This window comes from Acomys minous (assembly GCF_964271855.1).
Source record: "Acomys minous genome assembly, chromosome: 13".
Classification (NCBI taxonomy): Eukaryota; Metazoa; Chordata; class Mammalia; order Rodentia; family Muridae; genus Acomys; species Acomys minous.
This window is the reverse complement of record NC_140495.1, coordinates 20,299,855-20,356,839: the sequence shown is the minus strand read 5'-3', so window position 1 is coordinate 20,356,839 and position 56,985 is coordinate 20,299,855. Positions and strand designations below refer to the sequence as shown.

General features: G+C 50.1%; 1 protein-coding gene across 4 annotated transcripts; it reads left to right on the top strand.

The window, feature by feature from the left end:
- Nucleotides 1-4,437: 4,437 nt before the first annotated feature.
- On the top strand, nt 4,438-21,198 carry AMOTL2 (angiomotin like 2). 4 transcript variants are annotated; one of them, XM_084754940.1, is made up of 10 exons: nt 4,438-4,566; nt 7,400-8,198; nt 11,343-11,637; nt 12,638-12,782; nt 13,086-13,178; nt 16,227-16,522; nt 16,906-17,216; nt 17,654-17,868; nt 18,522-18,698; nt 19,397-21,198. In XM_084754940.1, the coding sequence occupies exons 1-10, from the start codon at nt 4,497-4,499 to the stop codon at nt 19,453-19,455; spliced, it is 2,460 nt and encodes an 819-aa protein (XP_084611066.1). In that variant the 5' UTR covers nt 4,438-4,496; the 3' UTR covers nt 19,456-21,198. The 4 variants fall into 4 exon arrangements, with proteins under 4 accessions (XP_084611066.1, XP_084611067.1, XP_084611068.1 ...); XM_084754941.1 differs by lacking the exon at nt 4,438-4,566 and adding an exon at nt 4,868-5,081; XM_084754942.1 differs by lacking the exon at nt 4,438-4,566 and adding an exon at nt 5,086-5,216.
- Nucleotides 21,199-56,985: the final 35,787 nt, after the last annotated feature.

Sequence of the window (56,985 nt, the reverse complement as noted above, 5' to 3'; positions counted from 1 at the left end):
TGCAGTGGCGCACACCTGTAATCCCAGCACTCGGGAGGCAGAGGCAGGCGGATCACTGTGAGTTCAAGGCCATCCTAGTCTACAAAGTGAGTCCAGGACAGCCAAGGCTACACAGAGAGTCCCTGTCTTGAAAAAAAGAAAGAAAGAAAGAAAGAAAGAAAGAAAGAAAGAAAGAAAGAAAGGCCTATGGTAGTTGTTTTGCCTGTGCGGCTAATGTGAGCCTGGTCCCTGAAGAGGGCACCGGGCCTCCTAGAATTGGTCACACGTGGTTATGAGTTGCCATGTGGGTGCTGGAAATAGAATCCTAGTCTTTAGGAATAGCAGCCAAGTGACTAAAAATGTGTGTGTGTACATGTGTGTACGTGTGTATGTGTGTGTGTGTGTGTGTGCATGTTAAAAGGTGCTCTGAGTTAAGAACAGTGTCTTTAAAATTTGACCTCTCCAGATCCACTCTTAAGGATCCCACAAGACAGCAAACCCAGAAAGAAGAACACAAAGAGTTTAAGAAACACGGGACCAAAGAAAAGTAAATTAAGAAAAACCTGAAATAAAGACGGAGGAGGGGGAAATCTCAACTGTTGGCTGGAACCACTGTCTATGGTCTCCAGGGAGTGCATTATGAAGATTGAGCAAGCCTGACTATACAGGAGCAAAAGCTTTGAAACCTCAAAGCCTGCCCAGAGTGACATACTTCCTCCTCTGAGGCCACGCCTCCCAAACCTACTCAAATGGGACTACCAACAGGGGACCAAATATTTAAACATATGAGCCTACGGGGCCCGTTCACATTCAAACCACCATAGATGGAGATTCCTTTAGCTCACACAGGGAACGCCCAACAAATATCTGAACGTATTTATGAAACGTGTGACAAGACACATACATGGAAAGGTGAGCAGGTGAGTGAGTGGCTGTGGTATTTTCTAACGTCAAAGCTCTTTGTGTTAAAGGCCGTGTTCCTTTGAAGACCATGAGAAAACCCAGGAGAGGTTGGGATGGGAGGAAAACTCAAAAAACACAAATGAAGCTATTAATTTGCTTTTTTTTTTTTTTAAGGTCTGGGTGCTGGGAATAGTGGCACAACACTGCTTCTCGTTATAAGGTGGCCTTTACCTTGGCACATTGGTCGTTTTTCTCATTTATTTCAGCACTTCTGGAGGCAGAAGTTGGGGGGATCTCTGTGGGTTCGAGGCCAGCTGGTCTGTTGCAGACCAGCTGGAGCTACACAGTGAGACTGTCGTCTATCCCTGAATGCAACCTTGTCCCAAGCGCTACCCTTTCAGCAATACCCGAGCCCGGACCCAAGACTCATCCTTGGAGCCCTTACTTCAACAGCTGAGATGCCTAACACTAGGGGGCACTCTTCCGTCACACTGGCCCAGCCTGCCTCCTTTGTCAATAAAGAGTCAAAACCCAGGGCCTCTCCAGGCCGGATGCAGCTTCTTGTCAAGACTAGAGGGCCATCGAGGGCTCACTATTCTTAGTTTCCCAGAGAAGTGAGGTGGTGTCAGCTGTGGGCTCCCTTCTCCTTCCTCCATATGGCAGTTATCTAGAGAAGAGTAAACTAAACCGCGCCCTTCGGCAATTTCTTCCTATTTGCCAACACCCATTAGATGTGTCTTCCATGCAGAACCAAGCTCATGGATGGTCTGGGCGCGGAGTGATGGGCAAAGCTCCCCTCTCCCTTACCATTTTCATGGACACACCCACCCTGCAGCATCACTAGAGCGAAGACCAACCAGGAATGGCCAGAGGCTCTGGAAAGTCTGGCTCCTGCAGACTTAGGAATGCCAGATCTTCACGGACACGGAGCCTTCATTGACAACTGCTCCATCTTTTTGAGGATTTAACCTGGAGGGCACAGCCCCTTCCAAAGCAACAGCCCGTGTGAGACTGCTGGTCTGAGGCCTGGGAACAAAAGGAGGAGGGGACAGCAGTGATGGCAGGCGGGGCTTGGGAAATAAAAATCCAGAATTAGTGGTAGCAGGAGAGGTGGGGGGGTCAGTGGGAAGCTATGAGGATGCATAGGAAAACACAACATTCTTGCTTGGCTCTTCTGCCATTGGAACAGAGAGAAGGGTTGGCGTTTCTATCTCCATGACACTTACATAGGCTTTTCTGCTGATGTGTTTCTGGCCTCAGATTCTAGTAGGGCTTCCTGTTCCCATAACCTGTCAAGTAGAGTGTGAAGGGAAGCTGGGAGAGGAGTTTCACAACTAGCCGTTTCCCTTTGATGTCGCAGAGTGAGCCCAGAGTCCCTCTTTCACCAATCAACCATTTGGGAAGTAAGGAAGCTTCTTAGTAGCTCAAGGCAGGGGGCTCCACTGAGGACCTGCCCTGATAGTGCAGCAGGGGCCTAGGGGGTTGCAGCTGCCTGATCAGGATAAGGAGAGAGGACGCTGTGGGTATCTGAACAATTTGCCAAGCCCAGATACACACCTCTCAGGGCAGCCACACCCCCAGTGAGCTAAGCTCTCCAAAGCAATGGCTTTCTCTGAGAATCCGGGTCAGCTTTGCAGCTTTCCTGGGCAAGATTCCAAAGCCGGCAAGTCACATAGTCCTGGGGAAGAATCATTACCTGGACAGTGACAAAGATGAGCCAGGAAGCCCCCCTGCCCCCCCCTTTCCCTGCTTAGAGCTTCACTTCCTCCCTATTCTCAGCAAAGACTGGTATGCAAGTAGGCTGGCTAGCCCAGTGGATGTGCTCCCCTGGCACGTCTGAGATGAGGCCACCTTCTCACTCCAGCACCCTGCAGAGCCAGGTGCTGCTGCCAGCTCAGACAAGTTCCACTGGGGCCCCAGGCCTGGCCCTGCCTGAGAGGCACCTCCTATCTTGCAAAGATGAGAAAAATGTGTATAAATTCCATGTGGGACTCCCTCTCCCCACTCCGTCCCTTTGGGCTACATGCATAAACTGACACGAGGCTTGTCTTGGTATGAAGCAGGCTTGCCCACCCCAAAATGTACCTCTGGACTCTAGCTGCCAAGGACCGGCCCCTTTCTCCAACTATCTCAGGAATGCCTGTTTGTCAAATATCTTGTTAGGTGCCCCTTGAAGCACCAGTGAGCCACGGGACTGCGCCACATGGCCTTTCCCCTGCTTTTGCAACTCAGTATATGTGTCTGTGCACCTACTCGCTCTCCTAAGTGTCTCCACCAAGGGTTTCCAAGAATGCTGTTCATGAAATGAGGACACCTAGGAACTTCTTCTGTCTCTCATCTTTGCCATAAGGCTCCCACCTACTACAGCTAGCGGGGACAATGGTGTGCAGGCCACAGCTTCTCTTTATGAGGTGGCCTTTAGCTTGGCACATTTGCCATTTTCTCCTTGGTCTCAGACACAATCAGTATCTGAAATGCAATGTTTGGCTTTCAAGTAAAACATTATGCTTTTTTGGGGGGGCGGGGGGGTTGGTTGGATTTTAGATTTTTATTTTATTTCATATGTGTGAATGTTTTGCTCACATGTATGTTCCAGCACCTCGTGGGTGCCTGACAGTTCAGAAGAAGAAGTTACAGATGGTTGTAGACCACCAGGTGGGTGCAGGAACCAAAGGCGAACCCTGGATCACAGATTGGTCTAAAAAGCGAGTCCAGGACAACCAAGGCTAACACAGAAAAACCCTGTCTCAAAAAACCAATAAATAAATAAATAAATAAATAAATAAATAATAAAGGAGGGGACCTTTATGAAAAATTAGCTGTGTCCCTGGCTATAGAGCTTGAAAGATGTCTTGTTCCTGGTCCCCTCCAGCAAACTTGGGGATTGAGAACTCTGCGCGCTGACGGAAGTAGAGGAGGACCTGGCCAGCCAATAGAGGAAACTAACCCTGATTCTAGGTGGATGGATCTGCGGAATGAATGCCACCCAGACCTCTTACCCGAGGAGGGAGGAGGAAGGGACTCAGAGGGGCCTTGCTTGAAGAGTCTCCTTGGGGAGGTAGAAGAAGGTCGGCTGCTGCGTGAGGGACAGAGAGGTGGGAGCAGAGACTATCTGGGCCTGCCTTGTCCCTGGTTAGGTAACCCCGGATTCTGGTGAGCAAGAAAAGAGACCGGGCTTCATCAACTGCTTTCTGTGTGACCCTAGGTAAGTAGCTTAAACTCTCCGAGCCTTGGATTCTTATTTGTTACAGAGATGTCGAAAGAGCATCCGAACACTGTCAGATGGTGACTGTAATCCGATGGCCGAGTAAAAAGCAAGTGGTGACCCGTCCCGTGCTTGGCTTAAAACTGAGCGGAGCTGAGGAAGGAGTTGAACCGAGTGCCCAAGTGGAGGGTGATTCAATTGAGTAGTGGGTCTAATCCACGAGATTTTCAACCAGATTCACACTTCCTGTAGAGGCAGGACCTGACAGAGCTGGCGAAGGTGTTTGTATACAATAAAACTGCAATTCAAAGTTTGCCGCTGGGGGGTGAAATAGCAGAAGTTAGGAAAGAGGCTGGGCAGCTGCGGGCCTAGGCAGCTGCTCGCCTGCTGCACGGTCAAAGCTGGGCGGATGTGTACTGCTTTGCAGTCCTCCCGCCATCTCCAAAGCGCCAGAGACCCCCTCCGCAGCCACCAGAAAGGTATGCGAGGCAAATCACTGGAAGTCTCCCTTGGTGTTTGTAGGGATGGCGGGTGAGAACCGGGAACGAACAGCAGTAGGGCGATCTTGGGCAGAGTTGGTTAAGATACCCCCAACAGCTAGGGCAGCTAGGCAGGAGGCAGGGAATGCAGCACGGTCGCCAGAGCCCAGGGTGGCAAGGGGACAAGGCTGAGGCCAGCCCAGCGGCCAGCCGCAGCGCCGCCTCCCGGGAGGAAGGCGGGGGCCGGGCCGGGGAGCGGGAGGAGGCGGAGGGCGGAGGGCGGAGGAGGGCGGCGCGCTGAGAGGTTATTTGTGGTTCGCTTTGATCCCGAGGGGGAACCTGAAACTCTCACATTCCTGGCATAGCAGCCGCCTCCAGCGCGGGCTGACCCAGGGGCTGCGCACTGGGGCGCGGGCAACCAGAGCTTCGGCGCCACCGGCGAGTACACACCTCTGTTGCTGACCGTACCTAAGTCGAACCGGGTCTGCGTGCGCAGGCAGCCGCGGGCCGCAGCGGTAAGAAGGGTGCCCGACGCTCTGGGTATCGCGCGAGGCCGGCGGGGGCGCTTCCCAGCGGCACCTCGGACATCGCGATCACCCCGGCCTTTGCTAGAAATCGGAGCTGGAGTGGACAAATCTCCCTGGGAGCGGGTAGGGGAGACATTGCACCCTTTCAAGGATTGATTGGGCGTCTATCTAGTGTCTAGCCCGTGCTGCTCGGGCTTCTGGGGGTGAGGGTTGAGGACACGATTCTCCGACCCACTGGGACCGAGGATCCGTGTTTCAGAGTGTGGGTCTCGCGTATGGGACAAGTGGAAAGCGGCTGTAGGCATATCTTGCCGTGGCTTGTCGTGCAGTCCCCATGGCTGCTTTGTCTAGATTGGGGATACAGGTGGCTTTTACTCTCAGCTAGCTCAAGAATTCCTCTTTGTCTTCCTTGGAAAATCCTCTCCGGAGCCACGAACTGGCTCTCACTTAGAAAGAATGCAGCTTGCTGTCCAGTCCGGTGACGTCAGCGCTGGAGTATTTGGAAAACAAAGAGGGCTGGGGAGAGAGGCGGACCCGCGATGCTTAAAGACCTCGCGGTTGCGGGTTACACTCGCCCGGGGCACTCGGGCAGCCACCGGTGCTAGTGGTCCTTCTCGGTGGAGGTGGGTGACGCGGAACCCTAGCCTGGCCGACTTAGATTAGCTTTGGTTCCTTTTGCTAGAGGGAGTCCAGGCCAAGGCCAAAGGCGCGTGTTTACTTAGAACCCCGGTTTTCAGAGTGCAGCGCGCCAGAGCAGCCCAGGTGCAACGCCGGGGTAAAGAGGCTAGTTTTGAGTAACAGCTCAACCATAGGTATTTGAAAGATTGTGCATCTAGGGGGGTTAGATTGGTCGTAGTGTGCGATTGAAAGACCTCGGAAATGTTCCGTGCTCCGGGAGCCTGGCTCATAGTTGGCGCGCCTGGAATCGTCGGGGAGGCTCTGCATTCCTTCTAGCCGCTCCCGGATCCTCCTTAGCGGGAGTCAGCCCAGACAGTGATTAATTTAGGAAATGCCGCGTTAAAAAGCTGCGTGTTGTGAACAGACTCCTGAAGTCTTAGACATTGTAGGCTGCGGAGGGGGGAGGAGGGGATTAGGTGCCGGGAAGCATGGTGCACGGGTGTCCTCAGCACTCATTTCCTTACCTCAGTCCTCCCAACATAGCACGTCCAAACTGAGGCAAGGCATTGGGGCTAGCATTGGGGCACAGAAAAGGGCCACATTTCCCCGCCCTGGTCTTCGTTCTCACTTCATTACCCCATCAGTTGGCTCAGGTGGTTCTTACTAATGTCAATAGAGATGCCGAGGGACCACCCCCTATAAGCCTAGGGGTACAAGAGCTTTTCTGAGTAGCAGGGGTGTGTGTGTGTGTGTGTGTGTGTGTGTGTGTGTGTGTGTGTGTAAAAGGGGGATGATCATAAAATGGAGGATGCTTCGATGGCTCCAGTTGCTGCAGGCACACCTCTGGCTCCTCAGGAAACCATTGTCCCATTGTTACCTTCCTTTCTTCAGCTGCACTTGCCAGTTCACACGCAGCTTGGCTTGCCTGCTCTCTCACCTTGCAGAATGACTTCCAAGGTCGTCTGCGACAAGGAGACTCGGATTTATTTTATTGGCAGCCCTTCAAGAAGCTGGGCACAGGGTCTGGTTCCAGGAAGAGAAGCGGGTGGAGGGTGGTGTACCACCTGCAGCGCCACCATCTTCATTCTGAAGAGTCAGTGGGGCTCGTTTGCTTAGGAGTTCTACTTTCTCTCTCTCTCTCTCTCTCTCTCTCTCTCTCTCTCTCTCTCTCTCTTTCTTTCTTTTTTAACCACCCGCCAATAAACTGGGGTCGAGGCTGCTAAGTGGTTGAATTTGATGGAAGCCTGTGCTCATGAGATCGTTAGGTGTGATGGCTAACTGCAGGAAACTGTGATCCCTATTAGATAGCCTTCTGGTTTTCTGTTGTATTTCTGTAGGATCAGTTAAGTCTCCATAAATGTCATTACAATGAAAAGCATGTGCCAAGGATTTATAGCATATCCAGGCCCTCAACCTCTTACGTTTCAACTGCAGGATGCTTTTTTTTTTTTTTTTAATGGACATACTGGGGGAATCAGAAGCTCAGTAACTAAGCTTAATCAATAGGTGGCCACATTGGCACTTGCGTCTGGGCCTGTGTAAAACCGCCTACCTAACCAGCACCCTTCTCTTTCAACCAGAATGTTACATGTGGCAAGTGCCCAACCCCCCCCCACACCCACCCCACCCCTGCGTGCGCGCCCCAGCCCCATAAGCTTCCATTGATTGCTATTCGCTCTGTTACTTAGGTGCTCTGAGACCAGGTGCCGGCTGGCCATTGCCTAGGCAGGTGTGTGCAAGCCAGAGAAGCATGAGGACACTGGAAGACTCCTCAGGGACGGTCCTGCACCGCCTCATCCAGGAGCAGCTGCGCTACGGAAACCTGACAGAGACTCGCACACTGCTGGCCATCCGGCAGCAGGCCCTGAGGGGCGGGGCTGGAGCTGGGGGCACTGGGAGCCCCCAGGCCTCCGTGGAGATCGGAGCACCTGAGGACAGTCAGGTGCAACAGCAGGCCACCAGGCAGGAGCCCCAGGGCCAGGAGCATCAGGGCGGAGAGACCCACCTGGCAGAGAACAGGCTGTACCGGCTGTGCCCACAGCCCAACAAAGGAGAAGAGCTGCCCACCTATGAGGAGGCCAAAGCCCATTCCCAATACTATGCCGCGCAGCAGCAGGCAGGGTCCAGGCCCCATGTTGGGGACCGGGATCCTAGAGGGCCATCAGGAGGCAGCAGACGACAGGATGAGGCTCTGCGGGAGCTGAGGCACGGCCACGTACGCTCCCTGAGCGAACGACTTCTGCAGCTGTCCCTGGAAAGAAACGGTGCTCGAGTCCCCAGCCACATGAGCTCTTCCCATAGCTTCCCTCAGCTGGCCCGCAGCCAGCAGGGTCCGCAACCCCGAGGACCCCCAGCTGAGGGCCCAGAGCCTCGGGGGCCCCCGCCTCAGTACCCACACGCCATGCTGGCTCATGAGACGACTGCAGCTGTGCCTGACCCGAGATGCCGTCCCCGAAGCAGTCCACACTTCCAGCATGCAGAAGTCAGGTAACTAACTACCCAACCCTGGGTGTCCGTTTCCCAGGAGGAGAGCCCCAAAGTTATATACCTTGGGTCCCAACTGGCACGGTCCCAGAACCACTCTACCTCTCCACCAATTCCTGGGGCTGTCTGATCACCAGATCTTCTCTCCACCTGTCTTGAAAAGGGAGAGCTAGGGGCTAGAGGACAGGGGGACTTAGCTGACCCAGTCCTAGGTAGCACATACCTGTAATCCTAACACTTAGGTGAGGCAGGAGGATCTCAAGAGGACCACCACCAGCCTGAGCTACATACATAACATACATACAAACATACATACACACATACATAACGAAAAGAAACTAACATCATTGCTTTAACACAAACTAGAGATAGCATTGTCCATAGCATTCAAGTAAGGAGGGCTCCCAGGGGATGTGAACGGGGTTTAAGGGTGAGAATTTTTAGAAAGAACCAAGACAATGGGAATCCTTACCAAACTGCTCCCAAGTTAAGTAGGCCAAAGGTAGGAAGGACTTCCTGGACATGGTTGTTGTCATGGGGAGGTGATGCTAATGAAGCTGAAAGAGCTAGGTGGTCACGTAAACCATTTACCTGTCACAGTTGCCTTGTCTACTCACTAATTACTTATTATGTTTCCCCTTGAGAAGATTCTGGGCCTAGATGAGCCTTCCGCCCCCCCACCCCCACCCTACCCCCCCCCATTGGACCAGGGTAGTGATCTGGCCTGACTGAGTGTGAAGTCGTGTGTGTGTGTGTGTGTGTGTGTGTGTGTGTGTGTGTGTGTGTGTGTGTTGGGGGAGGGGGTGATATGATGGCCTCTTAAGAAGTAGAGCATAATGCCAGCCTTAGAGAACGGGTCATAAGAGCTAGGGTGGAAGCTGCTGCGAGCTAGTGAGTGAAGCAGGAGGCCACATCACTGCACGGGTTCCTAGAAATGAGAGGCCCCTGCACCTTTTCCCAGAGAGACAGGCGCCATTGCTGTATCTCCCATGGGGTGGCATGAGGTGGGCCTCCAAGAAGCCCCCACCTGGAGACCCAAGACTTTGCAGACTCCCTGGGCTCAAGATCCAAGTCTGGCTCACCCCATGCTTGCTGAATCTTTATTATAGTCTTTATTTCCCACCAAGCTGGTTCTCTTTACTTTGAAAAAGAGTGGTTGGTGACCCTGGTCTGTGTGGGGGTGGGTGGGGGGTGGGGGGCAGGCCAGGACATGGAGCCTCATGGCTCTACTGCAGCCTCCACACCCTGGGACTCTCATCTTATCTCCCTTCTCAGGGATGCTCAGGAAGATTTTCTTCTGTTTGGACCAGCCCTATTGAACCCTGCCAGGAAAAGATAATATCCAGGCGAGGAAGTGGACTGTTTGCAGGAGATCACAAAGATGGGGAGGAGGGGAGTGAGGAATGGAAGAACCAGGAGCAGGGAGAGGAGTAGCTATTCTTTTATTTATTTATTTATTTTATTTATTTATTTTATTTTATTTATTTATTTATTTGAGACATGGCTTCTCTGTGTAATCCTTGGCTGTCCTGGACTTGCTTTGTAGACCAGGCTGGCCTCGAACTCACAGCGATCCCTCTGCCTCTGCCTCCCGAGTGCTGGGATTAAAGGCGTGTGCCACCACCGCCCGCCCTGGCCAGGAGTAGCCATTCTTACTTGGAGCTTAATCATTCAAAGAATGTCAGTTGTGTCTGACTGGTCTTGGGGGGTGGGGCGGGGCAGAGGAGATGAAAAATTTCTAAGGCCACCCTGAGAGTGGCTGATCCCTAAGGCCTTGACAGCAGTGGGGAAGCTGCAAACCCAACAAGTATGTGGGTGCAGGACCAGGGCACCCCAACACTCTCTTGCTCTTGGACTCAAGCAATTTAGTCAGTCTAGAGGCAACCCTCCCTCTACCCTGCCCTCCCTAGAGCTGATGGTAGGAAGGAGCACGTGGTGGCCTTTTTCTCAGCTGACCATATGAGGAGTATTTGTTGGGGATTGAGCCCTGTTCAAAGAACAGGGAAGCCACAGGCTGGAGGAGTGATCTTGAGCACTGTGGATCGGGGAGGGAGTGTAATATTCCTGGAAGTGAGGCTTCTAGGGTTTAGAAAATTCTAAATCCAGAGGGGAGGGCACTTGCAGTCACAAGGCCCTAGAAAGGCTCTTGACTCCCCATGCCTCCCTTTGTTCATATATATATAAACACACACATATATAATATATGTGTGTGTGTGTGTGTGTGTGTGTGTGTGTGTGTGTGTGTATAATTTATTCATCCCTCTGTTCTCTTGACGTAGAGCCTGAGGGTGTGTTATACCTATGCCAGGGCCCAGTAGAACACTGCCTTAAGCATCTCTGCTGAGCTAATCCAGAGGTGACCCCTTGTTTTTTATAAACTGAGGTGCCTACCAGCAGAGACAGAGGCTAGACACTCTGTCAGACCTCATTTTTGTCACCAGAGACCCCCGCAATTTAGTAAAGAGGACACCAGACAGGCCAAGGCATTGGTTGGCTGAAGGCCCAGCAGCTGGGACTGAAATCTGCACCCCTGTTTTTTTTTCAGACTGAGCTCACACTCTTCCCCGGGCACCTGCTTCCTTGCTCTAATCTTAGCTGGGGTCTTTGAAAAGCATTTCTGTAGGTAGGGGGACCTGAACCAAGGAGGAGGAAACTCAAGTGCACTGCTTTACCTGCCAGAATCCAGCCCCTAGTCAGTGGCCGCCCCCTGGGGCCTGGAAAGTTGTGTGGCTTCCGTCCCTAAAGAACCTTCTATCCATTCGAAAGGTCAAGGTTGCATTTTCTCAAGATATTTTATTTGAGCTGTGCTTGCTTAGGAGGCCCAGGCTTGCTTGGGCTGACCCCCTAAGGCCCTGACAACAGCGGGGGAAGCTGTGAAACCAACAAGTATCTGGGTGCAGGACCACAGCACCCCACAGTGGTCTTCCTCTCCTATGTGGCATAGGCCCTCCTCACTGGTGCCTCCTAACACTGGGGAGCCTGAGTCGTTGGCAATAATAGACAGTGTGTGTGTGTGTGTGTGTGTGTGTGTGTGAGAGAGAGAGAGACAGACAGACAGACAGACAGACAGACAGACAGACAGAGACAGAGACAGAGACAGAGAGGGAGAAGATGGATGATCCCTGAGCTTCGCCTCTTCTTTTCCAGGATCCTGCAGGCCCAGGTACCACCAGTATTCCTTCAGCAGCAGCAGTACCAGTACCTGCAGCAGCCCCAGGAGCACTCCCCACCCCTCCATCCACCCGCTCTAGGCCATGGTCCCCCAAGCTCCATCAGCCCACCTGCAGTGGAAGGACCACCAAGTGCCCAGGCCACCTCGGGCAGTGCCCACCTGGCCCAGATGGAGAGTGTCCTGAGGGAGAACGCCAGGCTGCAGAGGGACAGTGAGAGGTTACAGAGAGAGCTGGAGAGCACTGCTGAGAAGGCCAGCCGCATAGAAAAGGTAGGTGCTCCTTAGAGCACTCCTGGGGTCCGGCGGTGCAAAGGGAGGCCGAGGAGCGGGAGAGCCTATCGGGCTGCCTTTTGCACCACATTCTCTCTCTCTCTCTCTCTCTCTCTCTCTCTCTCTCTCTCTCTCTCTCTCTCTCTCTCACACACACACACACACACACACACACACACCAATTGGTCTGCCTTTTGCACCACATTCTGTCACACACACACACACACACACACACACCAAGCTGACTCCAGACAGCTGAGGAACAGCCGAGAGGCTTGCCCTGGTGTATGAGCAGTTGCTGGCCAGTGGTGATTAGAAAGGGCTCATTCACTAGCTTCCTGCACACTTGTACCCTTGCCCTGCACAGCCCCTCCTGTGAACACCTCCCACAGAGAACCCTTTGTGCACCTCACACAACAGCCAGTCTGTTCCAGGCCAGCCCTGGCCAAAGAGAAAGCCCCTCCTCTTAGGGAAAAGAAAAAGCAACGTGTTGGCATAGCAAGCCAGCTAGGAGCACGTGTAAGGCCTGTGGCTTCCAAGTGGGAGGGGCAGCCACATGCTCTGGGTAGCTGCAGCTCAGGCTGGGGTCTGGCTCCCCAACCCCCACCCCCACCCCCACCCCCCTTTCTTGGTGAAGCCTGACCAGCTGGGTACTTAAGGTTCAGCTGTAGCAATAGCTTCAGGCCTTCCAGTACAGTCTGTCTACAGTGTTCCAGGTAGGCCAAACTTCCTATGCTCAATCATCCCTGGTCTGTTGTGCTCAGATTCTCGGGCCATGCTAGACAGAACTGAAATGCTGCTTTTAGACACTGGAGGTAGCCTCTCTCGAAGAGCATCTAGCCCAGGGTCCAGGCAACATCCAGTCCTTTCTTAGCAAGCACTGTCCCAGCAGTCTGGCCTACCTAAGAGGCTGCAGCCCTCTCTCTCTCTCACTAGAGCCACTGGCCTCACTCCCTTGGGACCCTTCGTGTCACTCAGTTACCTGTCTGTCTTTCTACAGCTGGAAAATGAAATCCAGCGCCTTTCTGAGGCCCATGAGAGCCTGATGCGGACCTCTTCAAAGCGTGAGGCCCTGGAGAAGACGATGAGGAACAAGATGGACAGCGAGATGAGGCGGCTGCAGGACTTCAACCGAGATCTTAGAGGTGAGAAGGAGACCCATGGGTTGCGGGGTTGGGAGCACATCTGCTGGACTTTTGGGGGGCTCTGTTTTAGGGTGGAATTAAGAAACTCTGATCTGGGCTGTAGAGGCTCTCCTCTCGTTAGTCCCCATCATTGGGCCCTAGTCTGAGCTGGGACGTGTGTGTGTGTGTGTGTGTGTGTGTGTGTGTGTGTGTGTGTGTATTTTTGGCTGGGAGGGCAGGCTCACAGTTAGGACCCCAGGATAAACCCCAGGCCAGCAGCACCACTTGATATTATAAAACATCTTTTCTCCTTATTTGAAACAGAGAGATTGGAATCTGCAAACCGCCACCTGGCAAGCAAGACGCAGGAAGCCCAGGCGGGCAGTCAGGACATGGTGGCTAAGCTGCTTGCTCAGAGTGAGTAGGGGACCTGCTAAGAAACAAACCTGGCTGGGTGTATAGGCAATAAGACCACTGTGACACTACACACACACACACACACACACACACACACACACACACACACACACTCCATTCCCCTTGAAGTTTAACTTAATCTCTTTCAGAGTGGTGCCTCAGGAACAGATTTACCAAATGGCTGCTGGCTGCTGTGGGAAAGGATGGTTTCCAAAGATGAACAGGGACTCTTAAGGGGCAGTGATTGGCTAAGCCACACAGTATTAACCCTCAGTGCAGCATAGGTCCCTCCTTCAGGGAGACCATGACAGCCCTGGCAATAGTTAAATAGAGGACAGTGAGGGATCCTCAGAGTTTCCTAGGAATGCCAGGCAACAGAAGGGTTAGAGCTAGAAGAAATGGTAGAGCATGACCAAATTGGTGGAGGGAGGGTCTTGGGTTTAGTCAGCAGCTGCAGTTTAAAGGAGGCATTAGTTTCTCTTTAAAGGGGGAGGTCAGGCGTCCTGGAGGCTTTAGACTATTCCATTTGTTCCTTTTTTTTTTTTAAGATGTATTTCTTTATTATTATGTATACAGTGCTATGTCTGCATGTACATCTGCAGGCCGAAAGAGGGCATCAGATCACATAATAGATGGTTGTGAGCCACCATGTGGTTGCTGGGAATTGAACTCAGGACCTCTGGAAGAACAGCCGCTGCGGTTAACCTCTGACACATCTCTCCAGCCCCCATTTGTTCCTTCTTTAGTGGAACTGAGCTAAGCCCCTGGCCAGTGTCAGGCAGCGGGCGAGAATTCACACAGACTGTGGCAGGGAGGTGAGAGAAGCTTAAGGCAGGAGCAGGTTCCCACAGGTTCAAGGGAAGAAGTGTTCACGATGATCCAGGAGATTGGTGATTAGGAAGCCCTGGTGGCCCTGGGGAAATATGTGGGAACCGACCGCAGAAGCACAGCCGCAGCAGAGAAGGTGTCAGACGCGGGGGGGGGGGGGGGGGGGGGCGGGGGGGCGGGGGGGGTGTGAATGGCAGAGTTGTAGGTAGGAAGGCGGTCAGGAAGGAAATGTAATGAGAGTACTTTGTTAAACGGGTGCCTAGAGAGGGGAAGATGGCCTTCTGGCTGTCAGTGCACCTTTCTTCACCGCCTTAGAGAAAATTAATAAGCCTTTGGCAGGAAATTGGCTCAGATTGGGCAAGAGCTGGGCTATCCACTACTACCTTGCAAAATGAGGTGAAGGTGATTAAAGGTCTCGGGAACAGAGGGGAAGGGGGAAGGTGTGTCGCTTAGGGGTTACCCTTGGGAGTCTGCTAGGGAAAAGAGATTGGAGGTTCTCTGGTGGAAAGGGAGGCTTTTGGGTCCAGGTTCTGGCAAAGAAAGGAAGTCTTACGGAGGGTTTCTGGAAGCCTACGGAGGGGGAGGGGGGGCAGAAGCAGCCGGGAGGCGTTTCCGCTCCCCGGGGAGCGAGCTAGCGCCAGGCTGTTCTTGGCTTCTTGCTGGAGCCATTAATCTCGCAGCCGCGGGTGACCTGGATGCCTGGCATTCCAGAGCCGCTGGGCTGTTCCGCTCCCGGCCCGTCCCCCCTCCGTTCCCTCCCGTGTGCGCCTGACAGTGGCGCCCTTCGGCCCCCGGCAGCGCCCAGCCTGGCTTTGGGAGGAGAGAGGGTGAACACAAAGGGAGGCTGGGACCTGAATGTGGGGAGCCTGCTAATCAGGTTCAACACCCCTCTCCACACACACAAAAGGTATCTTAGAAGTTGTACAAGGCTTCTGGAGAGGTAGACGTGTGCGTGTGCGTGTGTGTGTGTGTGTGTGTGTGTGTGTAGAATACAGAATCCCCTCACACCCATCTGCCAAGCTGCTTCCTTTCCAAGTCATAGCCTCCCAGCTCTGCCTGTATTGTTCTGGGCTCCAGCAGCTGACTCTGAGGCCTGACTACTACCGGCCCTGCCCACTTTGGACAGGTGTCACCTTCTACTGACTGAATTAGGGAAGCAGTGCTAGGGCTGGAGTGAGGACTGGGTGTTCTTCAGACTGTGGGGCTGTGGGGCTCTGTAAACCCACATGAAAGAGGATGCTGTTTTCTGAATCCACCATTTCTACGGACTCTCCAGCCACATTTCAAGAGCTCAGTAGCAGAATAGGCCCTTGCTAGTTACTGTTTTGGATAATGGAGAACAACCCACTATAGTGGAAAACCCCACTGGTGAGGAGCTGTTCCACAGCCCTGCCCCCTACCCGCTCTCCAGAGAAGAGCCAAGGCAAGGCTTAAGACTCCCAAAGCGCAAGCGCTTCAAAGGTGAACTGTAGGCCTACAACTTCAGTTAGAGAAGTCCGCATTCTTCCCTTGGCCCGGCCGGACGGAGAGGTTCTCTGAGCCGAGCTCCTCCAGTCAGCTAGCAAAGTGGTCAGAGTCAGCTGGAATCCTGGACACAGGTCTTGGACTGGCATTGAAAATTTTTCCCCGTGTTGCATGGTTTGAGTTCTGATGAGCCTGCATGTGGGTCCCCATACCATGTAAGGAAAAGGGGTGCTGGACAGAGAGGCTCCAGTCTGCAGGCTGCTCACTTGGGCCAAGGGCTGTATGCCCAGCCAGGTAGCTGGAGCCTTTTCTCAATTAGCCATTGGTTCCTGTGTGTTGTTTCTCCCTCTGTAAATCTGGAGCCTCAAATCCTACCTGGGAGTGGAATGTGATATGATGTGAAAAGTCCCTGCCCACTTCCTGCTTGAACAAAGGCCTTCTTGCAGTACCCTAATCTATAAAAAGGTTGGCACAATCCCTGCCTGACCAGTTCCATCATCATGAAGCTTAAGGGAAACTTTGAATATGTTTGTTGTTGTTGTTGTTGTTGTTGTTGTTGTTGTTGTTGTTGTTGTTAGGGCCATGCCTGGCACAATTTGAGATAGTGTCCCGCTGAGAGGCCAATTTAGCTGGGTTGTTACAGTACTGGTCACAGGGTCAGGGGCTGTCACTAACTCTTCACCTGCATCTCACTGAAACGCAATACCTCACTGACCACTCCTCCTTTGTGTCTTTCCCCCCCCGCCCCCCCGACAGGCTATGAGCAGCAGCAAGAACAGGAGAGGCTGGAGCGGGAGACGGCACTGCTGCGTGGTGCCATCGAGGACCAGAGGAGACGTGCTGAACTGCTGGAGCAGGCTCTGGGCAACGCGCAAAGCCGCGCCGCCCGAGCTGAAGAGGAGCTACGCAAGAAGCAGGCCTACGTGGAGAAAGTGGAGCGGCTGCAGCAGGCACTGGGACAGTTGCAGGCTGCCTGTGAGAAGCGCGAGCAGCTGGAGCTGCGTCTGCGCACGCGCCTGGAGCAGGAACTCAAAGCCTTGCGTGCACAGCAGGTGAGCCAAAAGACTTGCGCAGCTGGCAGAGCTGGGCAGAACCCAAGGAATCCCTGGTCTCTAGGCTTTGTCCCCTTGGAAAGATAATTGCTCCCTGTGCCCATTGGCTGCTCGGCCCCTCTCAGTCACCTCGTAGAGGAAAGCATAAGTCTTAGCTTGACAGTAACAGCAATTCAATTCGCTACCTCGGCACCAGAGAGTAGTCGGTAATGATTACCTGTCTTCCCAAGATAGGATGGAACCCTGAGTCTGTGCTTGGACAGAAGCATCTCTTGTGTTTACAAACCATATAGAGTCTGTCTCCACACTCAACTTTACCCTGTCATAGAAGTCCCGCCACACCCCAGCCTTCACCCTTCACCATGATGTTCGTTGCTCTACAGAGACAGGCGGGCACCCTCACGGGTGGTGGCGGCAGCAACGGTGGGTCCACCGAGCTCAGTGCCCTGCGACTGTCGGAACAACTGAGAGAGAAGGAAGAGCAGATCCTGGCTCTGGAGGCAGACATGACCAAGTGGGAACAGAAATATCTGGAGGAACGGGCCATGAGGCAGTTTGCCATGGATGCGGCTGCCACCGCGGCTGCCCAGCGCGACACCACTCTCATCAGACACTCGCCCCAGTCCTCGCCCAGCACCAGTTTCAACGAGGGCCTGCTGGCGGGCACCCACAGGCACCAGGAGATGGAGAGCAGGTACCGTAGGGTCAGGCAGGGTCATCTGGGGTCGGGGATGGGATAGCAGTATCCAGACTGTCCTGTCCCCTTGTCCCTGGTAAACAGGCCCCACCCACGGCAGCTCAGTATGTTTGGCATTCCAGAAATTATAAACAATTTTTTTTCCTGAGTGAATCCCTAGTGTGCTCAGGCTAGAGATGGGTGGGTACCAGCCAAGCTCTGGCCACTCACTATTCCTTCTCTGTAAGCGGTCTTTGTGCCTGGTACTAGCAGGAGGACCTGCATCTTGGCAATAAAGTGGGCTCAGAGATCATCAGTTGTAGAGCATTAGTAGCATCTCTCGAAAGGGCAAGGGGCCCTGCCTGCCTTGGTTTCCTTTCAACTTCTGTGAGGTGGGTAAAATGAAGGAGCTGAGTCTGTGGGTCTGACTGTGCGGTCTCCCTCCTCCCTCACAGGTTGAAGGTGCTCCATGCGCAGATCCTGGAGAAGGACGCAGTGATCAAGGTCCTTCAGCAGCGCTCCAGGAAAGAACCTGGCAAGGCCACCCAGGGCACACTGCGGCCCGCCAAATCAGTGCCGTCCATCTTCGCGGCTGCAGTGGGGACTCAGGGCTGGCAAGGGCTCTCATCCAGCGAGCGACAAACTGATACACCTGCCCGGCTGACAGTAGGTATGAGGAGGCTTGCGGTGGGGTGGAGAGGTATAGGAACTTTTGAGTGCGCATTACCAGACTCTCAGGATACACACCCACTGAAACCAGGGCTTCCTGACTCTTCTGCTAGGGGACCTGGCTTAGCCTTTGGCTCCCATGAGCCTGAAACCTACAGGAGTTCTGCTAGTACAAAGTGGATTCTGGATGCCCACCTGCTTATGGATAGATCTGGACAAGGCTCTACTGTTTCTACTCAGTGAATCCTAAGAAATCCTAGATTCAGCAAAAAGAAGGGGTGCAAAGCACTGATGCCTACCTGTCCCCACTTGTCCCCATTTCAAAAGAGGATCACCTTTCCTTCCTTTTTAAAAAAATATTTTATTTAATTTTAATTTATGGCCATTGGTGTGAGAGTGTCAAATCTTGGAGTTCCAGACAGTTGTGAGCTGCCATGTGGTTGCTGGGAATTGAACCTGGATCCTTTGGAAGAGCAGGCAGTGCTTTTAACCACTGAGCCATCTTTCCAGCCCGAGGATCCCCTTTCACTCTAGTAGAAATCTTGCAAATTATGAGCAGCCCAGTACACCGAGTTTGCTCAGGGTGTCCTTCATCAGGACCTTGTGGCCTATATCAGGCTGTATTTATTCATCAGCGCCCTTTTGTTCCTACAGATCATGTACCAGCAGAGGAGCCCCCGGCCACAGCTCCTCTCCCTACCCACACCAAACATGGGAGCAGAGATGGGAGCACCCAAACTGATGGCCCTGCAGACACCACCTCTGCCTGCTTGGCCTCAGAACCTGACAGCCTCCTGGGGTGCAGCAGTAGCCAGCGGACAGCCTCTCTGGGTAAGCACCCCACTTCCCCCTGGCCTGTGTATGTTAGATGGGGGCTGAGGACACGGGATGTGTGAACTGAACTGGAACGTGTGGGTGCGTTTCCCCAAAACTCATCCATTGTGGGGGAACTCCCACAGTGTGAACTAAGGGTTGTCAGAGGCATGGGTCTGTCTCAGTGGAGGAGAGCCCCATAATTCAGAAAGAAAGCAACCCACCAGAAGACATAGTACCTCCTCTCAAGTTTTCCTTACATATCCTCCTGCTAGTCCAAATATCTAAGATATTTGGGACCTCGACAAATGACCCTGATGGCGATCTTGGGTTAGGAAACTTATTTGGAAGAGCCCAGAAAGGAGAAACTTTAGGGGAAGGATTTTTTTTTTCTTTGTACTCTGGCTCCACACTCACCCTTACATAGCTGCCTGTGTGTGCCCCATGATCTCAGAAAACCACAGGCATGCCAAGAATGCTGCAGCCTGCTTCTAACCCTTGGGGCACCCCTCCACTGATCACTCTAGCCAGTTTAGAATCTTAAACCCAGAGAGGGGAAGGAGCACACAGCGCGCTGTGCTCAGCTGAGGACTGGGGCAGCTTAGGGGAAGGGGGAAGCCAATGAAGAAAGGCCCTGTCTTTAAAATATGTTAGGAGCTGAGATGAACAAGTGGATGGTTCTCACAGCGTAGACGTGCCTTCTTGTCTTTCTCCAGACTCTGTAATTTCAGCCAGAGTCCAGGAACTGTCAGACATGGTGGAAATCCTGATCTGAAGGAAGGAGGCCTTGAAACCCGGCCTCCCCTCTGGCATTCCAGCCGCCATCTTCAAATGGCTGCACCTCGCTGCCTCCAACCATTGATGGTGTGTGTGGTGCACGAAACTCAAGATAGGAGTGCTCCAGCGGAGCTAGAAAAAAGTCTGCACCCCCAGAAGACTGCCTCCCATGTCCATGAGGAAGGCAGAGCCAGAATCCCCCCTGCTGTCCGAAGTCTGTTGCTGGAACAGAAGGGAGCTGAGCCCCCTCCATCCTGCCGGTTTGTATTCAGGTGTGAAGGGAAAGGAGAGCGGATTCTGATTTCCGAGGATGGCTGGCCACCAAACCGCTCGTCTGCTGGGGTAATCGGGGCCAGCCATGGGTGTTTCTGGCTAAGCATGGCCCCAGGCAACCCCGTCTGCTCTTCAGTCCCTCACTGCCTTCTTCAGATCACTGAGACTTGAATCTTCTGAGGGACTATTGGGAATGTGTGTCTTTCTCGGGAAGACACCAGCACATCCTTCGCTTGGAGTAGATTAGAGGCCATCTGAGGGGCCCTCAGAACAATGTGTTTTGTATATAATTCTCTTTCCTTGGGAACAGAAGACTGACTACGCATGCTGGCTCAGAGTCTCTTGCCAGGGCTGTGCTGCCTGCCGCTGCTGCCACAGTTCTTGAAACATCTGACAGGTCTACCAGATGTCCCTCTCTGCCTCCGGTTCTTGGCCTTGGACTTTGATACTGGTTGCCTTTCTTCCATTTTAAATCCCTGTGTTCCGTGCCCATGGGACTCTTGTCACCAGCCTCTTTGAATGGCTTCTACAGCTCTTGTCCCTGGGACATCCTGTCAGTTTGGTTATAAACTGAGCCAGATGCAATGAGCCACCACAAATGGACATCTGTCATGCCTAGTACCAGGTTCTCTTTGAAGAAACTGGAGACGGTGTTCTCAGAAATGTGTTAGTTTCCCACCCGCAGGGACTGGGAGAGGGAGCTATGCTGTTGAAAACTAATCCAGTGAGCTTAAAAGACTTGACTCAAAAGAATTTCCTCATTATGGTGCCCTCCCGCTCCCCCGCCCCCTTCACAAAATGGCACCCACGAGGCTGGCTCCTCAAGCTTCCACGCCCCAGCCCTGAAGCAGGGCCAGCTACTTGGAACTAGGTGAAGTGCCCTACGCTTGGCAGCCTACCAGCAGCAGTAACGTTGACTTCTGGTCTTAAAGCGACCCCCACTCAGCTCAAAAAGCGGACAGTGGATTTCAGATCTTTTTTTGTGTGTTTTCTCCTTCAGTTGTTTTATTTGTTTTTCTTTCACTGTTTTGAAGTTCTGTTTGTTGTCTCATTCCCATGATTCTCTGCGTTTCCCTTTTCAACATTTGCATTTGCTGGGCAATTGCATATTTTTTTTAGTTCCCCTTCCCCTGTGTAAAGCTGAAAAAAAAATGCATCTGGTTCATGTGCATTGTTTACAGAGATAAACGTTTAAAAAAAGAAAAAGGAGGGGGAAAAGGCAAAAAAATATTGTGAAAGGAAAAAAAAACAACTTAATATATTTTGGATTAATATTTGGTATTTCTTTTAAAGTATTTTTGTGCTGTGAACATTTTCTGCCAAAGACCATGACGTGTGTCTGTGTGTTTAAGTTATCATGAATATTTAAAGTGTAAACATGGCTGTTTTGTTACGCCACCCTGTACCAGGATTGCTGCTGCATTCCACCAGGTATGACAGTATTTTAATAAAAAAAAGCTTATAAGGAGATGTGTTTATCGGTTTATTCATTTGTTTGGTTGAGACGCTGTCTAGGTCTGAGTCTCAAGTTTACCCCAGGCTCCCTAACGGTAGATTTACAGAGGTATGACACCATCTCCAACTACATGACTTGGCCATCTGCTAGCATGAGAAAAGGAAAGAGAATGAAGGCTTTGAAGGGTCATCCATGTCCGCTCTCTTCAAGGACATGTGAAAAGTCCTACTAGACATTTTATAGAGTGGCGTTAAGGACAGAGTTTAAATAACATGGCTGTCCTTGCTTCCACACACGTGTGCACTTTCATACAGAACATCTCTAAGGGTAGAAAGGGTGCGGCAGACTGGGAAGGACAGTTTCCAGGTAACTCCTAACCAATTTCGATACTGGTGGCTGCATTGTGGTAGTGAGTTCAAAGATGCCGAAACATCACCCACTCTATCCTCTCGTTTAGTACACAATGTCCTCATTAAAGGATCCAGGTACCATGTGGGCCCTCTAACTGGACATGTGCAGGGTATATTCAAGAGTGTGTTAAGTCCTTTGTGATACCATAACCACCTTTTCCAATCTTCACAAAGCATATTTCTCCAAGTCAAAAGGAGGAAAGCTACCCCTTAATCTTGGCGTTGACACCCCCTTCAGAACGCAGGTGGGCAAAAAGCTGGCATGAGGCAACAGATCACCAGGTAGGTGGGCCATAGGGCACATGACAGCAAGTTAACCTGTGGCCATGGGTGAAGAGTCTTCAGGGCAGGTGTAGGGACACAGCCCTGACCAGGCTGGGGTTCTAAAGAGGATGTCTTGGCCAAACCTTGGCATAAGAATGGAGTTGAACAGGTGGGAGAATTCAGAACATGTAAAGACCTTCCAGCAGCAGGTCCTGCTGTCTGCCTTCTGCGTGATGTAGTCTATAGTCACCTTCATGTTTTCTTCCTGTAGACCAAAAGGAGGAAGAAATGAACCCCAATGTGCCCAGTAGATCCACACATATGCATGGATTTGTCTGACCATGTATCCCAGAGAAAGGTGTGCAGGCAGCAGTACTTGGTCTTGTGTCCCTTCGTGGCCACAGGTGCTCCCTTGGAAGTCAGCTCAGGGGAGAACTAAAACAGTTGTTGAGTACACTGCAATCTACCCTGACTGGGCCCTGGAAACAGAAGCTACAGGTGTGGGGAGCTGGAGAGTCTCTTGAGGAGAGAGGTATTTGCCCAGTGTCTGGACACCTGCAAAGGGGTGGGGCCTATGTTAGAACCTGGGTGGCTTTGCTAGGCCCTTTGGAAACCAAATTGCTCTGAGGGGACAACCTAATCTGAGCCCTAATTTTCTTGCTCCCATGTAGGATCACCACAAAAGGGCTAGGGGTGTGACTCAGGGTGTGTGGGTCATATATGAGCTACCTGCCTGGCTTCTCTCCTCTCTCACCTTCTGGTTAATTATTAACTCTCCCTTGGGATGAGCATATGCCAGGCTCAAAGAGCTTACTAACAGGGTGTTAAAGACAGGGACAGTAAACAGGTCCAAACTCACAGACAACCAAAGCCTCTCCATGGTCCCTTGGAACCCTAGCTGGACAGGAAACTTGTTTTCAGGGCTATCACCTTGCCTCTTAGGCCAAGTGAGGGTCTAGCAGACAGGTAATGACTCCTTCATAGACCTTGCTGGGTGACCAAGCCTGCTGGAGGCAGTCCAGAGACCTCATGACAGCAATGTCTTCCTGGACCAGCTATGTCTGGGTCTAACCCATGCAAAATGCCATAGCAACTGAGTGTTCAGCATCCTTTGGAAAGAGGTAGACTTCATACACCATGACATCTCCCCCTTTAAAGTGCACAGTTCAGTCGTATCCTGTGTCACAGAACTTACTTTAAGCCACCGGTCAAGCATGGGTCAACACTCAATGCCCCCGTTGGCAGAACATATGAACACCATTAAATGTGTCATTTGATTCACTTTCCACTTTCCTGTTAGTTCCCAGAATTCCTCCCTGCATCCTGGATCCAGCAGCTCTGGTACACTGCAAAGAACACTGTCTGCTCTAAATAGGAGCCCTCTACCACTGGAGCCTTCCAGCGTGGATTCCAAGCCTTCTGAAGCATAAGCTCTTCCTGAGGGTTGGCCAAAGGGCCAATGAGTCTTGACTCTACAGAAAGTTGCCTTATTGTTTGTTTAGGTTTTTTGTTTGTTTTGTTTTGTTTTGTCTGTTTGTTTGTCTGAATCTTTTTTTTTTTTTGAGACAGGGTTTCTCTGTGTAGCCTTGGCTGTCCTGGACTCACTTTGTAGACCAGGCTGACCTCGAACTCACAGCAATCCGCCTGCCTCTGCCTCCCAAGTGCTGGGATTAAAGGCGTGCACCACCACGCCAGGCATCTGAATCTTATTTAATTGGGAAGATTGTTTTTAAGAAAAATGGTGCAAATGTTCAAATCTACCTGGGGCTTTGTAAGGGACCTGTTAAGGGTGGGCTCAGACATAGCTTCATTATTTACTTCACATTGACTCTACTTGGGGGCATTAAGCATCATGCTTGCCCAAAAAGATGATGTTCTGGGAAATGCCCATTAGGGCTTACCTTTGTCTCTCCAAGGTTGGGCTTGGAAATAGAGATGGAGGAAGGCTGAGGCCTCAGTTACCATGGCACTAGCAGTCTGGAAACCTGGACAGTTTGGCCTGACTATATCTGGCCTGTGTCTTTGCCGTCCTTTATCCCTCCAGATCCCAGCAGCAGCAGGGTGGGGCCCATCTGACTGTAACTAGTCCGTTGTTATAGGGACATGTTATTCCTCTACTCAGATGGTCTACAACTTTAGATATAGGGCAAGGTCAATGTTATAGTCTGTCCTCAGATAGGTGTCTTTTGCAAGTCCAAATGCTCCTTCCTACCTAAGGACACATTCCAGGTGTATTAGGCAACCTCACGGTCATTTCCTTGTCAGGATTGACCCTTCCTGCATCTGTCTGGCCCTCTCTGACAATGCCATTTCTAGGTGGGGGAGGCCACTGTCCAGACTTTCCTCTGCAGCCTCTGCTTGCTCAACACAGTGCACTGTGGCAATCCTCAGAGCAGATTGCATCAGCAACAAGCATGCTAGCCTCTCCACAGCACAGCGACAGCTGTACAAGCCACTTCCAAGGTTTGCCCTGAAAACGATGAAGACCTTTATTTTCATATGTGTGTATGTATGTGTGGCATGTTTATATGTAGAATATGTGCGTGCGTGCATTCGTGTGTGTGTGTGTGTGTGTGTGTGTGTGTGTGTGCACACCCATGTGAAGAGGTCAGAGGAACATACTGTGTCTGCTGTTTTATCTCTGTCTCACGCCCTTGAGACAGGGTCTCTCAGGGAACCTAGAGCTAGACTGCCTGCCAGCCAGCTCCATGGATCCTCCTGTCTCAATGCCACAAGGCTGAGATTGCAGGCATGCCATGACCGTGCCCAACTTTCTGCACGGGCTCCAGGGAAACAAATCGAGCTTCTCACATTTGCAAGGCACAGTAATAGCTTTCCTTCCAAAGGCGTGGGTTCTCTGCTTTCACGTGGCCAACTTCTCTTTCCTCCATCCTATTCCTCTAAAGTGGCTGTGACATCTCTTCCTTTCCTCCTCCCTTCATTCACTTATTCGTTCATGTAACTGACGTTCACTGAGGAGGACAGTCGAAAGAAAGCAAATTATGTTTCCAAACATATCTGTTTGACCCACTATCTGTTTGACCATTGTATGCTATTCCCAAGCCACGCACAGGTGTGGGGTTTTTTTGTTTTGTTTTGTCTTGTTTTGTTTTTTTTGCATGTATATATGTGTACCACATTTGCTCATGAGCGTAGAATGAATGAGTGACTCTTCTAGAAGGAACTGGCCCACAGCTCTTCTCTGGCTCCAGATTTGATCAGGCATCAGGCCCCAGCACACAGGCAGCATCTAAATAATCCTTCGAGCCCCCAGTTCCTGGTGGTCCTCAGCTCCAAACCTTTCACACGTCACCACTTTCCCTAGGAATGTTTTCCCCTTCCATATTATCTCCCACTATCAGCATCACTTCCCTTCTTCGGCTCCTTTTGTGGTCCCCCATGAGCAGAAGTCAGAAGAGAGTGGCATTCCCACTGAGGCTGAGGGACTCTTTGTCATTAGGGCCCTGATTGGTTGAGAAGGAGCCTCGGGTGACGTGACACAGCTGAGCAGAGGTGTGCTCCCTGTCTGCACTGCAGTCACATGTGGCCCTGAGCAAGATCCAGACAGTAGTCCCTGGGGATATTTTGACCAGAGGTCCCAAGCCCCTCCCCACTAACTAGACCCCTGTCATTCTCTGGAGGTGAGAGGATGACAGGGACATTGTGGGTGGAGTTCTCCAGGTCAGAGAAAGAGAGAAGCTGAGCCCCAGGGCCTGGGCTGAGCCAAAAGAGGTACATGAACAGGCAGCTATGAGTGTGAGCCCAGAACTGGCCCCACAGGATGGCTGGCCCCTGAGTCAGGCCCAGGCACTGACAGCCATGTGAACCTAGGCCAACCCAGCCGTGGGAACAGCAGGTCCCTCCACCCCCACCCCCCACCCCGCCAAGAGAGCTGCTCCTGCCTGGAGCCACTTCTGCCTGCCTCTGCCAGCCCTGGAATCCTTCTGGATGCAGGCCCGAAGTGGGATGGGAGCAAATGCTCGGGGTTATCTTCTGGTGCTAAGGTCCCAAGTTCAGATAGAAGGCATCAAGGCATCAAGCCGACAGGTACACAGGCTCCCTGTAGTCCTCAGGTGCCGAGCTCTTCCTCCCCACCCTCCCACCCTACCCCTCCCCCCCCACCCCCCACCCTCCCCCCCACCCCCATCCCCCACCCCCCGCTTCTCTGGAAACAACCTCTGAAATCAAGGGGCAGGGATGGGGGGGTGGATTGCTTCTGGGGCCAGCATCAAATAACTATGTTGCCAAGGAAAATGACCTTGAACTTTTGATCCTCGCCTCCACCTCTCAAGAGCTGGAATTACAGGGGTATACCATTATGCTCCTTTGGTGTCACCCAGGGTTGAACCCCAGGCCTCATGCCCCTTTGGTGACATGTGCACACATACATATCATTTTAAAAGTAAATTGTATAGGTGTGGAGTTTTGTTGTTGTTGTTGTTGTTGGTTTTGGGGTTTTTGGGGGGACATGTATATATGTGTACCACATTTGCTCATTGCCCACAGAGGCCAGAAGAAGGGGTCAGATTTAGAAATAAAGAATGTAGCCAGGTGTGGTGGTGTGGCACACACCTTTAGTCCCAGCACACGGGAAGCAGAGGCAGGCGGATTTGCTGTGAGTTCGAGGCCAGCCTGGTCTACAAAGTGAGTTTAGGATAGCCAAGGGCTACACAGAGTAACCCTGTCTCGGAAAAAAGAACGAACGAAAGAAAGAAAGAAAGAAAGAAAGAAGAAATGGAGACCATTGTGAGTTGCCATGTGGGTACCAGGAACCAAACCAGGGTCCTCTGCAAGAGAAGCCATGTTCTTTATGACTGAGGCATCTGGCCCTTACATACATGTTCTGGGGGACTTGCATCTACATCTATAGCATATGAACCCTCAAACGATATACTTGTCTGCTCCCCTACATCTTCAGTGAGTGACAAGCAGATGGATGAGATGAGGTTCATGTGTCTGTCCAAGCAGTACCCCCCAGCATAGCTCCGGAGGGGCAAGCAGCAAGCAAGCTCATCCCCTACCAGCTACAGGGAGCACAGAGCCAGGCAGGGTCAGGTTAGACAGGAATAACCTCCGAACTCCTGGGTCCTGACTCAACACCAGAAGCAGACAGCCATACGCATTCTTGACAAGTAGGTCACCCTTGCCAGCCCACATGCTGGGACCTAAGGTCTACTGGGAAAGATTTGGGAAAAACCCAGGTGTTGCAGACAGGCTGCAGTTTGGTCGGTTGGTGTCTGCTGCACTGGGAAGCTGGTTTCACGACACCACTGGGTATTGTCACTGAGCTCGGATAGCAGCTTAGGAGAAGCCCCAGCACGGTGGAACAAGAGGTCGCAGCCTGGCTGTGTACTTCTTGGGCCCACCTGTCTGCTAGGTGATACGCTGGGTGCTCTGGTGAGACACAGCCCTGCAACTTGACTTTTCTTGCTTCTGTTTGATAGACTTGGGAACTGAAGCTGGGGGCGGCGGGCAGTAGATCACTCTAGGTCGGGGGCTTCTTAAGCCTTTCACACACATACACAATTAATAAATGTAATTTTTAAAATGTTTATAGTAGGGAGACAGGTTCCCTGAGACCCTCTTAGAAGTAGGATAACTAATCTGAACTCTGAGGCCATGCTGGAGGCGACAGTGGGAGAATATATGAAGACCCTTTACCATGACGCCTAGAATAGAGCAACTGTTCAGTCTATAGAGACATTGTCCTTACTACTAGTTTGCTTTTTTAAAAAATCATTATTCTAGAAGAAAGTCTGGTAGACTCTCTTGCAGCTACATTTTCTTGATAACTTTGCGATCTGAACTGGGTATGGTGGCACCTGCCTGTGATCTCTACACTGTAACGTAAGTAAAGACAGGAAGAGAAGAAGTTCAAGGTCACTTTCAGCTCCATAGCAAGTTTGATGTCAGCCTGGGCTACATGAGACCTCCCATGAAGCAACTGGCTCATGACGGGAGCAGCTGCAAGGACACCCCTTTACCTTCTGCCCAGACAAATGTTTATTTAAGACGAGTAGGGGAAAAGTTTCCCATTGTTTCTCTTGGGGACAAGGAAAGCAATCTGCCTCTCTACCCTTTGTCCTCATCATGTCAAGCTGGCCTTTGACTCTCCTAAGTAACATTCCAGTTACAACACAGCGCAAAGACAGTGACACAGAAGAACACTGGAGAGAGCTGGGGCCAAGGCCCTGCCTGCCAGCTCTAGAGTGGACTTCAGGTTCTGTCCCTGTGCAATACGAATTCTCTGGGTTCTGGCTTCAGTCCTCTAGGCCCTTGTGTCTTCCACACCAGCTTTATCTGAGCTGCACCACGAATCTACCAAGGATGTGTCACTGCTCTGATTGTCAGTGTGCCCTCAAGGGTTAAGATCAGGAGAGCCAGCAAGGCCAGACTTTGGCTGCAAATGCCCCTTCAAGCCAGGACCAGCTGTGCCTACTCCCAGGTGAGACCCAAGTACTTTTTGAAGGACCAAATCCCCATCACCTCTCAGAGCCGTTACTAAGGATGATTTCATCATGGCCCCAGCAAAAGATGACTGAGGGAATTGAATAAATGGAGAAAGACGATCTTAGGGGACTTTGGAAGCCTATGGAGGCTGAGTGACATAGGGTCTGGAGAGAGAGAGACCACAACTGGCTGTTCTGAGCAAAGCTTTTTCCCCCCTAAAAAGACTTCTTCTTCTTCTTCTTCTTCTTCTTCTTCTTCTTCTTCTTCTTCTTCTTCTTCTTCTTCTTCTTCTTCTTCTTCTTCTTCTTCTTCCTTATGTATATGTATGTGTGGATACCCTAGAGGGACAGAAGAAGGTCTCAGATGTCCTGGAACTGGAGTGAGTGATCATTGTGAACAGCCTGATGCAGGTGCTAGGAACAGAACTCAGATCCTCTGCAAGAGCAGTAGTAAGCGTGGAGCCATCTCTCCAGGCCCGAGCAAACTTCCACAGGTAGAGATGGTGTAGAGGCTGTCCACCTCAGGACGTTCATTCCAGCATTGTATACCAAGAAGAACACTAAGGAGACAAATGAAGACATTATGGTTCAGCTTGGCAGAGGCAAAGGCCGCTGGCTCACAGGTTGTCTGGACTTTAAAGGTTCATGTGGTAAAAAAAAAAAAAAAAAAAAAAAAAAGTCATGTGGTTACTTAACAACATTTAGAAGATTTCAAAACAACAACAACAAAAAAACAAAAACAAAAAAAATTAAAAAGTCAGATGTTCAGCTTCTCCTCAGAAACTCTGGGCATTCTAGGCCCTCATTTCCACTTGGTGTGACTTCGCCAACAGGAAGAAGCTGCTGCCTCCAGGTGAGGAGGAAGCTGTTCCCGGCTGCCAAGTTCTCTGCCTCGCCAGGGTCTCTCACCATTTTCAGTGAGTGCTGGCTGCTGACCTTCCGTGCTTGCTATTCCCTGAATCTGGAACATTCTCTCCATGCCTCCCCTAGCCCTCTGTCCTGCTAAGTTCTTCTGACCCTCTAGGAGTTAGCACTAACGTCACCCACTTAGGGAAAGTTTTTTGACTGTCACATACCGAGTTAGGTCACTCTGCTTCTTGTCCTCAGTGCATCCTTGTAAACTCCATTAGTGTCACTTAAGAGAGCATTTGTGACAACTCTCCATTGCTGAGGCATTCCACTTAATGATGGCGGAGGAATGTGGAAAGTCTAAAGTCGCTGTCAGAAGCACATCTCCAAGACCAGTGTCACCCTTGGACGTCAAATCGGGTAGCTGAAAGGCTTAAGAAAGAATAGTTTTCACATAGTCTAGAAATAATCTTCCCTGGCTAGACGGATGGCTCAGTGAGCAAAGGGGTCTTTCTGCACAAGTGTGAGGTCCTGAGTTCGGATCTCAGCCCCCAGGAAAAGGTAGGGCATGACCTCAGAGCTATGGAAGGCTGTGGGCATGTGAAGGTAGAAGGGTTTCTGGGGCTCACTAGCCACTAGCCTAGTTCTAGTGCAGTGGTTCTCAACCATCCGAATGCTGAGACCTTTAATACAGTTCCTCATGTTGTGGTGACCCCAGTCATAGAACTATTTCGTTGCTCCTACCTAACTTTAATTTCACTGCTGCTATGAATCTTAATGTAAACATCTGATATGAAGGCTGTCTGGTTAATATAAATAAACATCTGATATGTGACCCCTAAGACCCAAAGACTGAGAACCACCTTCTAGGTTCCATAGGAGATCGTGTCTCAAGAGAAGAAGGTGGAGAGGCAGCGCGGAGTCGTCAGTGTCCCTCTTGGGATTCCCACTTCCACAAGGGTGCATGTGCCTGTGCCAGGTTGGATACTTCTCCCCTGCTTCCCCCCACCCCCCAGTGATGGTTTAGTGGTTAAGAGAACTGTCTGTAACTCTGGTCCCAGGAAATCCAATGCCCTTTTCTATGGGCATACGCGTGACACAGACACACATGCAGAGACACATACATGTATCACACATACCAATACAATAAACATAAATCAAAAGTGTGTGCCACAATCGCCTCCAAGGATTCCCTTCATTTTTTACAATATCAAGTTATTTCAAAACCTTTAGAAGTGGCAAAACTGACAGGCATGGTGACACATGCCTTCAATCCCAACACGTGAGAGGCAGAGGCAAGCGGATCTTCACGAATTCAAGGCCAGCCTGATCTACAAAGCAAGGCCAGGATAGCCAGGGCTACATAGAGAAACCCTGTCTCCAAAAACCAAAAGCCCGCTCCCCCAAAAAAAAGGGAGGGAGGGAGGGAGGGAGGGAGAGAGAGAGAGAGAGAGAGAGAGAGAGAGAGAGAGAGAGAGAGAGAGAGAGAAGCTGTTGTTGTGTGAATGTGTAAGAATTTGCTTCATGTCCATATCACTGGTAGGCTGTCACCTTCATGGAATCTGAAACCACAAATATCGCTTTTCTTTGCTATCTCCTGGCTTGATGCATCCAATAAATATGTGCTTATAATCAGGTTCAGTTACTAGAATGGGGGCAAAAATGTCCATGACATGTTAAGTGACAAAAATAGGACACGTGGTGCTAGGCTTGTAGCTCACTTGGCAGAGTGCTTGCTTAGCATGCATGAAGTCCTGGGCTCATCCCCCAGTCCTGATTAGACCATAAGAGGGAGGAAGGGAGGAAGATCAGAAGGTCAAGGTCATCTTCAGCCACATCCAGTTCAAGGCTTGTCTGGGTTTCCTGAGATGCTGCAGCCTGAAAACAAAGACAATTAAAACAATAAAAAAAAAATGACACAATATAAGTCTATGAGCTGGACGTAAGGCATACTCCTATAATCACAGTAATTAAGAGGTAGGAGAACTACCAAAAGTTGAGACTAGCCTAGTTTATTCAGTGAGTTCCAGGCCACTCAGAGCTACAAAGCAAGACCTATCTCAAATGTAATTGCTTCATTAATTAAAATCTAAAAATGAATGAAAGCAAACATATGGAAAAGCCCCACTTTTAGCTTTGAAAATACCTATGTCAATGTTTGCATAAATAAAAAGACCATAAAGAAGCCAGGCAGGCTGGGCGTGGTGGCGCACGCCTTTAATCCCAGCACTTGGGAGGCAGAGGCAGGCGGATCGCTGTGAGTTCAAGGCCAGCCTGGTCTACAAAGTGAGTCTAGGACAGCCAAGGCCACACAGAGAAACCTTGCCTCAAAAATAAATAAATAAATAAATAAATAAATAAATAAATAAATAAAAGCCAGGCAGTGGTGACATGCACCTTTGATCCCAGCACTTGGGAGGCAGAAGCAGGCAGACCTCTGTGAGTTCGAGGCCAGCCTGGTCTACAGAGGAAGTTTCAGGATAACCAAGGCTACACAGAGAAACCATGTCTCAAAACAACAACAACCAAAAAAAACCCATAAAGATTCAGAAATGAACTGTGGACAGCGGCTGTCACTGAAAGAAATAGTCAATAGTGATCTTTATTTTGCTCTTTTCTAGTTCACTAGCTTTTTCTAAGCATAAAGCTTAATAAACTGCTTCTACATACAGATTGAAGTGTGCCCTCAGTCTTACATTTCAAAAAGAAAGCCCCTCCGTGTTGCACCTGGGTCCCTGTGTACAGACCTGGCTTGCTGTGTCTGCACAGACCTGGAGCCAGTCCCTGTGGGGTGGGCAGACAACGCAGGCCTGTGAGCTCTGCAAACTGGCACCTAGATGCAGGATAGCTCCAGACAGCGCTGGAATACAATAGTGAGCGAAGGCTGGAATCCCCCTCCGTCCCTCAGCTCTGTGTTTCAGGCAGCTTATGTTGTTTGAACACACCTTCTACATTGGTGGTCTACTTCCAGGAGGTTGTAACACGTAGCCATTTGTTGTGTGGCTCACAGGAGGGTTTCCTCCCACAGTTCCCGAGGCTAGCATTCTGAGATGTGGTCCAGAGTACACCTTTCTGAATATACTGCCTCATATGAGTTTCTGGCATAGTGGTTCTCAACTCTCCTAACGCTGTGACCCTTCAATATGGTTTTACTGTTACTTTATGACTGTGCTGTTGCTCCTGTTAGGAATTGTAATATTAATATGATGTGTCTTAGGCATGGTCTTAGGCAACCCCTGTGAAAGGGTCATTTGACCCCCAAGGGGTCACAACCTGCAGGTTGGGAAACACTGCTGTAGAAGCTGCTGGCAATTCTTAGTATTCCTCTCTTACAGCTGAAACATGCCCATCCCGACCTCTGTGACTCAACACCCAAATCTTCCTCGTGTCCTTTTTCTAATCCAGTATGACCGTATCTGATTTCTTCTTCCTCCTCCTCCTCGTCCTCCTCCTCCTCCTCGTCGTCATTCTTCTTCTTCCAGTCTCACATAGCCTCTGCTGGCCTTGATTGCCTACATGGTCAAGGATGACCTCTGAACTTTTGCTCCGCAGGCCTCCACCTCTTGAACATTGAGATTACAGGTACATAGCGCCATGCTGAGTTTATGCGATTGTTGGAGATAGAGCTCAGGGCTTTGTGTATGCTGGGCACGATCTCATCTGAATTTGATTATTATACCTTCAAAGTTTATTTCCAAATAAGTTAGCATTCACAGGTAAAGGATCGTGAATATTTAGGTCTTGAATATCGGTTTCGGAAAAGTAACCCACTCTATTCCCTTCCAGTAGGAGCTGTCCTGTACCTGTTTTCTATTGCTGCCTAGCACGCCACTCTAAAATTGAGCCTTGTAAAGTAACCATTGTATTTACTTACAATTTCATACTCCAGACTTAGGGCTGGCCTCAGCTGGGAGGCTCTGCTGGTTTCTCCTGGAGTCGTTAGTATGACCATATTTTTTTGGTGACTGTCCTGAATATAGAAAAAGCCTAAGATGGCTTTTCTTTTTAAAGATGGCTTTTGGGGCGGGGGGTCGAGGGGAACTGTCCTAGACTCGCTTTGTAGACCAGGCTGGCCTCGGACTCACAGCAATCTGCCCACCTCTGCCTCCCCAGTGCTGGGATTAAAGGCGTGCGCCACCATGCCCGGCTGATGGCCTTCTTCTTATATTTAACTTTTGGTCCTGGCTTTAGTCAGTCACATGAGCTTTGACTGTGATGGCGCCTGTCTGCTACCACACAGCCTCTCAGGGTACCTGGTGGATCAGATGAGAGCTATGCACACAAGGCTTGAAAGAGGATAAAAGCAAAAGCTGCCGTGCCGTTGATGACCGGGCTGCTGTATTTTTATGGTTCCTGCAAGCTGAGGCAAGTTCAGATTCAAAAGTCTCGCCGTCTCTGCAGAAATGACCCGGGCAGATTACAACAGCGCGTGCGCACAACATTGGAAGCGCTGAAGCCATCTCGGCAAATGATCCCCATGGACCTAGAGTTCTGGGAAGGTAAGGTAAACAGATCCAGACCTTGCTTCTAAGTAGGAACTCAGCGTAGCAGCTGACCAGGATCCTGTGGGGAAAGTGCTGTGAGTTAGCACGGAGGTGCAAAAGAAAGTAAGGTGCTGCCTTGTTCGTGACAGAGAGCCTGACGCCCATGCCCTGGGCCCTTGCGCCCCAATCGCAGACTAAGCTGATCATTGCTAGGATCATAATTTAACTACAACGTAAGGATGGCACCACCTCAAACCCTAAAGAAACAGCTCAGATTCATATGCAATGCTCGCTGAGGCAAGATATTTTATGACACAAGCTGGTAGAGAAATGAGACTGGCGTTAATCCTTGGCAAAGTCCCCCCTCCCTCCCTCCTTCCCTCCCTCCCTCCTTCCCTCCCTCCCTCCTTCCCTCCCTCCCTCCTTGCCAGGCCAGCACTCGCCCCTTTCCCTAGCGACTGCTCAGGAGAGGTCTGGCAGCCCACACAGAACTAGGAGGAAACCCTAAGGGTATACATCCGATGTCATAGGAGGTGAAATCCTGGCTGCTCTATTCACTGGGTGACTTTGAGCCTGTTTCCTCATCTGTGAAAAGTAGGCTCTTGGAGCTTTCGTAAGACCCCAGAATGCTTTGCCAATGCTGCAATCATGTGTAAGGACCACACAGGCCCTGGCTCACTCATTCATACATGTACTTACGCAACAGTCAGCTCTGTCCGCTGAGAGCAACATACTCTCACTCCTAGGACTTTTCTCTTCCTTCTTCATCCTCTACCAACCGTCTCTAGTCTGAGCTTTGAATGAAAACCTCCTCCTCCTCCTCCTCCTCCTCCTCCTCCTCCTCCTCCTCCTCCTCCTCCTCCTCCTCCTCCTCTTCCTTCTTCTTCTTCTTCTTCTTCTTCTTCTTCTTCTTCTTCTTCTTCTTCTTCTTCTTCTTCTTCTTCTCCCCCAACTTCCCAGCCAGAGGCAAGGTTTCTTTGGGTAGCCTTGTCTGTCCTGACCTCACTTCTTAGACTAGGCTGGCCTTGAACTCATGGAGATCCTCCTGCCTCCCGAGTGTGGGGATTATAGGTGATCTCCCCCATGCCCGACTAAGAACCTCCGTCTTCTTAATTATCCTCTTCACTTTGGATCTTAGGTTTCTCTCCTGAGGTTTAAAAAAAAAAAGGTTTTATTGTATTAAAATTTTATTTTATTTTTTTATTGTTTGAAATTTCTTTTAGTTTTTAAATTAGGTGTATGTGATGGTAGAGAAGTGTGTGCATGTGAAAGCAGGTGCCCACAGAATCTAGAGGAAAGCGCTGCATTGAGTTTCTCGTGAGCAGCCTCATGTGGGTGCTGAGAACTGAACTCTGGGCTGGAGAGATGGCTCAGCCATTAAAGGCTAGGCTCACAACCAAAAATATAAGAGAACTGAACTCTGTTTTACTCTGGAGTCTTTTCTCCTGCCTGACTTTCTTCCTTTCTTTCTTTCTTTTTCTTTCTTTCCTTCCTTCCTTCCTTCCTTTCTTTCATTTTTTCTTTCTCACTCCCCTAAGATGGGGTGTAATCCCAGGACCTCCTGCAAACACTGAACCATGTCCCTGCCTTCTTCTCTGAGATTTTTCAATGTGAATGTGTAAAGAATCAGAGGTTTTAGAACCAGAACTTTCCAGATGGTTATTCCCACCTCATCCTGAGGAGGAGCCAGAACAGGAACAGAAGAAACAAGTGAATTCTGGGGCTAGGTCAGGCCAACTCCCAGCTGTCTTTGAAGAATATTTCCAAAGAAACTTCCACTTAACATAAACTTACAATGAAAGGAATTTTCGTTAAGACAGTTGGTTTGTTCAATGTTTATTGAGCAATTCAACCTGGCTTGCCTTGGAGACACAGCAGACACCCTGAATCCTTTCCCATGAAGACAGAACCAGCGTGAGTGTGAAAGGGGCTGACACATGTTGTGCTTAACTTAGGGGTGTCTGCGAAGGCCTCGTGTGGCAGGGGTGCCTGCCCTGAGCCTTAAGTCTGTGGATGAGTCTCCCCGATGGTGGTAAAGTTCAAAGAGAGAAGCCTCACAAGAGTGTGTAAATGTTTTGTTTGTTTGTTTGTTTAAAAACAGGGTCTCCTGTAGCCCAGGTTTGTTCCCAGTTCTCTACGTAGCCAAGGATGACCTTGGATTTCTAATCTTCCTGCTCTGCCTCCCACATGCTGAAGTTACAAGCATATGCCCCCAAAACCATTTTATAAGATTCTGAGTGTCAAACCCAGGGTCGTATGCGGAGCTACGTTCTCAGCCCAGAGACAAGAACAGTTCAGAAAAGCCTTGGTAGCTTGTGTGAGGGCACAGAAAATGGGTAGACATGGCCTGGCTTGGAGCTGAGGTGTCCCCATGGGCTTGGGCTCAAGTAGAGGAAAGACAGAGTCATTTGATTGTTGTTTTGTTTTTGGCTTGATATGTTGTTGTTTGTTATTGTTGTTTTGCAGATTTTTTTTTCTTCTGGTTTATGAGAGCAGCTCTCATGGGCTTTGATGGAGGTCATGGGGCAGCACCAAGAGTCTAAATAGTTGTAGGTTCAGTCCTTCAGAGCTTCATGAGATGGCTTCTGACCACCTTGCTATGATCGGTGTCGCTCACTGACACAGAGCTTGGGAAGCACAGAGGCATCAAAGACACTCGCTTTGGAAACATCCCTGGTTGCAGTGGCCTCTACACTGGTCTAAATGACAAACTTCTTAATGGCTTTGTCCTTGGGTACACCCTGGTTACAGTTTGTACGACTTTGCTGCACAAGGGCAGAGGCCCCCTTTTGACCTGATCAGTGTTTCCTTTTTTTCTTTTTATGGCCATCTTGAGCCAAGACCTGAAAAGCTTTGTGGGATTTCTTTTCTTTTTACTTTATGTGTATGGGTGTTTTGCCTGCATGTATGTCTGCACACCACATGTATGCCTGGTGCCTGTGGGGGCCAGAAAAGATCTTCGGATCTCCAGAACTGGAGTTGCAGATGGCTGTGAGGTGCCATGTGCATGCTTGGAATTGAGCTAGCAAGAACAGCAAGTACTCTTAACTGCTGTGCTTGCTATCTTTCCAGCTCCTATGGTGTTTTGGTTTTGGGTTTGTTCATTTGTTTGTTTGTTTGTTTGAAGATTTATTTTACTTTTCATCAAGTTTATCTGTGTGGAAATGGAGGACTGGGAGGTGTGTGCTTATGTGAGTAAATGCAGGTTATTGAAGAGTCTAGAACAAGGCATTAGATGCCCTGGAGCTGAGATTATAGGTGGTTGTGAACCCCTCAGTGTGGGTGCTAGGATCCAAACTCAGGTCCTCTGCAAGAGCAGTCTGTGCTCTTAACTGCTGAGTCATCTCTCTAGCCCCAAGGGTTAACCTCTTGGTCCATGCCCACATGGCAGTAGCAGGAGATTGCTGAACTGGGTACAGGAGTGAGGCTCATCTCTACACTCTGTACCTTGGCACCTTCCCATGGGGGGACCCAGCAGGTGACAATGGAACTCAGCCAGCTGGATGAGCTCAGCTTCTGCGGACACACATGCCTGGGCCCTGTCACCTGGTCAATGGGGCTTCACTCTAGGCACTGTCTGCTGCCCTGGCATCCTAGAGTGGTTGACTTTGCAACAAACATACCTGCTCACAATCACAAAGGCAACAGCAGTTGAGCCCTTCAGGCTATGCCGGAAGGAGACAGAGGATGTAGGGGGGTGGACCTTCATGGAGGACTCCTAAGATGTCTACTTAGGGGTGGGGGTGGGGCTCCACATAGGGATCCAGGGACCTTGTTTCCTCAAGCAGTTCCTGAGTGACAGACACCAGAGTAGGCACTTATTGAACCAAGCAGAATGGCCCTTCATCTAAAGCGGCCAAAAGGATGCAGTCATTAGAAGGAGGCATAAGAGCCAGTGGTTAGGTTAATTCAAAGGAGCTACCTGTACACATATACCCAGAGTCTCTTGCCAAAGACCAAGGACATCACAGATGCCATCATGAGGCAGTGTAAACAGGTGAAGGATGAAGGCAAATAGCCAGAAAACCTGCAGAGGCTCAGCTTCATCTTTCCGGACATAGCCCTGTTTGCCTATCCAACCCACAGAACGCCTTGTTCAACTTCTGCCGTAACAGACAGTGTGATGCTCCAAAACGTTTGTCGCCAGACTGTGATAGCCCTGAGGACAGAGCCTGGCTTGTTCCTGTGGCAGCCCCAGCCCCAGCCTAGACCTGGTATGGGACAGAGGCTGGCAGTAGGAGTTGCTGGAGCATAAATGACCACTTCAGAACTTCCCAGAGTGCTAACAGCTGATGTAAGCAGGAAGTCCTGAAGACTAGGGTACAGCATTTACAGGAAAGCGCCACAGGACGCAGCAAGCTCAGACCAGGCAAGCATGAGCTGAGGCAACATCAAAGCCAGGGGAGGGAGGGAGGGAACCAGGAGGCCTGCACTAGGGTACTGAGCAGTCAGGTCAGAGCTGCGGGGAAGTAGTGGTCCTGGGTAAGAGGAACTCTTGAGCAAAGGACTAAAGACAGGCTAGGAACCTAGGACCTGTGCAAGCATAGAAAAGCTCAAGGGCCTGGGAAGATAGCACAGTCAGTTTGAGGCCCAGAGTTTGATTTCCAAAACTCATATTTGAAAAGCTGTGGACAGAGCCAAGCATGACGGTACACCTTTTTAATCCCAATGCTCGGGAGGCAGAGGTGGACAGATCTCTATGAGCTTGAGACCTGTCTAGTCTACATACTAAGTTCCAGACTAGCCAGCGCTATAGAGTGACACCCTATCTCAAAGAGAGAGGGGGAGGGGAAGAAGAAGAGGAAGAAGAAGAAGAGGAAGATGAAGAAGAAAGCTATGTATGGTAGCATGTACTTGCTACCATAAGGTTGGAAAAGCTGACACAGTTAGATCCCTGAGGAGATCACCTGTCAGCCAGCCTTGCCCATGGCAAATGGCAAGTTCCAGGCCAGAGAGAAATCCACCCTTAAAAAAAGGGGTCAGGGGCAGATGCACTAGCACCTGCACACACTTGTGATACTAAACACACACATACACACAAAGCATAATGGAAACAGCAAAAAAACAAAAGATCTGCATTCTGGTCCAGACGTTTCTAGAATGTTCACTATGCTCAGGCCTTGTATCTGGGCTCAGTAAAAGCCCACAAACAGGGTGGTCACACTTAGGAAGCTGAGTCAGCTAGGACCTGGGAGAGCAGGTAGACACTGCAGTCAGGGGAGCAGGAGCTACTAGGCTGGGTCCTTGCAGCTTGTCAGAGTGCTGCCGTGTAGACTCTTTCAGCTGGGTGCTGGGTTCGTAGGGGAGAGGCAGCCGGAACAGCAGAGCTATAGGCAGGGTAGAGCTTCAGGGCTGACAAGGGTCAGAGCACCTCCTGTCCTGGAAAAGGAAATGCAGGATGACCATCCAGGCAGTGAGTACCATGGGCAAACACTCAGGTGCTTGAAGCAGAGAGAACGAGTTACAAGTGTGGCCAGAAGGGAGTTGAGATCATCATAGAAAGCTGAAGGCTGAGGCAGAGTTGAACGGTGCCCTGATCCTATGCGGGACACTGGAAAAGGGCTGTTGGTCAGGGCCACCATCTGCGATCCCAAAGCCCACCATGCTATGCACTATGGCCCTTCTTTACCTGTGACTCAAACTCTCAACACTAACAGAGGCCGGCAAGTAGCCTGTGGCATCTTTACCCAAGGCCTGTTCCCTTCTTGACAGTAATTAAAAGGATATTGAAACCCAGGCTTTTCCAGACCCAGAGTTCCAGGATGTAGGAGAATGCATGGCCAGAAAGCCTCAAACCTTTTCTAGAATGGAATTCTCCTTAGTAATCTATTGGGTTCTCAAGCAGCTGGGTCTGGCCTACAGGCTGGCCCCACCCTGCCTAGTTCTCCCAGCCCTGGCTTCCCGTTGGGCTGGTCCTACCAAGGTAGAAGGCTCCAGGGCCACATTTTGGGCCCTCCCCTCCCCTATACCTACGTCAATGGCTCGTCCTGCCTTCCACCCCAGCTTTAAGGAGCTTGCTCACCCTAGGCTTGGCTCCTCATCAATGACCTCAGGCATCTCCATCTCCATCACCTGTCAGGCAGATTAGGCTTGGCTGCATTTCTGATCCAAGTTCGGCTCACCCCCACCCTACCCCCACCACTCCACCCCTGTCTCCACCACTGCCTAGCTCAGCACCGACCAGTGATGTGCAGGCTCCCAAGACCCACTTAAGGCCCTCTGCACAGCTCCAGCTGGTGGAGACAAATCACATGCACAGGGCAGGAACGTGAGACTTCTGAGCCATTCCCCTTGGGCAGACCCCTCAACTATCCCTGACTTGTTTCCTGCGCAAAGACCAAGCCACAGAGTATGCTACTCCCTCTGAGCTCTTAGGAGGAAGATTTTTATGATGCAGGGACTCGAGGGCAGGTAATACCACTTCCAGAAGGCTGCTGTAGTCCACAATTAGTTCCTCACCAGGGGAGGGAAGAAAGGTGACATCATCAACAGGACTAGGAGGAGCAAGAGAGCAGGGCAGAACCTTCAAAGCTTTTTTTTTTAATTTAAAATGTTTTGTTTTTTAATATTTTTATTAATTTTTAAATTTGTATTATTTTTTAATGATGCGTAGGAGTGTGTGTCTGCATGTAGGTATGTGAATCCAAGTGCCTGCCGAAGTCAGAATTAGAGTTACCGAGGGTTGTGAGCCACCTGATATAGGTGCAAGGAACTGAACTCAGGTCTTCTGGTGCTCTTCACCTCTGAGTTGTGGGGCCAGAACACCGTGGAACCGGGAGGAGCCAGTCCGGAGCAAGAGTGGGGTCAGTCCTGTGCAAACCGGAAATCTCATCTCAAAAGCAGTAGGAGGAAGGACCACTCCCTCCCCTGCCCGAAGCCTAAATGTCCAGGTGCACTTAGTGCTGCATCCCCCTGCCTTTGCCCCCACCAGAGGTCACATAGTTGCAGCCAGGTTAAAACTTCCCCTTCTCCTTATAAGGTCATGTCCAGCAAGCATCTGGAATTCCTCTTCATGCAGATAAGGCATTCCCAGCACCTTAGTCCTGGCCAATGATGTACACTTGCCCCAAAGCCTCTACCAACCCTCCATGGGTTTAAATAGCCTTTGTTCTTCCAATAAAACAAGCTGCTCGATGAAGCTCACTTGCTGCCTGAGGTCTCCATCATCCCCCTCCCCCACACCACACACCGTTCCCACCTCCGTTTCCCTCTTAGGCCAGATCACCAGCTGTCATGCCTTTAAGGGAGGGGGAGTGGAGTGGGAGTGACACTGAGCCATCTCTTCAGCCATAAACGTTTTAAATTTATATGAGTATTTTGCCTGCCTGTATGTCTGTGCGGCACTTGCATGGCCCATTCCTAAGGAAGGCACAAGAAGGCATTGGATCCCCTGGAACTGGAGCTACAGACGGTTGTGAGGCACCACGTGGGTGCTGGGTATTGAACCTGGGTCCTCTGCAAGACTGACAAGGGCTCTTAACTGCTGAGCCACCACTCCAGCCCCACGCACCAGTTTGGAGATACTTGACTGTTGTGTAGGGCACAGGACTGTAGCAACTCTTGACAGTGCTCCCTGGGGCTGGAGGCAGATGATAAAACCCACAGTGTAGGAGCAGGTGTGCCCAACATAGGAAGCAGAGATTCTGTAGGAACACAGAGCTGAGGCTGGGTACCTGGGAGCAGCCAGAGGATCTCGCAGTGCAAGAACATCAGTGGATGCAGATTGAGTTGACTACATAAGGGAGGACAGCAAGGACAGGAGCTGGACCAGGCTGACCAGCAGAATTTCTGTACAGCTAGAGTGGATCCTGAGGAGAGGCTAGAACAGGAGAGGTGAACCCCTGCAAATGCCTGTTGTTTGAAAAGGGGCTCTTTGGCCAAGTGGCCATTTGGTAAAAGAGGGTATTATGGCTGGCTTATCATTGAGGGTCCTGGTCATGTCTCAGGATAATAGCCTCCTGAGTGCTCACTTCTGATTTGGCCCCATGAGCCCTAGACCATGAGAAAGGGAGAAACAGAGAGAGAGAGAGAGAGAGAGAGAGAGAGAGAGAGAGAGAGAGAGAGAGAGAGAGAGAGAGATTGTGTACCGTATGTGTGAAATGCCCAAGGAGGCCAGAAGATGATATCAGATGCCCCAGATCTGCAGTTACAGACAGTTCCGAGCTGCCGTTTGTATGCTGGGAATTGAACCCAGGGCTTCTGCAAGAGCAACCAGTGCTCTTAACTGCTGGGCCATCTCTCCAACCCCACATGACTGAAGCGTGAGCCACTGGAGTGAGCTGTATCAGCTGCTAATCTGTCCCCCTGGGACAGAAGTGGCAAACCTGTGTGCCTCCTTTTCCTAACCATGTAAGGGACTTATTTTGCAAGTAAGCATCTGGAGCTCAAACTGACCCAAGAATTTGGCTGAAGTCACACAAGACACCAGACACAGAGGAGGTTCCTGTCTGCCCCATATCCAAACTCAGGGTTATGTAAATAGTTGATATATGCTTGTCACACGTATATTCAACAGAATCCCTGGACATGTAAGCTTGGGAAATGCTGAGTTCAGTGAACTTGAGCAGACACTTTTCTTTTCACAGCATGGAGAAAAACTTTAGGCCATGCTCTCCCCGCCTTGTTGGAGCTGCTGTCTCTAAAGAGCACACTCCAGGACCTCTTGACCTGTGAGGTCAGAGGTGAGGTACCGGAGGCCTCCCGCTTCAAGTTCTTTACAGCTGTGCTCCCCACCTCACCTTACGCTTGAGTAGGGCAGGCGTTGATTTTCAATGAGAGACTTTGAGGAATCTTGGGTAAAGGATAGTGGGGAAGCCAAGCACTCCTGGCCCCTAGATTTCACAAGAAATACCTTCATTTTATGTACAATGCCTGAGGCCTTGATCACCTTTGGTGACACATGTCTTTGGGACACTGCCAGACGAAAAAAGCCATTTCATGCATCAAGGGGCATCCTCGCATTTGGGAGAGACTTCTGAAAGTGGTAAAATTTTAGTAGGAGGCTAAGAGGAAGAGAAACAAAGAGTTGAGGCCCAGAGCAATGAGCCCCATTTAGGAGTAAGAACAAGCCAAAGCCTGGGAGATGGAGAAGCCAGGGATGGAGCTGCTCTTGGTGGTAGACAACTTGGAAGCAGCAAAGCACTGTGGGAGATGCTCGAGGTAGAGGTCATTTGATGCAATCTAGGAGCTCGGGGGATGTGATTCAGTTGGTAGGGTGCTTGCCCTTTATGCACAAAGACCTGGGTTAGGCCCTCAGTACCACATATTGGAGAGTGCTGGTTCGTGCCTACAATCCCACGACTTGAAAAGTAGAAGAAAGAGGCTCAGAGGCTCAAAGACGTTCTTTGCTACACACACACACACACACACACACACACACACACACACACACACACGCTCCCAAGCCTCCCCGCCCCCCACAAGCACTCTCACCTTCTGTCTCATTTCTTAGCAGGAAGTCAGTTTGCACATAGCTACTCCGCATCTTGCCTGCTCTTCCCTCCTTCCCTCCCCCCTCCCAAAGCCTCCTTGGCGGGGTGGGGTGTCTTGGTCACCAGTGTTCCCTCTCTTTCCCTGCAGATGGCTGCTTTTCCCCTAGAAACTCGTATCAGGCTGGCTTCCACTGTATGAAGCATCTTTCTGGGACCTCAACTGGAGAAGAGTAACTACTGTGGACACCAAGGACTATCTGGTCATTGAGAGAGTGTGGGTGGATGACCTCCCTACTGAAAAGCACCTTTGGTATACTCCTCTTGTTGTCCCTTTCTGTCTCCTTAGACCCGCTTTCCTGAGCCATCCATCTCTTCCTAGGGAAAGAGCACACCAACAGAGTGCCCAGGCACATTCTCCCCAGGCTGTGCTGGACATTGCCCCACCCCCAGAGGAAGGGTGAGTGGAGAGGGAAGGTGGAGACAGAGGAAAGGGCCTGACCGAGACCATCAGACCAACAACCCCCGCTGCCCACAACCCATGCTTGGGATGGCTGGGGTAGCACCGACGTCTCCCAGGCCTCTGGGGCTCTGTTTGGATAACTCCTTTGATGTGTTTGTCCTTTGGCCTCAGAGAAGGCCCTTCTCCTTGGCAGCTCACGATAGCTGAGTGCAGCATTCCGAGGTCACCAGGCCCTCTCTCTACACAAATCCCTCTCTCCTTTGGCTTTCAGGAAGGACTGAGGCCCCAGAGCCTCATTAATCTGTTGTCAGAGTCCCTGATGGCATGTGAGGTATTTTTTACAATTGTTCTAAAATCCCATTATCTTGGCAGTCTGGACTTCGAGGTGGCCACTGACGGCTGGATACGTGACTGACCACCAATTCTCCTCTCCCTGGGCAGCTGGCCACCATCCAAGCAGGTTCCTCTCCGTGGAAAAGCATGGGGATGACAAAAGTGGAAGGGGTGGTCTCAATGCACAGGATACCTGTAAACCCTGAAGCGTGTTTCAAGGAAAAACAAAAGTAAAAACTACAGGGCGGGCAAGCTGGGAGGAGCTCAGAGTCCACTTGACTTATTCTCTGCAGCCGTCACTTAACTACAGTCGTCATTTCAGACTTACCCTGAGTGTTTGCTCAATTCACTCAGCAAATGTTTACTGCACACCCACTGTTCTAGATGCTTGGGCTACATCCGGCAACAGAGACGAGCCTCCCCCTCCAGCGCCCCACCCCCAGCCCCCAGGGCTTGTGTTCTATGGAAAGATCACTGGTAAAAGGAGAAGGCAGAAAATGATAGAAGGTGATAGGCGCTAGGTAGACAAGCGAGGTAAAGTGAAGCTGGGGAGAGTGAGCAGAGGGGACGTCTGTGGAACATTCCAGAAGGAGCAGCAAGAGTGCAGGCTTTCAGGAACAGGCAAGAACTGGGGCAGAATGGAGAGGAGGCTGATGGGAGAAGCGTGAGCTCACTTCTGTTAGCTCACCATAAGTGTTATTGGAATGAAAAGGAGCAACACTGCACGGGAGGGGAGTGCCTGGCTTGTCCTTTGTTCCCCTGAGAGCACCAGGAAGGTGAGATCTGCCGGCCACTCCATGTCTACCACAAGGTCTGACACCTGAATACAAAAGGGCTGGGGCCTGGAGATGCCTCAGTGGGTAAGAGAGCTTGCTGAGCAAATATATAGATGTGAGTTTGAACCTCTAGTGCCACGGAGAAAGCAGATATGCCCTCTCACGTATCTGTAACTTCAGTGCTGTGGGGAGCAAAGGATCTCGAGGGCTTGCTGACCATACTCTACCTCCAGGTTCAGTGGGAGAGCCTGTCTCAAGGAAGCAGGCCAAAGGATGATAGAGCACATGCATGGGTATGAACACACACACACACACACACACACACAAATATATGAATACATCACATGCTTACAAAAATTCATATGCATACACACCACACAAAATACTTCATACACACACAGAAATATAGCGCATACTCACACACATGAACACATACATACATACATACACACACCACACAAATATACTACACATATATACCCACACAAATACAGTACATATATACTAGTCCATACACACACATACACATAAACCTGTACATGCACACACACTATACAAATATACTACACACAGAAACACAGAAACATACCACACATTCATACATATAAACATACATATACATACAAGTACACAACACACACACAAATACACCACATACACGTGCACCACACACTCAAACACGTAAACATGCACATGTATACACACAGTATACAAACACACAAATGCATCACACACTCACACACATAAACATGCATACACACAGCACACAAATATACTACACATACTACTATACCACACACAAACACACACAAATGCACCACACGCTCATACACACAATCATATGCACACTCACACACAAATACACCCCACATCTACACACTCACATACACACACGTCACACCACTCACACACTCACAACACTCATACACATCCAACGCACACCACACACTCTCTCACACATACCACACACACGGAGACCTACTATACATACACACCACACAGATTACACACCAGCACACACCTACCACACACACACCACACTCACAGACGTATACACACTCCCCTCACTGTCTTCATACACACATAGACAGAATGCCAAGCTTCCATTGGAATGAATGAACAAATGACATAATGATGCTCCTACTTTTCCAAAGAGATAGGGCAGAGGGGAAGCCTGCAAATATACCTTCAACTGAGGCTGTATTTGGACCAGAGCTTGTGTTTCAAATGCCTGGGGAGCTTCTCATGGTCCTCACACACGGACCTTTACCCACAATCATGATTCTTTAAAGGGTGGGAAGATCTTGAGTAAGATAGAACGTGAGTATATGGCTATTTTTATTTTATTTAAGATTTACTTGGTTTTCTCTTGTGTGTACGAGTGTTTTGCCTGAATGGGTGTCTGTGCACTAGGTGCAGGCACCAAGGGCCTGAGGAAGCCAGAAGAGAGCACCAGCTGCCCTGGAACTGAAGGTACAGATCACTGGGAGCCACTGTGTAGGTGCTAGGAACTGGAGCCCGGTCCTCTGGGAGACCAGCAGGTCCTCTTAACTGCCAGGCTGTCTCTCCAGTCCCCAAATATGTGGTCTTTATGTGCACCCACTCTCTATCTGGGGGAATCCTAGCCAAACAGTCTCAGACATGTCTAAACATTCAGCACCTGGTATCATCACCAGCCCCAGGGCACATATTTAAGAACTGAATAAATGATTGTTGGCTGAATCCACAGATTTATATGTGCATGAGTGAAACAATTGGTTGCTCTACTCCCTTTCAACCCAGATATTTAGAATTATTTTTGATGTTGCTATGATTATTAATATTATTGTGTGATTGACTTTGGTTTTTTGTTTGTTTGGGGTTCTTTTTTTTCCTGTTTTTAATTTTTCAAGACAGAGTTCCTCTGTGTAATAGCCCTGGCTGTCCTGGCCTCACTTTGTAGACCAGGCTGGCCTTGAACTCACAGAGATCCACCAGCCTCTGCCTCCAGGGTGCTGGGATTAAAAGCATGCGCCACCACACCTGGAGACTTTGTTTTGTTTTGTTTTGTTTTGTTTTTTCAAGACAGAGTTTCTCTGTGTAACAGCCTTGGCTGCCCTAGAACTTGGTCTGTAGACCAGGCTGGCCTTGAACTCGCAGAGGTCCACTTGCCTCTGCTTCCTGAGTGCTGGGCTGCACCTCTAGCCTCACATACTTGGAATTATTATAAAGAAGCAACATTCCAGAGAACAGGAAGCCCCATGCTTCTTCCTGTCCTATATCTACCCACAAGCCCTACCCGGATGTCCCCTCTGGTTTCTTAGGTTACGCTGGTTTTTACCTGCTGCGCCCTGTCCTGGTTAGAGTGTAGGGATATCCTGGTTTCTAGAAGCAGCCTGCCTTGCACGCCCCTGTGTGCTCCTGGGCAGCTCTGAGCCAGTGGGGCTTCTCTCTAAATGAGAGAGTTGCTGAGGAATAAGATTTTTTTAGATAGCCCAGTGTCCTCAAAGCAAAAGAGAATAGAGCCTGGGGGACAGAAGCCTGGGGCTGTGACAGCGGAGGAGGGAGATAGGCTGGCAGGCCACATCTCATTACTCTCAGGAGAATGTGTAGCCAGGCTCACATGCCAGAGCTGCAGGGACCGAGACCAAACACTGCAGGAAATATTGGGACCATAAGCACCAGAATCAAGAGCCAGAAGTCCCTCCAGCCCGCCCTGTCCTCTCTCCTTTCGCTTAGGCTCCTAGCATCTCAGAGCCTGGAGCTCCACTCCCGGCTGCTGAGTCTCACAGATTCTTGGCCTCGGGCTTGCAGGTGCTGGCTGCCTGAGATATTTTTGCCTGTAAACAGTAAAGAGCCCCTGATTATCTTACATAGTTGGACTAAGCAGTCTCATTTTTTTTTCCCCCTCCTCTTCCCAGAATTCAATAAAGGCCAGAGATTCCACGAGCCATCTGACTCAACTCTGTTTCCTCCTTCCTCCTGCTCCTCCTCCACCCTTGTGACCCTGAAAAGGCAGCCCAGAATCCAAGGCTCTGCAGGTCAGACGTCTTTAATCCTACTGACCCGGGACTCACCCGGTACATCCCACAAGTATGATAGTGGGGCTTGGAAGTTCAGAGGTAGTCAAAGGCCTCATATAGATGTCAGGCATCCAGAGTTCAAATCCTGGCCCCCTGGTTAACAATATGGCAAGTCAATTGTTCTCTGTGAACCACAGTTTCCCCCTGTGTAAATGAATCTGTCCATAGTTTCTTTCCTTAAGGAGGCTGCGAGGACTGACTGGACCGTGCGCCCGGAGTTCCTAAGAAATCATGACTATCATTGTTGTGTTTACAGCAGTGCTGGGCACCTACCTGGCTTAGACTACTTCTGAGAAAGCACATCCAGCCAAGCAAGCAGGGGGCTCAGGGATGCAGGATTAAATGTGGGGCTCAAGATAGAGGGGACATTTCAATTAGTACTTTACAAAGAGAACAGGACAATTGCAGAGAAGGCAGGGAATCCTAGAAATATTTTGAATGCCTAATAGGAGCCCTTCAAAAATGCAAAGAGGGGCTGGAAAGACGGCTCAGAGGTTAAGAGCATTGACTACTCTTCCAAAGGTCATGAGTTCAATTCCTAGCAACCACATGGTGGCTCACAACCATCTATAATGAGATTTGGTGCTGTCTTCTGGCGTGCAGGCAGAACACTGTATACATAATATATAAATAAATAAATCTTTCTTTTTAAATAAATAAATCTTAAAAAAAAAAAAAAAGACAAAGCCAAGTGTGATGGAGCACACCTAGTACTTGGGAGGCAGAATCAGGGAGAGATCTGAGAGGCCAGCCTGGTCTACATAGGAAGTTCCAGGCCACCCAGAGCTTCAAAATAAAATTGTTTAAAAAAAAAAAAAGACAAAGAGCTGGGCATGGTGGCACATGCCTTTAATCCCAGCACTCTGGAGGCAAAGGCAGGCGGATCGCTGTGAGTTTGAGGCCAGCCTGGTCTACAAAGTGAGTTCAGGACAGCCAAGGCTACACAGAGAAAAGACTTGTCTTTAAAAACAAAAACAAAAAAAAAAACAAAAACAAAAAAAAAAAGAAAAAAAAAAAAACCAACCAGATAGCTGCACAGCAGAGGATTCTGAGGCCCAGTCAGAAAGCTGGGTTAGAAGCCCAGAGCGTCCAGTCTAAACTGGGAAGTGACAGGGCTTAAGATGAATACAGTCAGTCCCAGGAGGCCTTGGGACTTGCCAAGGAAGTGTAGCCTTAGCCTGGCTCTTGTTTCTCTCTGGTGTTTGACTTCATATGTTAACCCTGGTCCCCCATATTTTTGCTCTCTCTCTCTAACACCCCTGTTCTCACTCCACACTCACAGAACTACTTGTATTGCGAAGACTATGTGGGTTCTGAGTCCCTCTGCCTCTATCATGCTGGTCTCTCTAAGCACCCTGTTTCTCCCCAGCTGCAAATGTCACCTTCTCAGATGTTCGGGCTTTCTTTTGTTTTGTTTTGTTTTTTGGAAGAGAAAGGAGGAGAGCTGACACAAATGTACGTGCTTGGTGTGCCATGCTCAAGGTAGCTGGGGACGCCTCCTGAACTGTTACTTCTGTAGCATGTCTCCGAACACTCTTTCTTTCTCTCTGCACACATCTGATCCACCATCACATAGCTACGGATTCATCTTTGCCTACAAACTACGAAAGTCTACCACAGGATTTCTCTGTGTAGTCCTGGTTGTCCTGGAATTCTATCTAAAGACCAGGCTGGCCTCGAACTCAGAGATCCACCTGCTTCTGCCTCCTGAGTGCTGGGATTTAAGGCCTGCGCCACCACTGCCCGGTGAAAATACTGCTTTTTTTTGGAAAAAAGGGTATGCCTACTTGCCATCAGGATGATATCTTTTCTCCCTGGTTTTTCATGACTCAGATTTGGGGAAGCCATTCATCTGTCTGTGGGCCTGTGATAACAGAGTTTGGTGGCTGAGTCAGGGTGATGCTAGCCTATGCTACAAGGCTCCACTCCAATAGAAGTGAGTCATGACGACCGGTCACAACGTAGCCTATACTGGAAACTGCCCAGAGAATCCATTTTAATTGTTTCCATCATAAACTAACGGTGTGACGCGGTCCACATGTCCAATGAGCTCAGTTTAGCCACAATGCGCATGTTTCCAAATGCCATATGCCATAAATAGGTACACCATTTGTACTTACCAATTAAAAGGTATTTTAAAGGTGAAAAGGGGACACTGAGGCCAGGTCACAGGAGGAGGGCTGGGGGAAGGTCAGCCAAGCTACCTCCACACCACAGCCCCACAAGTCAGCTCCAAAGGCCTTCGCGACTCCTGGAGGCTGGAGGACACGCCGTTGCTGTACTCTGGCAACTGAGGAAGAGAGAAGACTGTCCTGGCTGTGTTTAGGCTTCGGCCATCTGCACCTTCTACCCTGAAGCATCCAAGTTCCAGCCATGCTGGGATGCAGGCGGAGGATGCACCTCCCCTCTGGGTGTGAGACTCAAATGCATCTCAGGGGTGGATCCTTTGGTGTGGGGGGGTAACTGAAGGCCTCTCTCATTAGTGAAAGAAATCTAGGGGGCAGGAATGGAGAGAAAAGAGGAAACAGAGGGGGGGAAAGGCACAGTCTGACTGCTGAAGGAATCTTGTATAGCAGAAATTGCTGTACCCATTGAGCTAATAAGATCAAGGTGTCCACTAAGGTCATTGCTACACGGAAAAAGAGCCAAGCCACCAAATCCCATCAACTTGAAAGGGGGAGGTTTTCTTTCAAAAGCTTACGATCTCTGATCATAGCACAGAGATACAGCAACCTCTGTTTACTATGTATGTGTGTATTTATGTAATTAAGATCGGATCGCGTGGAGCCAGAGCTGGCTTTGATTTCACTTAGACTGGCACAACACAACCTTGAGCATCCCTCTGTATCTCCCAGGCGCTGGGATTGCAGGCACATACCATCCACATACCTGTTTTATGCAGTGCTGGGAAGCAAACCCAAGGCCTCATGGACCCTGGCAAGTACCCTACCAACTGAGGCACATTGCTACCCTACTACCTAGTGTTTTTGTTTTCTTGAGGCAGGGTCTTGCTCTGTAGCTCTGACTGACTCTGTATCCCTGATGGCACGGAGCTCATGGCAATCCAATCTCAAGCTCTCCAGTACCGAGATTACAGGCATGTGGCACCATATACCTGGTTAATTTTTACTGAGAAGGGGGCTCATTCCTGAGTTTGGAACCAAGGGCCTTGGGTATTCTATTCTAGACAAATTATCTAGCTTTGAAGTACATCTTCAGCTCAACTTTTTTTCCCCCTTTAATTTCCTTCTAACTCATCTTGTTGTGCTGGTGCCAAAAATATCATGCATTTTTATTGTTGTTCACGTATCACTATACGTTAAATGTTTATAATGCTGTTGGTCTTTATAATCATCACTTTTGCCTGAATGTAGTGGTGCATGCCTCTAATTTCAGCATTCCAGACATAGAGGCAGGAAGATTGGCCACAAGTCCTCAGTAAGCATGTCCTACAAAGGATTCCAGGCCATCTGGAACTGCAGTGTGAGTCCCTGCGTCAATTAAAAAAAAAAATCACTTTTACATACTAGTCCACCCTGTAGACATGTGATTCACTCAGCCATCAGTGAATACTCAGTGCCTCAGCATTGTAAACTGTCTCCACCCAAGCCTGGCCTGGTAAGCAGGGCTCCCACCTGCACTGTCTGGAAGGTTCTGTAGGTCACTGGAACCTGACTGGACCTGCTGCGTTGCAACAAGGTATTCTAGAGTGTCCACGAAGGCTCCAGATTCTCTGCTTCTCCCTGGGCCTGGCATGGTCTGCTCCCATCCACCCAGGCCACAAAACTGGAAGCCACCAAAGTACTGTCTTGCTAATTGGGACTCGGCCCTGCACCCAGACATCTCAGGAACCAAAGAGCACCCAAACACCACCAAGTCAGCCCTGTGCTCAGCACTAGGATGGGAGGGAGCTCCCAGCTATGAGGCCTGAGTAGCTAAAGCTTGATGTCCATTCTCTTGAGAAAGCCCCCTTCTAGAAAGTTCTGTTTTCTGGAGCAGAAGTTGGCAAACAGACCAGCACAAACGCCCAAGGTGATGGGCCGGAGATCACATTGTCAGGATGCCTCTCTGCTTTATGTGTTTGCAAAGCAGATATTTGGGGAGGAGGCTGGGCTCTGAATTGCTTCATGGCTGCCAGCCTCATGGGAAATGGCTCACATTCTTAGCATAGTTCAAGAGCTGTGAAGCAACCGAAAAGACGGCTCTGAGGCCTCTGGGGAGCTAAGGAAGATGAGCCATAGCCTCGGCATGCCTCCTTGGATGATGGGTTCTGAGATGGGACACACTAGACATTTTTTTTACAAGAAGGCAGGGGGGTGGGGAGTCTCTAAAAGGCCTTCTTGTGAGCATCACTGCCGGCCCAGGCCCCGAGTGCTCTCTAAGACCAGCTACACAGCCCCTGGCCAGACCCTAGACAAGCTGAAGTTAGCTTCCCAGCCATTAATGAGAAACATTTACTCGAGACCCACTGGGGTGGTGATTATTTCTTCTCCTCCTCCCCTTCCTCATCTTCCTCATCTCCTCCTCCTCCTCTTCCTTTTGTAGCCCAGGATGGCCTCACATGGCTAAGAAGAGAAGGCTAGCCCTGTCCTTCTGATATTCTAGCCTCCTTCTCCCAGGCGTTAGGATTATAGTCACGGCCCACCTCACCTGGCTGAGATTTCTGGGGATTTTCTGGGTTTGTTTTGTTGTTGTTTGGTTTGGTTTTTGAGGGGGTTGTTATTGTTGTTGTTTTTGGTTTGGTTTGGTTTGGGTTTGGGTTTTCAAGACTGAGTTTCTCTGTGTTGCCTTGGCTGTCCTGGACTCGCTTTGTAGATCATGCTGGACTCAAACTCACAGAGATCCGCCTGCCTCTGCCTTCTGAGTTCTAGGATTGAAGGTGTGTGCCACTACATCCAACCTGTTTTTGTTTTTGTTTTTTTCTGGGTACACTGCTGTTGGCTTTTTTTCTTTTAATTGAGAATATGTATCATTAAAATCAACATCAATAACATTTTTTATTTATTTGTAGAGAGCTTTATATAGGCATATAGTTTACCTTGATTACACTCACCTCTTCCTCCCTCACTCCAGCTCCCCAATACAGCATTCCCTTCTCAACTTTATTTTTTTTTTCCCCTCCAAGATAGGGTTTCTCTGAGTGCCCTGGCTATCCTGGACTCACTTCGTAGACTAGGCTGGCCTCGAACTCACAGCAATCCTCTTGCCTCTGCCTCGAGTGCTGGGATTAAAGGCATGCCCCCACCGAGACCAATTAGTGTGGCCTCCATGAGTGTGAAGTTACTATTTACTGGGTCACAGGCAGTCTACAACAGCATTTTTAAAAATAAAAAAGTAAAAAGACCCTAGGGCCAAAATGTCTTATCTTCTGTCTTGATAGTAACCCCCAGAAATGCTATCTTTCTCACCAGAGAACTCGAAATCCTGTGTCCTCTTTCCAGCAGTTGATTCCATGATCAGCCACCCTAATGGAGAGGAAGGTCTGGTCAACCCTGTCACTGGTGTGCGTTCCCTGCTGGCCACAGCGGCTGGTGGCCAAAAACCACACCTATTGAATTCCCTGAACTGAGAAAGCAGTGTTCCTGAGACCACTCAGTAGTCCGAGGCGAGCAGCGCCAGAAGGCAATACCAGGAAATGCAGAGGGAGAAGAATTCCTTCCTGGTATTGCCTTTGCGGCCAGCACACAGGTCGCCCATCCGGCTGGCGAGAATGGCTAAACAGCTACGGAAGTTAGACATGCCATGCCACAGAAACCTTTGCCCACTGAGTCCTGGGAGCTTTGTGAAAGCTAGTGAAGAGAGGCGCTGAGGGCAGAAGTACAGCTAACCAGGCAGAGCTATTGGGGGAGGGGGGTGGGCGGGGCAGGGGACTTGAGGCCAGGTGTGTGAGTGGCATCAGAGAGGCCCTGGCTCCGCCCCCTGGGGCCCCTCAGAGGCCCAGAAAGAGGAATGAGAGGCGTGTCTCAGAAGTATGGGAGCCCAGCAGGTGTGAGTGCTAGAGGGTTGAAGGGAGCCGTGGCCTCCCTAGAGTTTGAACTTCCTGTCAAGCAGAGGTCCTCAGCCCAATCACACTTCAGCTACCATCTGGAAATCTTTTAAAGACTAAAGTATCCATTGTGCACAGTAACCAGCTTAGCCCAATTCCTCCAAGGTGGAACCAGGGATTTTATATATATATATATATATATAGTCATATTCCCTAGTAATTACAATATTCAGTACAATATTCAGATAGGCAGAAGAATTAATGCTCTGACCACCCAGCTGCAATGAGCATAGACCTCTGAGTCTCACTGTCACTTAGGACCCAGGTTTCCCACCATGCAGGCATTTGCATGTCCAATGGAGCCATCTGGTCTCCCTGAGGCAGGTACTATGGTGCCTTGTCACTGGCTGACCTACCTCCAACCTCCATATACCCCCACATTGTGTGCTCAGTATTGCTTGGCTGATTTACTCACTAGGGCACTTTGACATTGCAAGCGATCTTGACCAGAGAGTTGGGGGAAAAAATGTCTAATACAAATGAGCAGTTGTATTGTCGATGGGTAACCCTGGCTATGGAACTCGGAATGGGGGCATGCGGTATGGGGGAATACAGGAAGAACGGCCAAGATTGTCTCTTGGCCTTTCTCCAGGGAACACATGTGTAACTCCTACAAGCAAACCCTAGTGTGGTCCTCTTTCTGCACTGCTCGTTTTTTTCAAAATAGCAGTTCCATATGGTAGTGTGGGTGATAGAGGGTGTTTTCTGTTAAAAAAGAACTTCAAATATTTGCTGCAGTCACTTGAAGAAACTTCAACGTGGTATCCCAAACTCATCTGTTTGTGTCTGTTCTCTTTATTTCAGAAAGAGCACCCAACAAGCTGATACATGAGCTGGCTGTTTAAGACCAGGGGAAAATGGTCTTAAACCAGAGGGAGACCAGATGTGCTAGGCAAAAAGCGACTGAGGACTCAAATAGTCTCCAGGATAAAAATGGTCCTGTAAGCTCAGAGGTGAGAGAGAGAGAACAGCGTGGATGCGTGGATGTGGGAGGGGGGTAGGGGAGGGGCAGCCAGCAGGGGAGGGGCAGCCAGCAGGGGAGGGGCAGCTGGGAGTGGGGGCAGCCGGGGAGGGGGGGTATTGAATGGCTTTGAGTCACAGACTAAGAGGGTGGATTCCAGGCTCCACCATCCAAAGCCTAGCCCTGATTGAGAAGAGGTGTGAGGGACCACACTGTTACTAGACAAAGAATGAAAGACCAGTCAGGATACTGCAGCAAGCTGGGAAAGGATGGCTCGTGCCTCCAGATCTTCCTGTGGCTTTAAAGAAGTCACCTGTGGGCTCCCTGACCCGTGGGGTATGTTCTCAGGCCTGGGGCTGGCGTTGAAAGTATTCTCACAGGGCTGGGTGTGGTGGTGCATGCCTTTAATCCCAGCACTGGGGAGGCAGAGGCTGGTGGCCTGCTATGAGTTTGAGGCCAGCCTGGTCTACAAAGTGAGTCCAGGACAGCCAAGACTACACAGAGAGACCCTGTCTCAAAACAAACAAACAAACAAAACAAAACAACAACAACAACAACAACAACAAAACAAAAAAAAAAGGAAGTATTCTCACAGATCTTACCCAAGACAAACATCCAGAGGTCTCAGTCACCCCAGAGTCACCCCAGCTCACTACTCCTGAGCTCCTAAACTGACGTGAGAATAGGTCACTCCCAGGAGGGCCACCCTTGGTTGCCCTTGCATGTGGGCCAACATCTGTACTTTATGACCAAGGCAATGGGCATGAACAGTCACTACCCAACAGGGAACGGCCTAAAGAATCTTTAGCGTGAGACGCGTTTTAGCAAAAACATTTTAGGAGTTCGAGCTGCTGGGGTTTCCAGAAAGCAGTTGAGCTGGAGTTAGGGACTCAAGATGACGTAAGGAGTGAGGGTGACGCCTGTTAATGAAAGAGACAGAAGGCAGGATTAGAGTCATTGAACCCCCCACAGACCTTCTGACAGTCTCCAGTGACCGTGCAAGGACTCCTGTGTTGGTTGGCTGCGAGGAAAGAGTGGGCAAACAACAACCTTGCAATGGGCAGTCCTTTTCTGGAGGAAAGAGTTGGTTGGAGATGTCTCTGAGTTCGCATCTGAGTAAGATGTTCCTCGTGTCTGTCACCAAGACCCTCCTGGGCTCCTGGTCAAGTAGGCCATGCCTGTGGGTTGAACCCCGGGCCTGTCTCCACCAGGGGCCACCTTGCTCTCACTTCCCATCTTCTCCTTTTCCTGCCACCTCACTAGGCGGAGAGCATCTCTCTGGAGTTCTCTTCTGACCCTTCCCTCCCTCCACTTCCCAGCACAGAGTCTTTTTTCTTCTCTTGTACGTATGAGAGAGAACGCACATGTGTGTGTGTGTGTGTGTGTGTGTGCACATGTGCATGTGGGTGTCATTTCTCAGGCACTAGCCATCTTGGACCTGGCCGAGGAGGCCAGGCTGGGATAACAATGAACCCAAGGATTCTACCCGTCTCCATCTCTCTGGACCAAGGATCACAAGCATGGTCTATCATGCCTGGGTGTGTGTGTTTGTTTTGTTTAAAAGCATAGATTCCGGGCATAACTTCATTAACTGAGGTATGGCATTAGCCTTTCCTTGTTCTTTTGTTTGCCTTTTGAAACCACTCTGCCTGAAGCCCACCAGGAATAAAATAAAAAACTGTAGGCCGGGCGGTGGTGGTGGTGGTGCATACCTTTAATCCCAGCCCTCGGGAGGCAGAGGCAGGCAAGGATCACTGCGAGTTCGAGGTCAGCCTGGTCTACAAAGAGAGTTCCAGGACAACCAGGGCTATTACACAGAGAAACCCTGTCTCGAAAAACCAAACCAAACCAAACCAAAGCAGAAAACTAATCAAACATCTGTACCTAGAGTCTCTAGCTGATAAGCTTCCTAAGACATAAAAGCAGCACAAGTCACAGACATAAGCAGGCAAAGATCCCCTTGTGGCTTACAGTGGAGGAAGACCTGACTCTTAAACAACAAGATGTTCAAATTGACTCATGGAAAAAAGAAATCCAAGTCAAAGCTACATCGAGATCCAGTCAAGTCACCTATCAGATCGGCAAAGATCAAAAAGGTTGATTTGGCCGGCAATTGGCAGGGAAACAGCAGCTCCTGGGCTGGGCCGAGGGGGTGTGACTTGACAGCGCTGAGTGGAAGAGAATTTGGCAACTGCTCCTCCTGTTACAATTCCCACGGTCTTCAAAAGGCAGAAGAATGTGATGATGAAAAATGGGAGTTGGAGTGAGACACCT

Coding starts and splice junctions, on each gene's coding strand:
- AMOTL2 (XM_084754940.1), top strand. CDS start 4,497: ATGTGTACTGCTTTGCAGTCCTCCCGCCATCTCCAAAGCGCCAGAGAC. Junction 13,179..16,226: donor GGCTAAGCTGCTTGCTCAGA/GTGAGTAGGGGA, acceptor CCCCCCCGACAG/GCTATGAGCAGCAGCAAGAA. Junction 18,699..19,396: donor CCAGCGGACAGCCTCTCTGG/GTAAGCACCCCA, acceptor GTCTTTCTCCAG/ACTCTGTAATTTCAGCCAGA.